The 72,089-nt window shown below is 32.4% G+C and overlaps 4 protein-coding genes across 4 annotated transcripts; 2 read left to right on the forward strand and 2 right to left on the reverse strand.

Annotated features, from left to right (window-relative positions):
- Positions 1-10,256: 10,256 nt before the first annotated feature.
- LOC131644904 (magnesium-chelatase subunit ChlI, chloroplastic) lies at positions 10,257-12,675 on the forward strand. Its single transcript, XM_058915516.1, has 3 exons — positions 10,257-10,468; positions 10,626-10,735; positions 11,445-12,675. Exons 1-3 carry the CDS (start codon positions 10,363-10,365, stop codon positions 12,495-12,497), a joined length of 1,269 nt encoding a protein of 422 aa, XP_058771499.1. The 5' UTR covers positions 10,257-10,362; the 3' UTR covers positions 12,498-12,675.
- LOC131644905 (nudix hydrolase 15, mitochondrial-like) lies at positions 12,540-15,304 on the reverse strand. The gene is made up of 4 exons (XM_058915517.1): positions 14,902-15,304; positions 14,682-14,824; positions 13,072-13,191; positions 12,540-12,950 (listed from the first exon to the last, which is right to left on the reverse strand). The coding sequence occupies exons 1-4, from the start codon at positions 15,149-15,151 to the stop codon at positions 12,708-12,710; spliced, it is 756 nt and encodes a 251-aa protein (XP_058771500.1). The 5' UTR covers positions 15,152-15,304; the 3' UTR covers positions 12,540-12,707.
- A 6,667-nt stretch (positions 15,305-21,971) lies between these two features.
- LOC131595595 (uncharacterized) lies at positions 21,972-25,656 on the reverse strand. Its single transcript, XM_058867987.1, has 4 exons — positions 24,172-25,656; positions 23,030-24,094; positions 22,267-22,962; positions 21,972-22,188 (listed from the first exon to the last, which is right to left on the reverse strand). The coding sequence occupies exons 1-4, from the start codon at positions 25,654-25,656 to the stop codon at positions 21,976-21,978; spliced, it is 3,459 nt and encodes a 1,152-aa protein (XP_058723970.1). The 3' UTR covers positions 21,972-21,975.
- A 28,615-nt stretch (positions 25,657-54,271) lies between these two features.
- Positions 54,272-59,702, forward strand: LOC131644906 (putative pentatricopeptide repeat-containing protein At1g12700, mitochondrial). Its single transcript, XM_058915518.1, has 2 exons — positions 54,272-56,068; positions 56,149-59,702. The coding sequence occupies exon 1, from the start codon at positions 54,419-54,421 to the stop codon at positions 56,054-56,056; it is 1,638 nt and encodes a 545-aa protein (XP_058771501.1). The 5' UTR covers positions 54,272-54,418; the 3' UTR covers positions 56,057-56,068; positions 56,149-59,702.
- Positions 59,703-72,089: the final 12,387 nt, after the last annotated feature.

Genomic DNA, 72,089 nt, shown 5'->3' on the forward strand with positions numbered 1-72,089 from the left:
GTAAAATTAAATAAAAAAAGATATATTTTATAAATGTAAAATTAAAAAGAGTTGTATAAAAAAAATAAAAAATTTGAATAATTAAATGCAACTATAAATTTAATAAGAAGTTAGGAGGAAAACTTATTAAGGATTAGGAGGGAAACTTGTATTTTATTTTAATATATTAAGGATTAAGGATTATTATTTCCAATTTTTTAAATTTCACTTTCATTTAAAGAATTAAACTCAAAAAAATTCCTAGGTCATCTTGTGCAAAATAGTATAATGAAAAATGTATGTGCTTGAAACTTGGATGTTTGAAAATATAAAAAGTTTGGATAAAAATTGTGTTCGAAACAATGTAAAATTGTTTTGGAAGAGGAAAGTAAATGAAAAGCATAATAAATGACTTTAAGTAAATGCTTGATATTAAAGAAATGACGCAGGTTCATACATCTTCTCACAAACTCTTTCTTTCTGTGACTTAGATATTTTAGTTCTATAGAGAATAAATGAGATTTGCGACCCTTGTTACATAAATTAAACTCGACTTATATTCTATCACAATGTTAACCGTCGATGAAGATTATCTCTACAAAAATTAACACGTGTCATCCTACATGGGCTCTAGTCTTCTAATTGCTTCCACACGTTTTTAACGTTTGAATTGCTGCAAATCGCTACCCACGCTGGTAACTGCCTTTAAATCTCATAACTGCCTCTGTCGAGAATCTTTAGTCGAATCTTGCAGTGGTGCCGAAATGTTTCTAGTTCACATATCCTCTTGAAAAAATACACTAGGTTCTTAACATTTGATAGACGCGTCGAACTCGACACGTCTACACCATACCTCCATGTCAAAGTGCTAATTTGTGCAATCCTTTTCGAGATTCTGGACATGTTTTAAAGAGAGAGAGAGAGAGAGAGAGGGAGAGAGAGAGAGAGATGTGAATACAAGACCACACTCACAAAGATGTTTTTGATTCATGGCAAACTCCACAAGCAAACAAGCAATAAGGCACCAGCAGAAGAAAGCAAGGAAAAGCAAGTATTGGCCACTCAAGACCTGCTCTGTATCCAGGTCGACTCAGTATACGCAAAACAAGAAGGATTCAGAAAAACAACAAATAGGTCGACCTACTCACAACCCAGGTCGACCTAAACTGGTGAAATTTACACATCCTACTGTTAGGTCGACCCACACAACAACTAGGTCGACCTAAACTGAAGAAATGTCTCCAAAACGTATCTCAACAAGATTCTGGTCGACCTAAGCCTTCAATAGGTCGACCTAATTGGAAGCAAATTTTTCCAGAATTAACTCAGCTCTGTTAGGTCGACCTAAGCACTACAAGAGGTCGACCTAGTTGATCAAAAGTGCCAAAATTTGCTGATCTGCTATGCTCCAACTGATCAACTCTCATATATATCATCTAAGGTTCATTATTGCAGTTCTGAACACCAACAACTGAAAGATACACAAAGGCTTCTCATCTTCGATCATCGACACAACTCCAACACAACTACACACAATCATTTTTGCGTTGAGGGTTTGCGTTCAAGATCGATAACGTCCATGGAACGAAATTGAAGATTCCTAGTGGGTGAAGATTTGTGGGGTTTTTGGTGAATAAAATCTGAGGGTTTTGTCCTCCAAGATTGGTGAATTTTGGGGGTTTTTATCAAGAGGCTTCATCAAGGATCCAGCTGAGAGTGAAGATTGAAGAACAAGTGTTCAAGCAATTCAAGACACTGCAGAAAGGGATCAAAGTGACGCTCTTGGAAGACCTTGATCTGGCTCAAGATTAAGGGGGAAGAAGATTCAAAGGATCGACAAATTTGGTTTATTGTTTATCGCTTTGTTATCTTCTTTGTATAAACTGCTTTCAACATTAATGGAAGATTTCCCAATTTCAGTTTGGAATTGGGGGCAGACGTAGTCGTAGCGAGGACGATCGACAAACTGCCTAAACAAATATCGTGTTCTTGTCGCTTTTATCTTTTCATTTACGTTCTGTTCATATTTGGTTATAATTGCAAATTGATCAACGATTCGAGTGTTAAAATTGTGAATTAAAAACTTGTATAAACATCACAATTCATTACACATTGAATCACCATCAATTTGATCATTATCACCAAGTGTTTGTGCTTTTGCTTCTTTCATTATTACTGCATTGCAAATCAAAGTTTATCAAATTGAAAGTTAATCGATTTTCTGTAGTGAAACATATTGATTCGATAACATATCATTTCATTGTTAATCTCAATTATTTTGTGGTTTTATCACATATACAACCCTTGCAATATCGGTCCGGAATAGACGCAAGTCGATTCAGAACCGCTTTCGCTTTAGTTCAAAATAATTCCGAAAAACTCTGAGAGATCTATTCACCCCCCTCTAGATCCTTAGGCCAGCGTCTAACAAGAGAGAGATTGATCCTAATCTTATGAATGTGTTCGTGTGACTCCTCTAAATCAATCTCAAATAGGTTCCTAGGTTATCTAAACCTTGAACTCAAAATGTCGAACTCACCCTTTCACTCAAAGTTATCAAAATGTTGAAACTTTAACCTAATCGTCATGTATTTAACTTTTTTACTCTTTTTTTACACTTTGTATGTCGAGAGTTGAGATTCAAATTCTCAGGCTAGCATATACCCCTCCAAAAATGCCATTGTTCAAGGTGATATGTGTTGTAAATTATTAATAATAATTAATAATATAAGTTGTTCTAAAATGACAAGAGAAGTGGATTTGAAAAATGGCAACACTTCATGAAGTGTTGTAGAATGAAACCATGCAACTCTTGAAATGTGTTGTTATAGGCCAATCATTATGACTTTTGGTAAAAGAGATTGTTTCACCAAGGGTCGCTACCTTGTGAAACAATACCAATATGGCCTATAAGTAATTCATTATGAATTCAGAAAATCATATCACAAAAAAATCGAAAATCCTCTAAAATAATTCCAGAGCCCTCTTCGCTACATTCGAGTTTTCGCCGGTCTTGCGCAAACTCGATAAGGCTGAATTATCCTGGGTATTCCTGCGTAGAAACTCCAAGACAAATTGGGAGTGCTTGAAATACTATAAGGAAAGTGTTCCGTACACGATTCTAGCCTCGATTCCATTCGGTTTAAATGATTTTTCTAACAATCTTATAGTATTTGAATAATGGTTATTGAGGCTCCAATTTCAAGCATCAAAGAGAGAAATTTAAGAAGAATTCAAGAAGAGTTGATATTATAAATCCGGATTGCGATGTAAGTACCTATTTATATTAATATATATTTGGATTGTATAATACCCTTTCAAACGTATACGTATGGCAAATGAATATTTAGGATATCGTAAATTGTTTCCATACAATTTTAAAATCATTTTATCTTTAAAATATACATAGTGCATGAGACAATTCTATGTAATACATGGATACAGTATTTATCATATAGATATGCACTTTGTTTTCTTTGTGTTTCTATGTCGGTGCATATGCATGTATTTAAAGAAAATACATTCAGTAGCCACTTTGTTTTCTGTGTTTCTATGTCGGTGCATATGTACGTATTTAAAGAAAATACATTCAGTAGCCACTGAGTTTATCATAAAAGTCATTTCTTTGTGAAATATATTAAATTTATATATATATATATATATATATATATATATATATATATATATATATATATATATATATATATATATATATTAGAGAACAATCATGTAAAAATTATGCATATTCAATTCATTTAAAAAAGTGCAACTACGCATAATGCATAACGTCACGTACCTATTCAAAATAAATATATGTGTTTATTTATTTGAAAAAATTTAATTATTTGTAAGTGGATACACTTAAGTGCCATAACAGAAGTTAATTAATTAATTTACCAGATTATGTAAATTGATTCTTATGAAAATTGTTCTATCGGTACTATATGATATATATAGTTTCTGAACTTTATCAGAGTTTATGATAATGAATTAAAGTTTATAATTTTAAATTATAAAACTGAAGTTTTATTATGTAAATAAAATGTTTGTCTCAATGAGAATTTTCTTCATGGAGGATATGGAATTTGAAATTCCTACATTTGACGAACCTCGTGAGAAAGGTTATCCACAAATTATTGAAACACAAACCGAAAGTTCGTCGATGATGGTTGAAAAACAACTCGAACTTAGGTTAAGAAAGAGAGTTCGAAAGACTCAGGATCTAAGACCGAACATAATTAATTCTCGACTTATTTCTTCAAGTAGAAGGAAATAATGAGAATTTTGTTCTTAAGATTCCAATTATTCTTCAAGTAGGAAGATGATTCTAAGATTCATAATGAAGTAGTAACTTCAATGGAACCCTCCTTTTGGAAGGATGGTATCCAAGATGAAATAAATTCAATAATGTCAAACCATACTTGGAACTTGTCGATCTATTTAAAAGATCAAGATCCATTGGATGCCAATGAATGTTTAGAAGAAAGTATCATAAAGATGGTACACTAAACGCCTACAAGTCTAGATTAATAGCCAAGTGTTTAGACAAAAGGAATGTGTTAATTATTTAAACACATATGCACTAGTAGCAAGGACGACAACAATTAGAGTATTGTTTGCATTAGTTTTGCATGAACTTATAGTTCATCAAAAGGATGTCAAAATGACATTCCTAAAATGGAGATCTCGATGAGGAGATTTACATGGAGAAATCAGAAGCTTATATACTTCCTGTTAATGAACAAATAGTGTACAAGCTTGTTAAATCCTTGTATGGATTAAAACAAACACCGAAACAATGACATTAAAAGTTTGAATTTGTCATTGTAAGATTCTCCGATTAAGGAGGAGACACACAAACTAAAGGGGAGACACACAAGTTAGAGGGAGAATTTTCAATCTTATCAAAACAAGAATTCAAAGAGTTTGTCATCATCAAAAAGGGGAAGATTGTGAAGAATATATCTTATATCTAGTTTTGATGAAGACAAAGATTATCAAATAAGAAAAGGATCAAAAGTGTCATGCACATCAATGATGTAGTTAATCAAGAAGGTAGAACATAGAAGTTCAAGAGAATATTTGAGAGAAGTGAACATAACTAAGGTACTTATTGCAATTCAAACTATTTATTTTAAATTGTTCATAATTTTATCTCTCACTTCATCTAAAAACCTTCTTGCATCATCATGCATGATTATCTAAAAAGCTTCTTCATCTAATTCTTGTGATAAGTGTTTGAACACAAAGTTGTGTAAGAATATTGTGATATTCCTTTGTCTCTATGTTGATTACATGTTGATCATTAGCAACGAGATGAATGAAATATTAGAAACAAAGAGGTTTCTACCTTCCACATTCAAGATGAAAAATCTTGAAATAGTGGACACTCTTTTCGATTAAAGTAAAGCGAAAGAGTGGGGGTTGAGAAAACCACATTCAAGATGAAAGATCTTGGACTAGTTGACACTCTTTTGGAGATCAAAGTAATGCAAAAATAGTGGGGGTTATGAACTTAGTCAAAGACACTTTGAGAAAGTTCTTGATAAGTTCAAACTATCACGTTTTAAGAAAGTGAATATTCAATTTGATCTTAGTGTCAAAATGATGATGGAAGAGATGTGGTTATATTAGAATACGCAAGTGAAATTGGTTTTTTAATGTAATTTGCTAGACCTGACATAGCATTTGCACTTAGTAAATGAGTAGATTTACTAGAAATCCAAATGGTGAGCATTGGAAGGCCATCTCAAGAATTTTCATTATCTTTTAAAAACCAAAATCTTGACCTCCGTTATGGTAGGTTTCCTGCCATAGTAGAAGGATATACCAATATGAGTTGGATATCGAGTATTGGAGATCATAAATTTACAACTAAGTGGATATTTACACTAGTTGCGGGTGAGATTTCTTGGAAGAGCAAGAAACAAACATGTACCACTCTCTTGACTATGAAGCCATAGTGTGTGGATCTTGCTTCCACTACTCAAGAAGTTGAATGGTTGAAGGACCTTCTGTTGGAAGTTCCATTGGCTAAAGACAATGTTTCAAAGGTGTTAACACAATGTGATAATCAAGCCAATTTATCAAGAGAATTCAGATATGTGTAAAATGAAAAGTCTGGGCACTAAGGCCTTAGACATTCTTTCGTGAGAAAATTGATTAAAGATGTAATCATTTCATTCATATATATACTATCGATCTATAATTTTGAATGATTCATTTACTAAACTACTAGCCAGGGATTTAGTAAAGACAACCTCAAGAGGTGTGAGGTTGAAACTCCTTGAATAAGTGTTCCAACAATGATAGCAACCCAATCTGAAGTTAATACATCTTAACCTAAGATTCAATGGGTAACAACAAATCGTTGATTTGGAAGTTGGTGCAACATTTTGTGACAATGTTGACTATTATATAATTGAGGGTTGAGTTTTTTTAGAAACTCTTAATGAAGTTCTATATCGAGGAGGATATGTATCTCAAGAAATAGATACAAATTGAACTTCACCTATATGAATTTCGAGATGGTGCCGTCTTAAAGTGAGAGTTGGAGTTTCTCTCATGAAAAATTCATGAAAACAGGAAAAGCACATGGCCATAAATAGTGCTAGGCGAGATATGTAGGCGAAGAACCTTTAAAGAGTGTGTGTATAGTAACGCCGGTCTGATCACATGGGATAACGGTTCAAAGCATAGCTACCTAACGTTCCGATTAGGCTTTGCGTTGTCTTTACTAAGGTTAAGTTCAAATCAAAATAAACCTAACTATATTAACACTCTTTTGCTTTCTATATATTGGAATTGTACTTGTCATTATTAGAACAAGTGGGAGATTGTTGTAAATTATTAATAATAATTAATAATATAATAGTTATTCTAAAATGACAAGAGAAGTGGATTTGAAAAATGGCAACACTTCATGAAGTGTTGTAGAATGAAACCATGCAACTCTTGAAATGTGTTGTTATAGGCCAATCATTATGACTTTTGGTAAAAGAGATTGTTTCACCAAGGGTCGCTACCTTGTGAAACAATACCAATATGACCTATAAGTAATTCATTATGAATTGAGAAATTCATATCACAAAAAATCGAAAATCCTCTAAAATAATTCCAGAGCCCTCTTCGCTACATTCGAGTTTTCGCCGGTCTTGCGCAAACTCGATAAGGCTGAATTATCTTGGGTATTCCTGCGTAGAAACTCCAAGACAAATTGGGAGTGCTTGAAATACTATAAGGAAAGTGTTTCGTACACGATTCTAGCCTCGATTCCATTCGGTTTAAATGATTTTTCTAACAATATGCCTACGTCATCATCATCATGACCCTTTTCACCAAACTGTCACGTTAGTGAACGTGTATTTACTTAGCCATCATGACTATGATTTCCCGGAACAATTGTGGGTCACCAAATTAAATCATAATAAAGAATGATTTTATTTGATTTTTAATCAAAAAAAATTAAGTTCCATTTGTCCAGATTGTAGAGAGGCACTAAAACCTCTCCTTCCATGATATATACATCCTCACTCTCTCATTTTTTTCACAACTTCTTTTTCTTCAAAACCCTAAAAATTTCTTCCTTCTCAATCTCCGTCTTCAACCTCAAATTTTAATTTTTTCCAAACTTCAAAATAATGGCTTCTTCTTCCACTCCAACGAAACAAGTTTCCATCCCATTTGCTGCTAATGTTACTACACCTACAAAACCAGATGATCGCACCTATGTACTTGAACCACCTTTGGAGAAGGAAAAATCTCTCATTTGGGTTTCCCATGTATTCATCCCTTTCTCAATCTCAGGTAGAACTCATGTGTTATCGGGTCCATTTCCCAAGTCTTTTGAAAAACCTGCTAAACTAAAGGAAAATTTTCTCTTGTTATCGTCGTTGCAAGGCTCGTGCATTTCATAGACAAAGCTTATGAGTTAGGTTTTATGAGTTCGCCCCCAACATGTTTTTCTTTCTTCTCCCACTACTAAACAGGTTGCTTATATCAAATGGTCTGATATAGTAGAGGAAAAGAAAGAGCAAGTCTGGAAAGTCCAGGGTATATACGACTTGATTCAGTTGTCTAGAGTCGGCCCTAAGTACAACCCCAACATGCTCATTTCTACCCTTTTCTTTTGGGAAGGCTCGACTAACACTTTTCATCTCTGTTGCGGGATGATAACTCTAACTCTTTTTGACGTAGTTGCTATCACAGGTCTTCGACCCACTGAGGAGACTTTCGATCCTTCTCTCATAAACAAAAATAAATCATACTTCTCTTTTCCCCGTCCAAGCTATAGTAACTACATTAAGAACCAACATGAAAAACAAATAGAGGAAAAATTTGATTTTGAGCATATCGCTTTCCTGACTCTGGTTATCCTGTTTTGTTTTCTGTGCTTGCTCTTTTAAGGTGGCTAAGAAGTTCATAACCTCTAGAATCAATGAAGCGTGATAAAGTAATTCATCAAATGAAAAAGAAAGCTTGGGCTATCCCGGTGATGAACGGTCCTTCTAATGTTCCAACACCGGCCATCATCCATGTTCTAGTCGGGGTGACGAAGCAACCAACCCGACCTTCTTTATTTGATTTGCTGCAGCCTCAAGGAGGAACCATCCCGATTCTTAAACCCGATGTCAAAATTCTTAGGGATACTCGAGGGGTGTCAAGCACTCCGAGCATCCTACCCTTGGCCTCGGGTATTTCTACTCACATCTTTTTGGCCTAATCAGAATCTCGTACTTTGATGGAGAATCGAGCCTTCATTTAGGAGGATAATTGCTCTTACCTTTCTAATCTAACTGACCAATGGTGGAGCCGGGCTAGGAAGGTTCTCATGACTGATCGACTTCGTAAAAAAAGACATGTACCTGCAGGATTGTGTCCCTGTGGACATTTATTTTGAATAAGTATTTAAATGCCATGTGGACATTTATTTAAATGAATAATAGAAAAATAAAGTTGTCTGTACATGCCACATCACCCAATTTGTTGAACAAATTTACTAAAGGGTTAAAAAAGAAAAATCTTAAAAGTGCACGGATGAAAAATTTGAATTTTTTTATAGGGTTGTTTTTAAATTTGTTCAATATATTAATCCAATATTTAATATTTTGAATTGTATACGTGAGATCTACAAATTAATATTTAATTGTAATAATTTCAATATTTTATTGAAAAAGACATACTTACCATCAAAACACATTAATTTTATTCTAAATTAAAGTATATTGGAATCTCTATGTTTTTTTTTTTTGACAGAAGGAATCTCTATGTTATAATATCAAATACAAACATTATTAAAAGAATTCAAAGCAAGTCTTGTACAATGTTAACATATTTGGTCTCTCCTCTCTCATTACCATCTTCTGTAATCTTAATAATTTCCTTCATGTATATAGAAATATTTTTAAAAAGTAAAAGGAAATTTCTTTATAGACCCCAATTCTTCTTGATCATCCACGGCGAAATTCCCAAATTGTTCCTATATTTCGGAATTGCATATCTGAAATCACCTTTTTATAAAGTAAAAAAAGGTGGTTTCGGATATGTACTTCCGAAAACACTTTTTTTTTTGAAAAAATGTGATTTTAGATATGTACTTCCGAAATAAAGTTAATTTCCAGAAAAAAGGTGAATTCGGAGATGCATCTCCGAATTCACCCCCTTAAAAGAATTTGAATATGTACTTCCGAAAATTTTTCTGATACGGAATTCATAAAACAAACAACAACGTTTCGATTTATTATAAAGCATGGAAATTACAAACATCACATAAAATTAAAGTTACATATTGTTAAACACGGAAATTGATTGAGAATGATGGAGATTGATTGAGAATGATGGAAGTTTTGAAGAGGGTTTGTGATGAAAATGATGAAATAGTGAAGGAGGGAAAATTGTATATGAACAGATTTTTTTCGGAGATGCATCTCCGAAAAAATACCTGATAGTTAAATCCAACGTTAATTTTGAATTTTCAGTGCTTTTGAAGATGCATCTCCGAATTCTGAAAAAATCTGAAAAAAAATATACTTCGGAGATGCATCTCCGAAGCAATGATATTTTTGGCTTTTCAGCAAGGATTCTTCCCATAGGGGGTCTACAAAGAAATTTCCAAATAAAATAAACCATTCAAATGCTCTTTAAGACATAGGAGTATATACTTACAAGTATTCACAAAATATCACTATCTAATTACTAAACACACGCTCACATATTTGTGAACTACACCCCATTTATTATCCATCTTACCAAAAAAGAGAGAGAATCTATCTTCTTATCCTTATAGTTGGAGACCAATAGAAAGCATGCCAGCTGCCATAACAACTGAATAAAACACTAACCTTAATCTTAGCACAAACAAACTGTGTTTCTTCACCTTCACCCATGGCTTCAACTACACTAGGCACTTCTTCAATTGCGTTTCTTCCTTCACGCTACCTTTCTTCCCCTTCTTCCAATCCTTCCATTAACACACTCTCTCTAACCTCAGGTATGTTATCATTTTCTTGTTTTTTTGAGGTTATGCAGTAGTGGTGAGAATGGATTAAGAATGACCCATTTCATATATGTTGTTTCTCTGTCTTAAAGTTGTGATTTTTCTTCTTTTTGTGATGATTTGAATCTAAATTGAATGGTTGGGTTTGTAGGGCAAAGCTGTGGTAGGAAGTTTTGTGGAGGAATTGGAATTAATGGCTTAAAGGGAAAATCTCGGTTTCCTGTTGTCAATGTTGCTACTGAGGTTAACTCTGTAGAACAGGTAGGTACCTAGTCAAGGGATATTCCATTTTAGCAAATTATGGATTGAATTGCATAAGCACTCATAATAAGTGCTTATGCTATAAGCTGTTAGTTAAGTTGTTTATCCAAACAATGTATCTTGCATAAGCACATGTGCAACTGTTTGGGATGTCATGTCCATAAGCTATTTTCAGCTTATATCTATAAGCTCTCTGAAATAGTTATGAAAACAGCTTATAGCTTATACGAAAAAAACTTAACTTAATTTTATCATTAGTTATCAGTGTTGTCGATGGCTGATGGCGGTCCATGGCGGAGAGCCAAAATCCCGCCATACCGGCCGCTTTGCGGCGCCGTTATTGCGGATTATGGCGGAAAAACCTGCAATGGCGGCCCATATTTACCATTGCGGAGAGCCCAAAAACCGCCATGTATCATAGCGGCCATGGCGGGGCAATTTGATAACACTGCTAGTTATAGAAGCTACTTTTATATAAGCACTTATATAATAAATGCTTATGCTATAAGCTGTTAGTTAAGTTGTTTATCCAAACAATGATGTTCAAATACTTGATATTCGGATAAGCTTTTGTTTTTCAAAAGCCTTCTCATTCAACTTATTTAGAAAGACTTTTCTTTTAGTGAAGAATCATAATCTTATTTTATCTGAGTAACACCTTTAAGCTATTCTGATGATTATATGTCAACTATGAACTTTTGATATCCAGGGTCTGAATACTATTGCGAAAGAAAGCCAGAGGCCAGTGTACCCTTTTGCTGCTATAGTTGGACAGGATGAGATGAAGCTTTGCCTTCTGCTTAACGTGATCGATCCTAAGATCGGAGGTGTGATGATAATGGGGGATAGAGGAACCGGGAAATCCACAACGGTTAGGTCATTGGTCGATTTACTTCCCGAAATCAAGGTTGTTTTTGGTGATCCTTATAACTCAGACCCAGAAGATCCAGAAGTGATGGGAATTGAAGTGCGAGACCGAGTAATAAAAGGGGAGCAACTTTCCATTGTGTTGAGCAAAATCAACATGGTTGATTTGCCTTTAGGAGCTACAGAAGATAGGGTTTGCGGTACAATCGATATCGAAAAAGCTCTGACTGAGGGTGTCAAGGCGTTCGAGCCTGGACTACTCGCGAAAGCTAATAGAGGAATCTTATATGTCGATGAAGTTAATCTTTTGGATGATCATTTAGTTGATGTGTTGTTGGATTCTGCTGCATCAGGTTGGAACACAGTGGAGAGAGAAGGTATTTCAATCTCGCATCCGGCTCGGTTTATCCTAATCGGTTCGGGAAATCCCGAAGAAGGAGAGCTCAGGCCACAACTGCTTGATAGGTTCGGTATGCATGCTCAAGTGGGGACTGTTAGAGACGCTGAACTGAGAGTGAAGATTGTAGAAGAGAGAGCTAGGTTCGACAAGAACCCGAAGGACTTTCGAGAGACTTACAAAGCCGAGCAAGAGAAGCTCACGGAACAGATCACCTCAGCAAGGAGAGTACTTTCTTCCGTTCAAATCGATCAAGATCTGAAAGTGAAAATCTCGAGGGTGTGCGCAGAACTGAACGTGGATGGATTGAGAGGAGACATTGTATCAAATAGAGCTGCAAAAGCTTTGGCTGCTTTGAAGGGAAGAGACAAAGTGAGTGTTGAGGATATTGCTACTGTCATCCCTAACTGCTTGAGACACCGTCTTAGAAAGGATCCTTTGGAGTCGATAGACTCGGGCTTACTTGTCACTGAGAAATTTTACGAAATATTCAGCTGAATGCGATAGATAGATAGATAAAACATTCTCTCAGCTCTGGTATTTGTTTAGATTGTAACCTTTCCTATCGCGGAATTTTATTGTCTTTAAACATGAGTAACATTCATAAATTCCTTGCATACAAGATATTCTAAGCCTTTACTAGAAACATAAATGCAGTACAATTTCATCTGGAAAATTTTCTTCAAAGTTAAAGAGACATAAATAAAGTTACAATTGCGAATGATTCCTCTGTAGTATTTTAGTGTCATTTTCGGTAACTCCTCCCCATATTTTAGGTCTTTGCTCTAGAAAATCCGGCGGCCGCCGAAGTAAGAGGGTAGCAGCTCTAATTAAGATGGAAGCAGTTATGGCCCATATCACATACTTTTTATTGTCTACCTCATAATCAAAATAATGTACAAGATACTTCTCTTCCATCCATTCTTTTTCCTCTGCTCTTCTATTATCATTCTGCATTCAAACATAATGTAAGAAATTAAGTTCCTTTGCATTTGATCACTTTCACGTTGAAGGCTAAATAAATTTAACACCAATAAACATTAGAGTGCAAAACTTTAAGTGAGATAAGAACCTTGAGGAACATCTCCAAGGGGACATCGAATATGGCTTCAACTTCAGCTGAATCTAAAACTGGCGAAAATGCATCCTTGTTGGACAGTATTCCAACCACCGGTATTATTGTGATGCCGTACTGCAATTAAAATAACTCTGTAAGGGAACTAACTTGTGAAATGGCTAACATAGACAGTTCATAGTTTTATTTACAAGATCAATGTTTCTGTCCAATTCCATAGGTCAGTGATCATGCACGAGGGAAGTTAGTATGATACCGGTAATACTCAACAATAGCTGAATTGAACACAATCTATCGTGTTCTTCGGTATGTGTACATTATATCTTTACCTAAAACCTTTAGATATTGAAGGCTCTATAGTGTCAAAGTCAATATACTTGAATACTACTATACCTTAACCGCCATTAACAATTACTATCTAAATTTTGATACTACTTGTTGGGAAATATGATAGCAAAAATGGACTAATAAATAAATAAGTGTTGTCTATGGCTAATGGCGGTCCATGGCAGAGTGCCAAAATCCCGCCATACCGACCACTTTGCCATGCTGTTATAGCGGATTATGGTGAAAAAAACATGCAATATCATTTGATATTTACCATTGTGGCGAGGCTAAAAACCACCGCGTATATTGCTATAGTGGCCATGGCGCTGCTATTTTTTCTTCTTTATGTGCTCTGGTTTTCAGGGGAATGAGGCCCTAGTAATCCAGTTTTTAGAGGAATGGGGCCCTAATAATCCAGCTCGTGCCGAGAGGTTATGGCACTGGTCAAATATTGTTTCTACCAAGAATCGAATTCGATATTCCCCGAACCTTCGTCCTTAGCAAGAGCTCGTTTACCACTCGAGCCTGTTATTTGATAACACTAACCAGATCACCTAAAAACCATTCCCATCCATTCACACTTAGATGACCTTGTTATTTTAAGGTCCAACTTCAACCCATTAAAATGCATCAAAAATTTAAAAAATGAGATAAAGGTTTTAAAAAATGGCCGCGGTCGCGTTGCGGCTTTCGCGATTTCGGTCGGTATAGGTGTTGTGTTGCAAATAAAGGTCATCGCAGTGTGAATTTCTCTCGGCATTGCACAAAAGAGAATTCCGATAAAAAGACTAGGATTCCTATAAAAGTAGTGTGATTTCATTCTTACAATAAAACAAAATTTTAAGTTCAAAATTTCAAAATTTTGATTCATTTAAAAGTCATTTGATTTGTACTTTTCAAATAATTTTTTGTCAATAAAAGTGTGTAAACGACTTTAACGGTGCTTCGCTTGTGAAACGGTGTTTTGTCGCGGTTGTAACGGTGTTTTGTCTGTGATTTTTTTCTCAGGCTTAAAACGGGGAATAACAGTATCGGAAGGCTCCGATACCGTTTTGTCGCGGCCGTATTCGCGGTCACAGACCGTTTTTTAAAACCTCAGGTCGTCTTAAGTTTTCGAAGATCCCGTCTATCTTAACCACGATTAAAGAGTGGGAAATCAAATAAAGACCCTATTTTGTCCTAGTTTAACTGCGACAAATAGTTTATGATGCCTTTTTAATAGGAGCTTAAATGATCTGCCCTCAAAGACGGCATGCTGCTAGATGATAAAAAGTGAGTACCTTAGTATGAAAGGGTTCAAGAAGAGTAACAACAGTAACAAGAGAAGGGTCTAATCCAATCTCCTCTTTAGCTTCTCTCAAGGCAGTTTGAACATCATCAGCATCACATTCATCTCTCTTCCCACCTGGCAAAGCAACCTCACCTGCAACCAAACCAAACCAAATCATTAGAGAGTTACCACAACGAGGGTAAATATGGAAATGGATTCACCAAACTAACCAGCGTGTGTTGAGAGAGAAGAAGCACGCTGCGTCAGAATAACTCGCAAATTCCCATCTTGTCCTTCAAACAAACAAATCAGAACCGCTGCTCTTTTATTGGGTTTGGAATTTGAAATCTCTTGGAGTGAATTGGTGGACATGGAATTGGAATTTGAATTGGATGATGATTGGATTTGGAGATGATGAAGCAGAGTTTGTAACCTTTGTTGTGAACCTCGTACCTCGTTGTTTGTCGTGTTTGAAGCCATTAAGGAAACGAAAAAAGATCTTCAAACAGACATAGCAAAGAGGTGGAACATGGAAGTTGGAAAAACAGAGGTGACAAGGCTCGTGTGTTTGTGAGATTACTAGACTACATTAAACTATTGTTATTGTCATTTGTCAATTTCTCTTGTAAGGTTAGTTTAGTTAGGTTGGTATCTTCCTTTCCATTATATATGGTCAAAAATTGTACATAAGTCACCTAACTATATTATCATTTTGTAATTCTATTTCATATGAATTAATTCATTTTGATTCTCTTTCCTTTTCGATTCTTCACCACCTTTCGATCTGGATAGAGTAATATAATATCAGAGTCTATTGATCGAATCACTTTTACTATTTATTTCACACATTAAATTTAATAATGTTGAGTTTGAGAGGGTTTATTGGTAAAATCAAATCTAACGTATTGAAAATTTGGACGGATCTTAGTTTATATATGCACTAAGTTCAATAGTGATAAACTATAAAGGGGTATATATTGAGAAAAAAATTCAAATTCTACGTTGGTTAGAGATACAACATAGAAAAAAAGTTTATGAAGAGTAGCACATCGTAACTTATAAGTTGATTTTATAGGGATAAGTTAGATCAAACTCAACTTTTAATGTGTATCAATATAATAAACATATTTTTCTTGTAAAGAAGATGTGTTCATGCGTTTTAGTTTGGTTTTGATGAACACAAAAGTCTATCATAGAAGAAAGATCAAATATCAAATTTGTGTAAAGTTTTGGATTTCAATGAAATTGAATCATAGACCAAAGTACAATGTCCAATTTAGTTGTTATAAGATTTATGTGCTCCAGAATTAGTCATAAACTTTTAAGCATGCATAAGTTTCATAATTGCATTTTAACTTAGAAGTTTTCAAGTTTTTATTAGGGTAAATCGATTTACATTGGTTCTGTTTGAACAAAATTTTGGTTTTCAAAAGAGAGTAATCCATTAATATGTCAAGTAAATCAATTTACCATTTCAATTTCCAACTATGTAAATCGATTAACCAAGCTATGCCAATCAATTAACCTAGTGTTTTTTTCACATTTTTGTGAATGTTTAGGAATGGCCAATCGATTAACATCATTAGGTAAATCGATTTAACTCTGTAGCTTTTGAAAACATATGAAATAATGTGATGCCTTTTCATACCATTCTTTCATGAATCATTTTCCTAATGCATTGCAAATTATTTATGATTATTTTCAAGCATTACAAGTCTTCTCAAAAAGGTGTCTTGTGATGTATAAATAGTAGAATAATTTGATAGAAGTTTTTCACCTTTTTAATGAACAATTTTCATCTGTTTCACGTGTCACTAAAATATTAACAGATAAACTTTTTCCTGAATAATTTCCAATCATATGTGAAAAAGTTTAGTGAAAACACTTGAGCACTTAAATGTTTATATCATCTTGATTTGTTCATCCAATTTTCAACTATGTAAATCGATTAACCAAGCTATGCCAATCGATTAACCTAGTGTTTTTTTCATATTTTTTTGAACGTTGAGGAATGGCTAATCGATTAACATCATTAGGTAAATCGATTTAACTCTGTAGCTTTTGAAAACATATGAAATAACGTGATGCCTTTTCATAACATTCTTTCATGAATCATTTTCCTAATGCATTGCAAATTATTTCTGATTATTTTCAAGCAATGCAAGTCTTCTCAAAAAGGTGTCTTGTGATGTATAAATAGTAGAATAATTTGATAGAAGTTTTTCACCTTTTTTATGAACAATTTTCATCTGTTTCACGTGTCACTAAAATATTAACAGAGAAACTTTTTCCTGAATAATTTCCAATCATATGTGAAAAAGTTTAGTGAAAACACTTGAGCACTTAAATGTTTATATCATCTTGATTTGTTCATTTAAGGAGGATATTGAATTTTCAATATATCAAAAATGCAACAAAATCCTCAAGTATTATCAAGTATGTTATAAAATTCATTTGTACTTATTTTTATCAATTTGTTGTCATATTCACCAAGTGTTTGTGGTGATTTTTTATCTGTAAGAAAGTTGTTGTACTTATTACAGGTGATTGAAAATAGGAAGGGTTGTCTTTCTATTTCCCTCAGTAATGGCAGCTATCGTAACCTCTGTTACCCCTCATTTAAGAAGCGTAACGCTTGTAACGGCCCCAGTGTGCCAGAAATCTGTAACCGTCATAGCCGACTAGGATTCCAGGCTACCAAGGTGGATGATGGAGAACCCCTCCGAGTTGAGGGTCTCGCCGAGTTGAGTTGAATATCCGACTAGGGAAGATGAATTCGGCCTAATCGATAGTATATTGCCAAACCAACCTCCCTGCCATAGCTACTTATATGCATATCGACCTACCATGTCAGCTTAAGTATTTTTGGTATGTACATAAGCCCCCCGATCTCGAGACCCATAGGGGTGAAGTGTTCGGTCCAGAAGAGATCTTTAGAATTCTTGAGTTAACTTGGGTGATCGGCCTTTCATAATCCAATGGTCACCATGATCTTAGTGTGTGCTGGTGGATTTTCAAGAGCCATCAAGTCACGTCTTTTCACTTTTCCACGCAATGATGACTTTTACGGGGAACACACCCCCTCCTCCATAACTCCACTTTATAGTATTGCCTAGGGCTTTTAACACTCAAATGTTATTCCCTCTCTCTTGCTCTTCCATTTCCATCGCCCCAAGTAGTTTTTTCTGAAGATTTTTTAAGGAGGTCTTCATCTTCTTTCAACCACATACTTCTTCCAGGTAACATTTTTGTATCCCTCTCTGCATTTATCATTTTATAATAATGCTCATAATTAGGGAGTGTGATGAGTCGAAGAATGTATTTGTTCCCCGCAATGCTGAAGAGAGAAGAGCTCTCTAGAAGCAATGCATGGAACCATGCAAAAGGGACTTAGGGTGAAATGAGTTTGCACAGATCATCCAAGAGGTTTACAAAGACCGCTATGAATCTTTTAGTGATTCTGACTCACAATTTGAATCATCAGGTTCCGTTGAAGTCTTAATGGAAATGGATAGATCCTTTGTAGATTCAAAGGTTTTGAGCTACAAGAACAACGCGGTCAACTATAGTGATATAGGAAAACTCCGCACTAGTATAAGTTTTTCCTCGACTGGCAATGAAGAAGAAGTAATACTAGAAACCTGTGAGGAAGGTGAGACGGTTTGCCTCTTGCGGCCACAAGATGTTAATGACGAGTTATTTTACTTCTATATTGGATTCCTCGATGATTCAAGATACAAATCTCTTTTTCTGACTTCGAAGGCGCCCTCCCGACCATCCTGCACATAGCCTCAGTCCAACTACGTCCAAATGGTTGGGGTTTATCAAAGCCTTCGAAGCTATTTGCGAAGTCCTAATTATTGACCCAACCTAGGTCTTTTCTTCTCTTTCGTCAACCTAGTTTTTGACATGTGAAATTCTTGGAGTAGTTTAGCTTCAAGTGAAATTTATGCTTCATGATAAAGCATATGATTGTCGGTGATGACAATGTGAAATTCTTGAAGTGGTTTATCTTCAAGTGAAATATATTCTTCATGAGAGAGTATGATAGTTTTAAGAACTATGATTGTCGGTGAAGACAATGATATTTGATGTATTATTTTCAATCAAGATGAAGATTGTTGAGATTGGTTAAATATATACATGTTGATACTCTTTATGGTGGAATATGATTGTCGGTGAAGACAATGAAAGTTAATGTATTATTTTCAATCAAGGTGGAGAGTGTTGGGGTTTGGTTGAAAATATACATATTGAAAAAGTCTCACATCGCTTAGTTTTGTGAAGGAATGAGTTCAAGACTATATATAAGATTCAAATTTTTCTTTACAAGATGCATCCGTCAAAAGCACTTTAAGCTTGTATTTGACTTTCTTTGTTCTCTTATGCTCTTCTATTAGAGTGTTGTGAGATATAGTTAAGTATTTGTTTTGGAGGATGTGGGTGTACCAAGGGTTTGGGTTAGTTGAAAATATATTATGTGTTGTAACAATTTACATATATATTGTTATTCTTTAGTTGTCAATTGAAAATGATCGTGATTTTTTCTCCTATTTTAAAATTTTCACGCTATAGATGTTTTTTTTCTAAGGTTGCAAATTACATCACTTCTTATCCTCCTAAAAGAAACAATAAACTCTGTGACAAGTATATATATTTCGTCCAAAGTTTTTAATTAACTCATCTATAATTTATAAATAAATAAAAAACAAAAACAAATTATATATTAACAATCATAACAGAGTTTTCCCCAAAACTCTTAAGTGACTCTACTCGTTTGGCCTAACTTTTTATCTACTTATTTTTTCCTTATAAGGAGATGGAGGGCCAAACACATTTTTTATAAAGCTCTTATGAAAAAAAGTAGCTTTTTTTTAAAGGCAAAAAATTGAATAAAATGAGCTTGTAAAAAAGTAGTTGAAACTAACTTTTTTGGAGCTTAAAACACGTGGTTGCGGTTCAAATCCCGATGAAAACATTTTCTTTTAAAAAAAATGGCACTTATGCGTATGTTTTTCAATTTTTTTCTATGGTTCATAACATCTAGAGTTATGTTTTATTTATTTATTTTATTTTGTTTACATCATTTTTGTAGATATTAGTATTGTCTAACTTTTATTTGTTTTGTATATTATATCTCATTTTATTGTATAAAAATTTTCAATAATAATATTATTAATTTTTTATACTATACACTAAATTATATAGGTTAATACAACTATTATTCAATACGTATTATATATATATATATATATATATATATATATATATATATATATATATATATATATATATATATATATATATATATATATATATATATATATATATATATATATATATATATATATATATAAAATTTTAAAGCTTAAAAAATAATCATAACCAAGCAACTTTAATTTTATTTTAAAAGCTCTTATTTTTAACTTTAACTTTAAAGTAATTTTTAAGACATAAAAAAGTTGGAACTTGGAAGGCTATATTGGCACTACTACTGCCTAATTAACTGTATAATTGGATATCTCACATGTTGAGCATTAGCTTTCAAGGACACAAGGACCCGTTATGAGAACCTATATAATAATATTGTTTCAACATCGAAAATTCCGGCTTTTAAATAGCTCTAGTGTTCACCACTTATTTGAATTAATCACAGAAAATACATGAGTTGCAAATTGCAATTTGATAGCTTACTCTATTTGCTATCTTCACCTAATAGGTTGACTAAATTATCAAAGCATCAAGAGCCTCCCATTTTGGATTATAATTAATACTATGGCCGTTGTAACATAAATGAAATTTGTATTAGCTATGCTTGTAGCTTCCACCAGCTACTATTCTCTAATTAACAAATATGAAATTTGTTTAATATATGACTCGGAGCTTATACTTAGAGATGAAAATAGATGGGGGAGTATGATTTATGACACTTGTTAATTTATTTTGTAAAAAGATTAATGAAATTATTTCTATTTATCCTACATATAATTGATTAGATTTAGGTGAGATCATTGTTATTGTGGTCTAATTCCATTTCTTTTATAAATTAATTTATGGGTTAAATAAGTTTTTGGTCCCTATAAAATTACCAAATTTCGTTTTAAGTCCCTCTAAAATTTTCCTTCAAATTTCAGTCCCTACAAAATATTCCGTCTAAAGAAATGGTCCCTGACGTTAAAAGCCACTAACGGCTGCTGATGTGTCAAGACAGGTGGAATTTTTTTAAACCATTTTTTAATTGTTTTAATCCAGCGTGTTATTAAAGGGACAACACAGTGTCATTCCTTTGCAAATCCTTTGCCCTAATTCCTCTTCTTCATCTTCTGCCTCCATTGTTCCTCTTCTTCTTTTGCCCTACTTCCTATATCAGTGTCACTTTGTGCTTCTTCTTCGTTCATTCCTTCAAGTTATTCTTCGTCCATCGTGACCTATGTCGTCTGTTTCAGTGAAATCGCGATTTGGTGGTAGGTTTTGTGGGTGTCAAGCTCGGATGGTGATGTATCAATGTAACAATGGAGCAAATAAGGGGAGGTTGTTTTGGAGATGTCCTTACTGGAAGAATGCTGATACTTGTAATCTATTCATATGGGCTGAAGATGTTGGTGAAAAATCTGGAAATGAAGATCTTACCATTAGGAATTCAGAGTTTGATGTCATGGAATCTGTGGGATATATGAAGTCATTGTATGAGGATGCAAGGAAGAAGAACAAGAACTTAAAGGCCAAGTTGAAAATATTGGAATATCATGGAAAAATAAAGATGTTGGTTCTTGTTGTGTCCTGTATGATTAATTTGTATTTTGTGTTCAAGTGTAATTACTGAGTTGTTTAGGCTTGTGAAATAATGTAGTCTGGTTATGTTTGGTTATGTTTGGATTTTATGTTTGGAAAAATATTGTAGTTTGGTTATGTTCATTGTTTGATGTATTTGTTTGATGTTCTTGTTTGATGTTCTGGTTTAATGAAATACAATGTAGTTCTTGTTTCAATTTTGTTTGTTATGATACACATAAATGAAAAACCAAAGCAACTGATAAAATGGTTCATAATACCAAAGCAACTGATACAAAACCAAAGCAACTGATAAAAACCAAAGCAACTGATAAAAACCAAAGCAACTGATAAAACCAAAGCTCTTAGATTCAGTACAAAACAAAAGAGATACATCCAAAAGTGGTTCATAATACATCTTCATAATACAGCTTAGATTCAGTTCAACACAAAAGAGATACTTCCAAAAGTGGTTCATCATACATCACACAAATGTTTCAAAGTGAATAACAAAACAGTAGGACAATTATGGATCACTGAGTCATGCTCTTTTGGATGTCAGCCCATGGCTTGCTCCCACTAGCACTGCTCACAGTAGTGTCTTCATCAGGAATTTCAAGTGGATCATTTTGATCCCTTCCAGGCCCCGGTATATTTTTTGCCTTCAAAGTCCTTAGCCTATCACTCTTTCTAATTGGAGATGCAGCAAGATTGGACTTTTTCCTTGGTGATATCATTACCTTTACCTGTTAAGACAAAAAACAGTTAACAATGGTTTATAAACACAGCATGCCAAGGTACATCAATGTTTGTTACAAACTTACAGGGTCACTCATAGTTGACATAGTTGGCTTGTTGGCAGCTTTGGACACCTTTGGAGCAATGGATGGTTTGACAGTTTTTGGAACCTTGGGGCATTTCCCAATAAAGGTCTTGGGACCAGGTCTTTTACTCTTGACAGGACTAGTATCAATTCTCAATGGTGCAATGTCAAGTATTTCCTCATCATCTAACAAGGCCTCCAATTCATCAGGATCAATTCCACAATACCTTTTCATTGCCTCAGCTGAACTGACAGTGTTTTGTGAATGAGGCACATCTTCATTGGTATGATGCACATCATTAGCAGGCACATCTTCATTGGTATGAGGCACACCATTAGCTTGATTCTCACTTACAGCTTCATTGGTATGAGGCACATCATTAGCAGGCACATCATTAGCAGGCACATCATTAGATTGCACATCATTAATTTGCACACCTTCAGCTTGATTCTCATTGCTATGAGGCACATCTTCAGCTTGATTCTCATTGCTATGAGGCACATCTCCAGCTTGCACATCTTCAGCCTGATTCTCACTTACAGCTTCATGTTGTGGCACATCATTAGTTTGCACAGAAGCCTTTGACTTCTTTGATTTCCCTCCTACATTTGCAGTAGACTTTGACTTCTTTGATTTCCCTCCTACATTTGCAGTAGACTTTGACTTCTTTGATTTCCCTCCTATTTGCACAGAAGCCTGCAACCAATGTAATTGTAAGAAAATCAACCAAAATAACTGTAACCAATTTAGTATGATTACTTACCCTTTTTTTGACTCCAGAAGTTCCCACATTAGGTGTTTGGCTTCCTTGGGTGGGTGCAACACCTGTTGGTACATCTGTTGGTACATCTCTTGATACATCTCTTGGTACATCTCTTGGTACTTCACCAACAATAATTGCTAGCTGTTTGTTTTTCTTACAAGTCCTTTTGTTATGTCCATATTCAAAGCAAATCTTGCACCTATGACTTGTGTTAGTCCTTTGCCACCTTGTTTGACTTTCTTCATCAGCCTCTCTTCTTCTCAATTTCTTTGGTCTGCCAGGGCCTCTCTTATAACTAGGTGGCAAGATTTCAGGGTCAGTGGTCTTTGGCCATTTGTTTTGGCCATTAATAGGACTGATAACTTCATTGTAACATGTTACATAGGTAGACTTATGATAACACTTGTGTACATAGTTAATGGGGTTATCTACCTTCCTATGAATGGCTGCAACAGCATGTCTACATGGGATCCCTACCAAGTCCCAAAAATTACAAGAACATGTATGTTTTGCCAAGTCCACAACAAAACTATCTGTGAACATTACATGAGTAACCTGAAATGTTAATCTACCTGCATAAGTGGGCAGCCAACTAGCACTTTTTTCTATCTCCCTATCTAACCTTCTAAGTGGCTTAGACATAATCACTCCTTTGTAATTCTCTACCTTCTCCCTAAGAGTGGCAAACCTACCCATTAGATAGTTCCTAATCCATTCAAACATGGTTAGTATAGGTTTATCCCTTTGCATCAAAATAGTAGCATTAAAAGATTCACTTAGGTTGTTCATAAGAACATCACACTTAGAGTAGAAGGGAAAGGCATGCTTACACCACTTATTCTTGGGAATAGCATTCATCCATTCATAGGCATCTGGATTTGCCTCTTTAATTTGATTCATCTTAGCCTCATGGTCTTCAAAATAGGTTGCCTTTGCTGCAGCCATTATTAGATCTCTATAGAGTGTACCACCCCCAAACTTCTTCTTGAAGTTAGCATACAAATGTCTTAAGCAAAACCTGTGCTCAAATTCAGGATAGTCTTCCTCAAATACATTCACCAATCCCTGCATATAAAGACCTAAGTTAATACTTAAAATCACATATAATCACATATAAGGAAATAAAGATTAACAAATAACACCTTTTGCTGATCAGAAATGAAGCAACACCTATTATCAGAACCTATGTCTTCAAGAAGCAACCTCATAAACCAGCTCCAAGAGTCTCTACACTCAGTCTCCACAACACCAAAGGCAAGTGGAAGATACTGATCATTAGCATCCCTACTGACAGCTATCAACAATATTCCACCATATTTGTTCTTTAAGTGACAACCATCCAATCCTATGAAAGGTCTACAACCATTCTTGAATGCTCTCTTTGTACCATCAAAGCACATGTAACACCTTTCAAACTTAGGTGGCAAACCAGAAATGTTCAACTTAAATGTATTACCTATACATGCCCTTCTCAATTCAGCTCCATATGACCATAACATAGTGTACTGCTTGGCTGAGTCACCTTCAACAACCCTTCTAGCTATTTGCCTTGCTTTGAAAGCCCTACATCCAGTAATTTCTGTGGCAAACCTCAATCTAACATCAGAAACAATCTCATTCAATTTCATACCTGAATTGTTCTTCAACTTGTCCACAATTATTCTAGACACCCAATCAGCATTAGCATTCTTGTTGAAGAACTTCCTTCCACATTTGTGCTTCTGAATTAAAGTCTTAATCCTGAATGATTCAGTTCTCAACACTCTACTGCATAAAACAGTGTAACCACATTGTTGCTTATCCTTACAAATAACCCTGCACCTTTCCCCATCATTCTTGGCAAACTTAACTTCCCTCCCATTCAACACATTGTGTTCCAGTACAGCCTTTTTAAATTGCTTCAGAGATGAAAATTCCATTCCAACCTTGAACTTAAATTCCTTTCTAAGTTTTTCATCATCCCTAAACTTTACCATTGAAGGCCTACCACCATCACTATCATCATCTGCCCCACTATCAAGCTCATCTGTTAAGTAGTCATCATCAATTATGTGTTCCCTTTCCATCTCTGCTGTCATCATTCCTGTATGTATACCACCTGCACCACTTTCTGCTCCACCTGCACCATTTTCTATTCCACCTGCACCATCTTCTACTCCACCTGCACCATCTTCCACTCCACCTGCACCAGAATTGTTGATCTCTTCACCTACATCTTCATCATTATCATTCATCCTCTCCTCTTCACTATCTTCAAAATGTATGCCATCCAAAGAGTCTTCACTTGATTCACTATCTTCTGAATTAACATTGTCTTTTGGCTCAGTATATATCTCAATATCAGACTTTGTTTCCTCAGCACACATAGCTAACAATGTTGCATCCTCATCATTAACAAGTGGTTTTAGATCATTTTCAAGTGAGCCATGTTCGGACTTCCACCACATTTTCACATCTTCCTTTATAAATGAAGCATCCAAAGACTTAAGTAAATCACATGCTTCAAAATATGACCAGAAATCTGGGTCCTGACCAGCTATAGCAAAAACATCGCCCCCTTCATATGATACCCCTTCATCTCTTACAAATTTGCCATTGGTAAAAAAGACAACCTTAAATAACCCCATTCCCTACACATTTCAATGGTATATCAGACAAAAATAGAACCCTAAATACTGCATGCAAGGAACGCACAACCCTAAACAAGTTTCAAGACAGAAATGTCGCAATTATTAAACAATAGAATCAGAAAGTGGGACTTACCTTGTCGTTTTTTGGGACCGGAGCAGGAGCAGGAGTTGTCGTTGTTGGGACCACTTGAATGAAAGGGACAAGAATGGATGAGAGAAGAGGGACCACGATGAAGATTAGAGAAAGAGGAGGGACCAGAAGAAGAAGATCATCTTAAAGATAAGGTTGGATTAAAACAATTAAAAAATGGTTTAAAAAAATTCCACCTGTCTTGACACATCAGCAGCCGTTAGTGGCTTTTAACGTCAGGGACCATTTCTTTAGACGGAATATTTTGTAGGGACTGAAATTTGAAGGAAAATTTTAGAGGGACTTAAAACGAAATTTGGTAATTTTATAGGGACCAAAAACTTATTTAACCCTTAATTTATTAATGAATGACCTTAGAGTTGAAAATTCATACTATTCTTAAAACATATAGGAAAGGATGTCATGTTCACCATACAATAATATTATGAAGTTTGTTAAGATTTGTTGAATTAAGATGGACACATTAAGAATATTATTCAAGTTTGTGTTTTTACATGCCACGATGAAAGTAAAGAATCATTAAACTAAGATAATATTTGTTAATTGATTAAACTATTAGCATGTTACAACGATGGAGTTGTAAAAGTTGTGTTGAAAAATGTTTCATCTAATAGCAAGTATACTTCATATAAAATTCAAAAAGAAATCTTGCATATTCTTTCAAGTAGGGTGAAAAGCATATGCGTGAAGAAATTAGTGATTTTAAATTTTGTATAAATGTAGATGAAGCTCGTGGTGAATCTAAAAATAAGGAAATTTATTATTTGATTGATAAACTAATTTTCCTTGTCATGACTCTCTTGTATCTACAATCACTACTAAAAGATCTTTTTCGGCAATGAAAATTATCAAGACAAGATTGAGAAGTAAAATGGAAGCTGAATTTCTAGGAGATAGCATCATAGTTAATATTGAAAAAGATATTGTTGTAAATATTGATTCCAAGACTATTATTAATGATTTAAAACTACTCAAATACCGTAAAACAATATTTTAAGGTAATATTCTTTAATCATTTCATGTTCAACTTTTTATTTATTACAACTTAGATATTTTATATACATTATTATGGTATGAATATTTGATCTATAAATTATATTTTTATTTGGTGTGTTGGGCGAGAATATGGATAAAAGGTATGGAAGTGGGTTGAATAGATTGATCCCCTTTAAAAACAATTTCAATTTTTTTTGAATTAAAATCAAATATTTACGGGCAGAACTGAAGACAAAATAAGATGGAAGCTTAGAAACCCATCAATAGGATTTATAACCAAATATTACAATGATATCACTAGAGGAATGATTCTTTCAAAGGCATAACCAAACATGATAAACAAAGTTCCTTGACCCAAGCAAGTTAAAACTTTAACATAGAAATATTTTGATCAAAATTGAAGTAAAGGTAATTCAATAAGTTTGATGCAACACAGACTTATGTTTAAATAATAAATCTTGTTTCGTTTGGGAACTAGAAATGGATGCAATTGTCCCTAAGGTTTTTCCAGGCCTTGAAGGAGTCGAGGGAATTCTTAAGCGATGTTGGTCGGCCTTCAAGATATGGTCCGGTGTGAAATGGAACCGAAACGCCTGGAATAAGTTGAAAAGGTAGTGGGAAATAAGTGTATTAAATGCATTCCGATCGTTGAAATGCTTCATAGCCTTCTTGTGACAAGTGTAGTGACACGACTAGCTAGTGCATGACACAGTTTATAATGCACTCGAGTGCACTCGAGTTGGCGTGTATCCACTAGGAGAAATCTAGTCATTAATCTTGTGACTTATTACTCTAATTGGTCTGGATCCTTCAGTTGTCTCTGCTTATAAATAAGGTGAATTGAGTATTTTGAAATTTTTGTAACCCTTAATAGTCATATTTACAATTACTTTCTCAAAAAAAAATCTTCGTTTCTTCTTCTCTAAGAATAATATTAGAGACTATCTTTAGTGTTTTGCTCAAATCCTTTGCCTTTCTTCATATTCTCCTCTTTCATCATTATCACAAAACTAAGTACCATACTAACTTAAGTTTTTATCTTCAGCATTTTCTATTTTTATAATCAGGATGAGTGATAGTACAGTTGACCTAGTGAGCAATTATGAAGTTGAAACTTTGTTTGTCTCTATAATGAGGGTATCCCCTGATTCTCATCTCCCTTCTCTTGGTAGAAATCATCTAGAGCTAGAAATTATATCTTTTTCCGATGATTCTGATTTAGAAAGGGTATATGGTGATTCCCTAGAAGAGTAAACTTCTTCAAAATGGTTCACTAGGGTATCTTATGCCTTGGGGATAAAGTTCTAAGAGAAGTCGTCAGGGAGAAAACTACGGTTTCTATGTGGGTAAAACTTGAATCACTGTATATGGCAAAGTCTTTGACTCATAGGTTGTGTCAGAAACAACAACTATATTCATTCTGAATGGTGGAAAACAAATCTATAGTGGAGCAGTAGACAGAATTTCACAAGATTATTGATGATCTTGAGAAAATTGAAGTGAAGACTGATGATGAGGACAAGGATTTACTCTTGTTTAGTTCATTACCTAGACCCTTTGAGAACTTTAATGATGCCCTTCTTTATGGTAAGGAAGGTACTATCACTTTGGATGAAGTTCAGACGGCGGTAAAATCCAAAGAATTTTCAAAGTCAAAATGTTTGAAGATTGAAGATAGTGGTGAAGGCTTAAGTGTTTCAAGAGGAGGAATTGAGCGTCACTACTAGAAAATTCTCTTTTAGTGACCGAATTAGCCCACCAAAATTTGATATTCATGAGACAATTTTACGAGGTCATTAAATTGGTCACTAAAATAAATCAGCCTTCGATTTAGAGACCAAAATTTTGTGACAGTCTATTCGGTCACGAAAATATTTTTATATACAATTTAATTTATATAAAAAAATTAGAGACCGAAATTTCGATCACTAATATTTTTTTAATTTTCTATTTTTAATCCTTTTTATTATGTTACTATTCCCCTTACATTTTTTTAAATATTTTAATTCTCTTTTAATTTTTAATTTTTAGTAAAAGTTACACTTTTTTTTATTGTCTTAACAAATAAAATATATATTTATATAAAAGAAGAAAACTTAGATACACCTTTTTAGGTGTGGTTTATACTATTTTACAATGAGAATGTGGCGAGTGTATAATTTTTTTATACACATATGCAATTTTCTCCTATTTTCACCATGTAAAGAATAGTTAAGTACACTTGTCATATTTTCATTGGAAAAATAGTATAAACCACACCTAAGGAATTGTATCTAAGTTTTCTTTTATATAAAAAATAATGTCATTTTATATTTATATTTGCAAAAAAGTGAATTTTATTTTTATTATACAATTTTTCTAAATTTTATTTAATAATTTTAAGAAATTTTTAGTTTTTTTTGTTATATGTATATATGTTTAAATATAAAATATAACAATATATGTTAAGTGGTGTAGTGGTAAGGTGTTATTAAAATACGCGGAGGTCACTTGGTTGGTAGAGAAGGGATGATGTCAAAGCAACTTACTTGGTTAGTAGAGAATTTTTTTCCAGAGGAAGAATAGTATAAACCAAGGGATAAACCTGTTAGAAACTATAATGTATAAAACTCAGTTTGAGGTGGAGTTTCCTACTATGGATACTAGTAGTAGTGAGGGAACGGTTACAGAGATCTTTGATTATCATTTGACTTATAAGGTAAGAAGGGGGATTGTAGTATCTCAAAGGAATGATTATTCTAGTCTTGGGTGTTATGCTTTGAATGTGGCTAAGAATCAATGACCTTTAGATAGGCATTTGAAAGCAAGTGGAGTCAATTATGGTTGAAAAATAATACTTGTGAGTTTGTTAAATTACTATGGCGGAAAATGGTAATTGGAAACAAGTGGATGCAAGTGGCAAAATCAAAATTCAAGGGTGACTTTAATTTGATCAAGAGTATTGATTAGAATTTCATCATGGTAGAGAGCAACAAGGTTGTTGATGGTTAAATTGACATCAATACGGTTTCAAATCAAGATGGAGATTGTTGAAGTATGCCTTAAAACATTTTTTGATGAAGAGAAAGAAAATATATTTCAGGATTGCCGAAAATCAGGAAGTCGAAAAGCAACAAGAATGTCCAATTTGGATGGTTCGCGAATTTTGAGTTTGACCGGTTCAATTTGAGGATCCGTTATTTAATGTTAGAATATTGGATATATATTAATTTAGAAATATTCTAAATTAATATATAATATATTATAATATTTTAATCTAATAATTATGAGTTGTGTTTTTTGGGATTGGGTTTTAGCTATTATATATATATATATATATATATATATATATATATATATATATATATATATATATATATATATATATATATATATATATATATATATATATATTCGGAGTGTATCTAGTGAGAATTGATATCTTTTATAGAAATGAGAACTATCAATATCATCCATCAGATTTAGTTAACGCTTAAGATTTAATAATTCCATATAAAGAGCATTTCATTAAATCTTTTTTATTATGTTTAATATTTAAGATTTTCATAATTTTTTTTTGACAATATCTTGTACAATTTTTTTAAAACTCTCTAAATCATACTTTTTTATTGTTATGAAACTTTGTTACTATTTATTTTACTAAAATATGCATGTCTAAAATATACAATTTTTTGCTATTATTATTTAGGGTTAAATAAGTATTTAGTCCCTATAAATATGACAACTTTCAATTTTAATCCCTGCAAAAAATTTCTTCAAACAATGGTCCTCGCAATATTTTTCGTCCCTCCAGTTAAATTTCACTAACAGAGGCTTACGTGGCACGCCACGTCAATTAAAGTCAATACTAATTTAAAATAGATAGATTGCGGGGGTTTTAAACCCCCTTTAAATAACTTAAAAAACCAGAAATTTACAGGAGCAATTAATCAAACTGTTGGTAGAGAAATTTTTGTTACTCTCATTCTTCACATTATCAAACCTACAAACCTTGATTACACTCTCTCAATCCTCATAATCAAACTGTCTTTTAATATGTGCTCAGTTACTGAATATTCCAAAACCAGATAATTCATTGAGCGCGGGAGTTATTGAACAGATTTGTGTTTGATATTCACATAATTCCTAGTATGTTCTTTTTCTTTATGTTCACAGACTTATTTTTGGTACTGGTTAGAATACAGTAAATATGTCAGTCCATATTTCATCTTACTTCAGTATCATAAATGCAATTATACGTGGGTGGGTGATGACATACTCAATTTCTTAATTGTCCCTTCATTTTTCTAACATCCCTAATGCATTCTAGTTATATTTTGATTTAGGAGTACACTTAGCCATTGATTTCTAGTTTGATGCACAAGTTTCATTTCTAGTTATCTTTTTATATGTTGTACCATTTACCATTGTTCCATTACTAGCCAAAACAAGAGACAAGTCTCATTCATATCCTAATATTTTGGGTATATTTTAAAGTTTAAGATGAAGATACAATGAATTATAGAACAAACACTTTTGTTATCTAGTCCTCCATTTTTGTGGAAAGCAATGACAACATAGCAAATGTGACGTAATAATCAGTGAATAACTGCGAAAAACAATACTTAAAAATATTAGATGATATATATATATATATATATATATATATATATATATATATATATATATATATATATATATATATATATATATATATATATATATATATATATATATTGAATTTTCTTGGATACGCTGCTCCACATATATATATATATATATATATATATATATATATATATATATATATATATATATATATATATATATATAATTTCAAATGATCTTTTTACATCTATCCTTATACTATAAAATTGTAAAAAAACAGAAGATTTTAAATCTTTGAAAATTTTAAAATAGTTTCAAATACACATATCTCACAATTATCACAATTATGCTCGTCACTAACTATCTCACTTGAGTGTTTGTAAATACTTTCCTAATTGTCTAATAGAGTAAATAACTATTTCAATATTTCATCACCAAATTCTCATTCACTAACACATAAATTAGAAAGGTCCATTTTCAATCTTTATCTAAAGACACAAATATCAAAATATTATTATTATTATTATTATTATTATTATTATTATTATTATTATTATTATTATTATTATTATTATTATTAATAATAATAATAATGTTACCACTTTTGGGAGTGTAACTGTGTATGTTTACATTGTCGATAAAATTATAATCGTTGCGAACTACTTTACTTTGACAAAACCTATACTTTACATGCTTAGATAAATAGATTTGGCTAAATCATGGACCTTTTGTGACTTTAAAATAAGAGTATTTAAAATTTTCAATTCAGTTTAGAAAATAAAGCCATTAAAATCTTTTAAGATCATAAGAGTATTTTTTTCAGTTATTTAGAGGGGGTTTAAAATCCCCGCAATCTTCATCTTTTTCTTTAATTCTGTTTTGCCTGACGTGGCGAGACATGTGGCATGCCACATAAGCCTCCATTAGAGCAATCTAACGGGAGGGACCAAAATTCGTGACGGAAAATTTTGTGAGAACCAAAATTCGTGACGGAAAATTTTGTGAGGACCAAAATTCGACGGAATTTTTTGTAAGGACTAAAAGTGAAAAGTGCAATATTTATAAGGACTAAAAACTTATTTAACCCTATTATTTATTGTATTGTTAGGGAGTTCCAAAAATTATTATTTAGTAAATTTTAATATTCTAAATTTTTGTATTGTTAGAGATTTTTTTAATATTTTAATTTGGTTCATTTATTTATTTCCAAATTTACTATTTTTCTTTTTTTACAAATTTTACTACAGTGAAGTTTTACTATTTTTATAATATTTTAATAATTGTGGCCTCTTTTGAATATTAACAAACTAGAAATTTTAATCTAATTATTCATTTAATTTTTTATGATATGAAGTTATCATTCTTCGAGTAGCATATAGAAAAATATTTTCTTAAAAGAATGATAATTTTATATTGAAAAAAATATATATAATAAAATTAAAAATTATAATTTATCAAAAGGGACACAATTATTAAAATAGTTACAATGGTAAAATTTATAAAAATAAAAAATTTCCAAACACGCAAATAAATAAATCAACAAAATTAAAATATTGATATTAATTTCACATTTCTTTAATATTTTTAATAAAACATAAGTGATAAATTAAATAAAAATATTTTTTTTTATAGAAGAAATAGTTTCAATCATAAAAATCAAATAAAAATATAGAAGATAAATTAGTAATGTACTTTTATTTAGTAGAACTTGTTAAAATAATAATTTCTTAACTTTTAAATAAATAAATCAGACAAAGTAAAATATACATAATAATCTCAAATTCTTTAATATTTTTTGATAAATGAATATATATATATATATATATATATATATATATATATATATATATATATATATATATATATATATATATATATATATATATATATATATATATATATATATATATATATATATATATATATATGTAAAATAAATATATAGAGTCCTCAGTAAAAAAAATAATAAAGTTCTATACTTAGACATGTCTATTTTAATAAAGTAAATAATATCAAAACTTTCCAATAGTAAAAAAATATTGAATATGATTTTTTTTATAATAAATTAAAGAAACAAAAGAGTTTGAAAAAATAGGAGATAACATAAATATTTAAAACTGATATGTTTGATATAAAATTAAATGGCATATAAAATAATATTTTTGGTAAGATTCTATTTTTATGAAAATTTTAAATATTAAGAATAATAGAAAAGATTCTATAAAGTGCTATTTATATGGAATTATTAAATCTTAAGCATTAATTAAATCAGATGGTTGATATCGATAGTTCTCGTTTCTCACAATAGATATCAGTTCTCACTCGATTAGCTGCTCCATATATATATATATATATATATATATATATATATATATATATATATATATATATATATATATATATATATATATATATATATATATATATATATATATATATATATATATATATATATATATATATATATATATATATATATATATAGGAGGGATCAAATTACACCAATATATTACACGAGTAGTTACACTCATTTATAACCCTTGATATGATTTAAATCTAATGGTTAGAAATACCCACTTAGTGACTCATGATTGTTTCTTAAAATAGTTTGCTCCTATTTTTGGTAATAAATAATTTTTTATTTTATCAAATCATAATTTATTTTTCACATAAAATTAAAAAGATCTCTCCTACTTTTTCTAACAATTAAATTACTCTTCATTTTAAAAAAGAAAACGTGTTTGTTAAAAAATATTGAAATTTGTTTAAAATTAAGAATACATATTTTTTAATTAAAAAATTATATTTTTATTAAGAAATATTAGAAATCACCTATTTCAAAAGAATATTAATAAAAATCACAAAATGTTTATTATTATTTCTTAAAACTACGTAACTTTATGTATTTCTTATTAACAAATGCTATTTTTCTTTAAATATTGTTTACTCTCAATTTTAAACAAATTAAATTTATTAATGAAATAAAATTACATTCAATTCACTTAATGTTATTAATATTTTAAAAAAATAATGTGATTTTTAATATTTATTAATAAAAGAATTATTTTTAAATTAAAAACAAGTATTTTTTCTAAACATTAAACAAAATTGATATTACTATTTTATTTAAATAATTATATTGTATTTACTTATTTTACACTGCAAAATTGATATATTTTTAAAAATCATTCAAAGTTGTATAATATAAAAATAAATATTAAGTAATGAGTAATGATTAACCCGATAAAATATATATATGAAGTGAATAATAAAACAGATAAATTTTATATTATTTTTAAACAATGTTATTTTATTTTATTTTTTAATTCTCAACAAAAAGTTTATGTTTTTATTATTTAATTTTTTATACACAATTTGAACATTATTTTATATTCTATTTAAAATTGGTACAATTTCAGTATTTACTTTAAATAATAGAATATGATTTTATATAAAGAAAATAAAAAAGTAAATTTGTTGTGAAATAAAAAGAAGTTTTTTTTTCTAAGAATCTTGATTGGTTTTATAAAAATTATTTAGAATCACGTTTTCTTTAAAAAAAAATTTAAATTAAGTTTTCTTTTTTAAAATGAAGAGTAATTTAATTGTTAGAAAGAGTAGGAGAGATATTTTTAATTTTATGTGAAAAATAAATTATGATTTAATAAAACAAAAAATTAATTATTACCAAAAATAGGAGGAACTATTTTAAGAAACAATCATGAGTCACTAAGTGGGCATTTTTAACCATTGGATTAAAATCATATCAAGGGTTATAAATGAGTGTAACTATTAGTGTAATATATTGGTGTAATTTGATCCCTCCTCATATATATATATATATATATATATATATATATATATATATATATATATATATATATATATATATATATATATATATATATATATATATATATATATATATATATATATATATATATATATTTCTTTGTTGTTAGAAAGTGTGACAATCTCAGGGTTTATAAGGTTTATGGTATTCTCAAGGGAAAACTTAGAAAGATAAAGGTTTTGGGAAAATTTTGGAGTTATCTAAAGGGATTGTCAATTACCTTGGGTTTGAGTGATTCATATATTGAGAGTTTGAGAGGTTAGGAAACACTTGGGTAGTAAATAGGAGCCTTCGGGGTTGTTCTTGGGAACTTTGAAGGCGAAGACTATTTTCTTGTAACTCATTTGTAATCTCTTATAACAACTTTCTGGATATAATTAATTGGAGAGCTACTCTTTCCCTCCCCAGAGTAGATCGTTTGATCGAACTGGGTAAACAAACCTCTCCATCTTTTCTCGCTTTATTTCGTTATAATTTATGCTTATTGGTTATTATTGTTGAAGACGGTATATTTTGGTTGTTAATGTTCTTTGTCTCACATAATAAACTATTGATTGAATTGAACCTTGTCATTACTCACAACAATTATGTTCCTAAATTAAAGATAACGCGAAGTTCACGAATAAGTTTAGTTAACATGCGATTAGATTAAGGAACATGTATCGATCAAATGTAATCAATTTTATTCTATGAACCTCGAACTAAGAAAACAAGATACACAAAACAGGATTGAAAATGAGTTGATTAAAATTGGATAATATAATAACCTCTAAGTCTTGATGGAATTCTGAAATAGTAGAATAACCTTGTAGTTTAGTCGGCCATGTAGTCCTAGTGTTCTTCTCTATTTCGTAAAAGCTGTATATTTTCCCCTAACATTGCATTTAGCTTAAACAATAAAGAAAAATGGGCTCTAAGAGCATTGGCCCGAAAAACATAAGTTTGACCAAAAACTAATTAATTTGTTTTTATTAATTCTGGAACGAAAAAATGATTATTTAATTCCTCTTCACTCCGAATTGACTTCTGACATTAACATGAAACTAGTAGCTTTTTTCTTAGCTTTCCAATACATATTTACATGCCAGAATAAGATACTTGTAGCGCAAGTTATGATATGCATTGTGAGAAGGTATCAAAATACAAATTACTCAGAAAATAAGCAACAGAAATAAAATAAAAGCAAATTTACACTTAAATTTAAAAACATACTAAAAATAATGAAATTAACGCAAGAAGTTCTAAAATTATCGTAACACAAAGTAGAATAGTGTGTATTAAAATTCACTGATCAAAATTTTTCCACACTTGAACTTTTGCACTTCGAATATAACTCTAACTATTAAAACATACTAAAAATAAAGAAAACGATTATGATTAACGGATTAATCGACTGGTTCGGTAATTTAAGACTTATCTTTGGTTATTATATCGCCCATTATCTAAGCACACATTCAATTGCTATTTGATTATAATATCGATTAAACAAGCGTTATCAATAATATATGGGTTATGTTCCTGATTGTCGCATTAAGCATGTCGATTAAAGATAAGGCGAAATTAACTAATAAGTTAAGTTATCACGCTATTAGATTAAGGAACATGTATCGATCAAATTTCAAACAATATACACAAAACATGATTGAAAAGAAATTGAATAAATATTGGATAATATAACGACCTCAAAGTCTTGATGAAATTCTAAAATAGTAGATTAACTTTGCACTTTAGTCGCCCATGTAATCATAGTGTTCTTCTCTATTTCGTAAAAATTGTGTCTCTTTCCCTAAGGTTGCATTTTGCTTAAACAATAAAAAAAAATTAAGCTTTAAGAGCACCGGTTTGAAAAACATAAGTTTATCCCAAAACTAACTAATTTTTTATTAAGTCTAGAACAAACACTGATTATTTTACTCCTATGCACTCTGAATTTGCTTCTAACATCATATAGAAACTTGTAGATTTTTCTCTTAGCTTTCCAACTCATATTTACATGCCTTGATTGGATACTCATAGCTCAAGTTATGATTTGCATGGTGAGAATGTATCAAGATACAGATTATTCAGAAAATAACCAACAAAACTAAAATAAAAGCAAATTTAAACTTAACTTTAAAAACATATTAAAAGAAATGAAATTAATGCAAGAAGTTATAGAATAATCGTAACACAAAATAAAAGAGTGTGTATTAAAATACACTGATCAATGATTGATTGAGAAATCAATGAACATTGTCAATTTTCACAAACTCTCTTCATCTTCTTTCACAATGACCTTGGAAGATTAGGTCAATAAAGATATGCCTCTTTTTCCTTTCTCCAATATACCATAAATTCAAATATGTTACCACATAATAATACATTGTTAGATTTATGAATGATCATAAAAAAAACTTTAAGACATAATGCTAAGGTTTCGGTTACACCTGCATATAACTGAAAAACTATGTTAGTTTAATCCTGGATGGAGAAAACTTAGAGAGTTTCTCAATTACAATGAAAGATCAATTATTACTCTAGTAGAGTATTAATTTGTATTACTCTATGTTAACCAGACACTGATAAATTAACCAATTAGAAATCAATGAAACATATTTGGAATCCGCTTATATGAAAAAGCTTCCATGGAAAACAAAACTTTTATGATAGAAAAGAACCAATATCCTCAAAATTAAGAGTCGTAAGACTTGATCAAAAAAACTAGCTCTGAGGCCAATTGTTAGGAAATAATATGGATAAGAAAAGGTCTAGAGGGAGTGAATAGATCGATCCCCTTTAAAAACAATTTCAAAACTTTTTGAAACAAAATCAGAGATTTACGAACGAAAGGGAGTACAAAATAAGATGGAACCTTATAAATACGTCAATAGGATTTCTAATCGAAATATTAAAATGATATCACTAGATGAATCACTCTTTCAAAGGCATAGCCAAACAAGATAAAAAAAACTTGCTTGACCTAAACAATTTAAAACTTTAACATAAAAATACTTTGATCATAATTGAATTAAAGATAATGAAATAAACTAGATGCAACACAGACCTATGCTTACATAATAAATCACTATAAGCAAGATTTAATCTAGATGACGCATAAACAATGCAAGAATGTAATATCTACATAATAAATGTCAAAAATTAGAAAGAGATAGGGAGAAAGAAAATAGTACACAGAGATATATAGTGGGTCGATAATTTATCATTGCCATGCCTAATCAACTCTTCAATGGTTTTAAAACCATCAGGAAAATAATCACGTCACCCACTATTTCGATAGTTAATATACAAGTATTTGGGTACAATGAACTATCATCAATTTAAACACTAATAACCACACTGCATTATCCAATACAGGTCTCTAATGATAATTTATCTACTGATGCAGATACTCAACTACTAACACTCAATATCCTCATTGATCTTGATCCAATAATTTTTCTATCTAAAATTACCTGCTCCAAGCTTCAATTCTGCATCACCTTTTACTCGGATCTAACGATGACTTGTCTGATCAATTGCCATTAGCTAAGAAATTTTGGACAACTCCTAACTTTTTTCTGCAACAACCTTTACTTGGTTTCACTTAAGTCTTCAATGGATTATAGATAACATCTTCTCTTATTTGATAACACCCAACCAATATCAATGGCCAAGAAACGTTTCTTCCTCCTGATACATGCAACAAAAACTTCAAAGAAAAACATTAGATTCTCTAATGTACCTTTCATCTACCTCTCACACTCAATCTTTAGAGTTGGAGATCCTTAAAAATGTTTTCTTGATAAAGGTTAAAGAAGATGAATATCATATGAGGAATCTCACACACAGAGCTAATTCTCACATGGTCTATATTATAGAAGGTTAATCACAATGTATCAATAAGGAGAAAAATGTCGGTGAATGAAGAACACATTCAGGTTCTCTCAAGGTTCTTGAAAAAACGGGTTTTTGGTTCTTTGTGAGTATCCTGAGATCGGTCAATTCAATTCATGATTATCAATTCTCCTTACTTGATTTTCTTCTACAACAAACAAACACAAACTATGTGACAAGAAGTTATATGATATGGTCACACTTTCTCTCTCTCTCTCTCTCTCTCTCTCTCTCTATATATATATATATATATATATATATATATATATATATATATATATATATATATATATATATATATATATATATATATATTTTATAGACAAAAAATGAAGATTAAATATTAAGGGGCTAGAGGGTAGGCATACAAAAGAAAAACAAGAGACAACAAGATTTTTAGTCAAATCACGAGGTTATGTTTGAATCAAAGAAACAATTAATTGAAATAAAGGTTGGAAATTAGGAAATTTTATGCCATGGTTTGAGTCACAATTCAACACCGTGATTCGAATCACCCACTTCTTATAACTCAAGTAAAAGAGTTTTGTAATTCAAATTGCACACTCTCATGATTCGAGTCAAATGAGGCAGTGAAAAATTCTAACTTTTAAGAAAAGATATTATTCGAATCATAACATGTATGATTCTATTCAAGATTTACAAGAACCTTGATTTAAGTATTTTAACCTATGATTCAAGTTATACTCAATACATTGACTTGAATCAAATTGCTAGGCTAAAAAAGATCATTTTTATGGATTCAACTGTTAGAACAAGATTTGGTTATGCATTCAATCTTTCAGTTTTGATGATAACAGTATATATATTTGTTATGCAAAATTTTTGTACCCCAATAGTTTCTTAAGTGTGCAGATTCACTATTTTGGTTGATTTGGGTTGTTGTCCAGAAAATCATCAGAATCAATGTCATCACACATTAGAAGAACTATTCATCTCAATTCTGAAGTGACATCAGCAGTTCTGAAAAATGTTGAATGACTCATCAGAAAAAGATTTACAAATGTTCTGAAGCTAATCTACTCTTCAAAATCATAATTCAGCTCAGATGCGCTTTTTGATTTCACCCTAGAAATCAGAATGCGTCGTTCAGATAGGCTGTTGCTTTCAACTCTGAAGAACATTTTCTCTTGGAACATCTATGTTACATGATCTCTTCACTGCTCTCTACTTCAGTTAATAAGTACATCTAAAAAAGAAGAATGATTAGAAACTTGCAATAGAAGACATATGGTACAACTGTACATCATCTTTTCCATTATTGCAAGATGTATTGTATGATTCTGTCTAAGGTGTGCTCTTTGTTCCCCGCAAATGCTTGGAGCCGTTACATCAAGGAAAGCCACGTTTTGTCCTCTCTCAATGATCATCTTTTCATGGGACTATATATATGAGACACTACCCTTTGAAGAAGCTGCTAACTCAAAAAGAACAACAATTCAAGCTATATTTTCATACTCAGCAAATAAATTTCAAAGAGAAAAAGAGAAAGAAAGTTCTTAGAGAAACTGTACTAAACACTCCATTGTGAGAAATCTAGTTTTCTGAGAATCTCTAAACACAAGAGTTGTTTCTCATTAGATTGTGTTAACATTAGAGCTTAAGAGTTTATGTTTCAATCTGCTTTTTAGAAGCAATATCTTGTAAACATTATCATTTGAAAATCTGTTAAGCTTTGTATTCCTCAAGTGGCTAGGTTGTTAGTCTGTATACTTGCAAGTTAAGAGGGTTAAGGTGTCTTTCTAGACTTTTAGAGTTTGTCTGTAATCTTTCAATATTATTGGATTAAGTCTTTTTCTAAGGCGAAATCACCTTGGCGGGTGAACAAGATTAACCTTTTATAGCGTGAGCTTGTATAATCGAACGTGTTATTTTTATTCTCCCTTTTAACTATCTTATTGACTATTGTGAATAGTTTGTCTAAGAAGAAAAGTTGTTAAAAAATCCAATTCAAACACCCATTTCTTGTTTTTTTACTACCTTCATCAACTACTAATTTATTGAATAAGGAGGATCTAAAAAATATAAAACTAAACATAGCAGATGTGAACGAATAAAAATCAATTAAAACAAATTACAAATAATAGATAAATCAAATAATACATAGATACACAAATCGACAAATTATCGAAACAAAAATGATACTGATGACTTCAATTTCATAGTGGCCACCCCAAATTTTGCAATATGGTTCCCTAACTTATTCTTAGTAGAGCAATTAGCCATGCAATCAAATAACTGGTCAAGCAAAGAAAAATAAAGGATATGCAAGGAAAATATGGAAGGCAACTTACCAGGCAAACAAACAAATTCAAGGAGTTCTTGAAGTTTTTGCAAGAGTAAACAAAGTCAATGACCACTACGCCAAATTTGACTTTTAGCAGCACATCTACGAAAGCGCTTTTAGGAAAAAGCGCTGCTATAGGTTTCGCTAAAAACAAAACTAAAAAACAAGGGAAAAAAGCGCTGCTATAGGGTATCCTATGAAAGCGCTTTTTAAAAGCGCTGCTATAGGGGATCCTACGAAAGCGCTTTTTAAAAGCGCTGCTATAGGGGATCATATGAAAGCGCTGCTATAGGGGTAGGCTACGAAAGCGCTTTTTGCCTAAAAAGCGCTGGTATAACCAACATTAGAAAGCACTTTCTGAAAACGCTCTTAAAGGTCAAAATGAAAAAAAATAAAAATAAAAACATAATATCAGACTAAAACCTTCCTCCTTGTTTGTTTCGTCGTCTCTTATACGAACAAATCTCTTCCAAATCCCTAAACTTTCAGTTCTTCTTCTCAAACTCTCAAACCCAAAAATCGTTCATTCATCTTCTCAAACTCTCGTTCTTTTCAACCGTCTCCCTCGCTCGCGATTTCTACATCTCTTCTCTGATTCGCCTTTTCCTTCAGTCGCAATTCACCTTCGTCTTGCTCTCATCTCCATTTTTTCTTTGGATTCATTCATTCATTTGTTCATTTGTTGCAGATTATTGAAGTTATTGTTGTTTATTTCGGTTGTGGACATATGGTGTTGAGAAAATCTGAAGGTTTGATGAAGCTTCAGAGAGAAAGATTTATCGATTTCTTCTGGTGAGATCCTTCCGATTTTCTGGCTTTTTCTGTGTTAATGGCTTTGTGTGGCTTGCGAAATATTTTCTTCTTCTTCTTATCTTTGATTCTGAAGGGTTTTCAAATGAGGAAAATGATGAATTAGATTTAGGGTTTTTGCTTCTGGCTGCGTGAATAATGTCTGATCCCTTAAAATCTGTGCATTTGATGCTTATATATTGTGATAAGCTTAGGTTTTCTGTGTTGGGTTGTATCCTCTTGTTAACAAGCCTGATTGAATCCACTTTGGGCTTTAACAATTGATATTATGATATGTTTGTTTTGTGATGAGCTCAATGTTTAGCTGTGACTTTTGTGAATTATTATTCCTTGTGGTAACTATTGTTTGTACCTTGACTGAAATCTGATTTGTTTGTATTGTGCCTGCTTATTACTACCTACTATGTTTGAATGTTGTTGAAGTTCACATGGTGGAGAATAAAGACGAAGTCGTTGCAGATTGAAACCGAAGGTTGGAGGTAATTGGAGATTGATGGAGAATCTGATGCAAGAAATATTTCAGATAGGTAGAAAGATTTTTTTGGTGAGTTTTTTTCTTGAAGCTTTTTTCTGAGTTTTTCTATGTACCGTGTGTATGAATCTGTTTGAATTTTCTCTGTATTCTTTCTTCTGTGATTTTTGGTTTAGTGTTCTCGCGTTTAGGCCCTAGTTCCTTCACGGTTTTGGCCAATTCGCGTCTCGAGTCGAAAAAAATCAGTTTTTTGGAAAAATTATGTAGGATTGTAAATATTTTTTGCCTACTAGGAGCAGAAAAATCGTGCGGTCATTAGTCCCGTACTCTTGGAAAGAGTTATGGGATTCCAGCTTCAAATCGCCAAAAAACTCTTTTTCCTATTTTTAATGAATTATTTAATGTTTTCATAGAGTCGAAAAAATTGAAAGAATTCTCAAACTTCTATTTTTACGTCATTAGATTAATTTCGATGTTATTTTATTTTTCTGATTTTATTTTAATCGATTTCCTTCATTGTGTTTGTTTTTGCCTTTTAGGGACATTATTGGCATTTTAAATATTGTTGTTGCATTGCTGCATTAGTGTTGCTGCATTGCTGCATTAGTCCTGGCTACTAGGTCTTGTTGTTCTGAACTTGAATGTTGATCGAATAGAATGCCCGACTTCCAATTATATGCATTTATGTGTAGCTGTTCGAAATGGTAAATTGAGCTTGGGTTTTGTATGGATGATATGTTGTAGTATCTTAGTTTCTTCTTTGAATTTGGTTTTCTGGTTTTATGCAGGGGAAGTTCATGATTGGTGTAGCAGGGCATTGGTTGAATTGAGATATGGCTAAGCTTGAAGTGAGGATATAAGATGGAATCAAAAGGTTTTATTGAACATGACTTGGAATGATGAGAATGATGTTCATACTTTGCAGGACCAGGACTGATTTAGTTGATTTAGTTGTTTATGGATGATTTTCTTATTGTTATAATGTAATGTGAATTGGTTTAGTTGTTTTGGTCATGTTAGAAATATGTGAATCAGTGTATATATATTTCGGATTAATTACAATGGTATATAATGTAATGGTATAATTTATAATGCCTTCTACTATCTATCCATTATTAATCAATTGACCACTTTTCCTATTTTACCCTTTTTCCAAAAAAAATTTACATTGCAAGTTGGATATAATGGTAACTAACAAATTAACCATTCACTCCCAATTAACATTTAACACTTGGCAGCCCCAATTATACTTCAATTCAAAAATATATTTCCCTCCTTACCCAAAAGTATTTTCACTCTCATACTCTTTTTCCATGTCAGTTCCACTCATTTCTTTTTGTCTTTCTCTCTCACCAACACACTATTACAACCGAGGACAACAACAAACCCTACTGTGTTCTCTCTCTTTCCCCTCAAACCCTACATCTGTCGCCGCCCCTTCTCCTCCCTATCTGCCACTACTTTCACCTCTAATGGAAAAACCAAAACCATTTTTGTATTCATCATCCGACAACCTTTCTAATGAACATATTATATTTTTGTTTTGAGCAATACTGGCTTTGGGGGTGTTTTTGTTATGATCAAATGCGTCCACATTCATCAACAAGTAAGTTGTTACTGTGATTCAATTTGGGGTTTTGATTGATTTCCTTTTCTATAAGTTGATTGAGTTTTTGTGTTTTGATTTTGATTAGGAATCCACCAAAGATCCCACATGTGCACATTCTTGCGAAACCTGTTTTATGATTTTGCCAAAATAACTTTTGTTAGGTAACCAACTATATTTTTAGATCTGAGCAGCTTTATTAGAAGTCTCTTTCTCATCTTCATCTCTGGTCAGCAATGCTCCTAACGGTAAAATGTTTCTTTGTTGGATCTCTACAACTTTGTGTTTCACTTTTGTTGTTTTTTTTATGTATTTTATAATCTGATCTATAATATTTGATGTTGTTTTCTTCTTCCCTTTATCTTTGTCTATTGTCAATCAATTTCAGTTTCTTTGAGATATGATTTAGATTGCATGGAAATGGACTATTTTGATCACTTGATGAGGTAGGTGTTTCCTTAGTTATCGATTCAGTTATGCTAAATCATTCAAATAAAAATTATTTACAACTAATTATTTAAGTTATTTATCTCAAATAAATGTAGGAATTAGAGTTGCTTGGAATGTTCATGTTATTTATAAACAATGAAGGTGAATTGATAGTATAGAAGTGACAAAAATATCTTCATTCATTTTGTTCGTGTCCAATATCGATATGATATTGTTGGCATCGAGTATCAATAGTACATTGTGTTGGTGTTCGATACCGACAAGATACTTAGACATATAACTATTCGATCATTTTATGATTTTAAATTATTTTTTGTGTCAACATGTTTGTTGTGTAATATTTGGTGTCTGCGTCGGGCCTTCATAGCTTGCGATTGCCTTTGTTTTCGTTAAAACTGATAAAGTAGTTTCTTTTCTGACTCAATACATAGAAAATTTACTAATAAATCAAATAATAAATATAAATGTTACTCTTCTTTATTAGTATAATCATTGAAACATTGTGTGATCATACATTTTAATAATTTCAATTGGTTATACACAACAGGCTCATATACACAACAAGCTCATATGCAACAGAATAGGGTGCATGGTGTGTTAATGGACCCTTTGCAATGTGGAGTCCACAACAATTAGGAAACACATGTGACTATATGGACTCATTATATTATTTAGTGTTGAAGATTATATTACTTAGTGTTGAAGTTGCGGAGTCTGGTTTTCAGTTTTTAGATTGTATGCCATATAAATATGTTTTGGCAATTTTATTTTTGAATTAGTTTTTGAGACGACATCCAAAACTCATGCTTAATCTTGATTAAAGGTACATTTTCTAAAACATACATTGAATTTGACAAGCAGATACTTGCACTAAATCTTTACAACAACCTCTGTTCAATTTTATTGTCATTGGTGACTTTAAGCTGAGAATAATTTGCAACGCTTATGCTTTCATAATGATCCAGGTTCTAATGACCACATGATAGCTCAGATTAAAGATGTTGTCTGTGATGGTTCGAGGGCAGTGAAGAATACCATTGAAGATGAATGTGTTGTCTTGGTAAGATTTTATTAGATTAACCAATCAGTATTTGATATCTGCAGTATACAATATTTTTTTCTGAATTGAATTGCTTGTATCATATTGGTTGGAGTTACTTTGAAAATACTAATGTATGCTAGAAGGAATTTAATTTTAGACACAATTTATGCTCATTTTGGAGCTTGGGTTAATGTTGTTGGCTTTTGGTAAATGATCCAACGCTCTTATCCTCTCTCCCTTACTCTGCAACTCAATAATTCAGGTTTATATATCTCTTCCTTTAATGACTCAGCTCATTAATGTTACTTATGCTTTCGTTTTTGGGGCTCCATTCTATGTTATATTGCTAAAGGTCATGGAGGTAGTGATGGATTACATTGTTATATTTCTTCCCTTCATCATGTGATTGCAGGCAACACTCATTATTATGTAGATTTTAACGGGTCATTGAAATGTGGATTCTGTCTAGAGTGAGCTAAGAATGCTTATATAAAAGTCTTGCAACTCTGTTACTAAGCAATATGATGCTCTGAAATACATGCTAAAATGGATTACAAGCATCAATTCATGTAGTTTCTTTGTCGTAGCCATGAAAGTAGTTCAAATCTGAATCTTTATATGATTCTTACATATACCAAGTATGAATATGATTCTATACTTTTAAATGCTTGATAGTGAAGAATTGCAAGTTTATGGCTGCCTCTAAATGTTGTATATATGAGCATTTAGTTGTGATTGTTTCTAAATTGACATTATGTTCTAAATCTATATATGAGCAATTATGGTTTGGTTATTTACTTACTGTAGTATCTATTTATCTATATTAAATTCAGATGTTCATGCAACTTTATTTGAAATTTTTGTTGCTACATATTTTTTTTAGTATTAAATAACAGAATAAAAATGAAGTTTTTTGTGGCTTGTGTAGATTATTTGAATTCAATTCAACTTTTGCATGGCAGGAACTGGTGGAAGACTATAGGAGTGTACTTAAATAAATGAGAAAACAAATTTTTGAAATTGACAAAAATTTCTAAGTTTCATGTTGTTGCTCTAAGTGAAGATTTGTTGAAAAACTCTTCTTCTTTATCCTCATCTTCAAATTTTTTTGTTCCTTCTGAAAAACCAGTGAAATTTATGGTTAGAACTATTATAACAGTGAGGAACAAATCAATGTCAATGAAGATTTCAAAGAAACTATTGTGAAATACTTGATGCTCTAATTGATAGAATTGGAAGAAATGTTCTTGAACTTTTAATCACTGATTTTGATTTTTATTATGGATTAAATTTAAATATATCATTATTAGTTAAATTGAATTAATTGTTTCTTTAACTATGGGGATGCATAAACAAATGCTGCAATGAAAATCAATGAAGCAATTGCATATTTGTTTGAGCAAAACAGACAAATAATAAGAAATGAATGAGTTAATTAGATCGCTTAATTCATATTGAATCAAATTTTTAAGTATTTAGAGCAGTTCATTTTCCTTGCAATTATGTGGTTTTGACAAATTTATGTGCTAATTTATCTATTTTTTATTTTGTAAATGGCATTGTAGCGATTGAGAAAAATAGCAGTTTGTCATTCAAGATAAGTCAGCATAAACCATAATAGCATACAGCCAAATGGATTTTTAACCATAATAGCATACAGCCAAATGGATTTTTAACTGAGACAAAGTAATAAACAAATCTAGCACATAAATAGAAAATTATCTCTTAACATGTGACAATAATAGAAAATATGCATTCTTTCTAAGCAAATTATCTCTTAACATGTGACAATAATAGAAAATATTTTGCCATATAACTAACAGAAAGTACATATATGAGTTTCCTGATTTTGTTAAAACAATTTAAATTTTATTGTTAATAAAAATCCAATGTATTGTTTTTTATTTGTCTATTTTTCTCTTTTGGTTAAAATTTATTTTCTGTTTTCTATCATTCTCAATTTTATTCTCATGATTTTTAGTCAATCTTAATTTTTCTATCGATTTCATTTGTTTAAATAGTAAAAGAAAAAAAGAGTTACTGTGCATTTTGTATTCATGAAGTTGATTTTGATTTTTAATGTACCTATTTTTGTTTTGAAATAATTGATTTTTATGCAATATGAATTTATTTTCCTCTTAAGTTTCTGAATGTGAATTATATATGTTTTTTCACTAGCTATCTTATATATATGTTTGCATTATCTTTGTTTATGTCAAGGTACTTAGTATAGTAAAAAGTACATAAATTTTGTTTTTATTTTTAATATATAGTTTATTTAATTCCTACTAGCTATTTTAATTCTTCACAAATATTTGTTGCATTATTTATGGCCAAAAACTTTTTACTATCTCAAATTATAAGTTAATTTGTAAAAAAGATTTAATTAAAATTATAAATTATTTTTAGAATTTCAATGAAATATTAGTATTTATTATTAATTATATCATTCATTATTAATTATTATTATTTTTTCACGGGTCATTATCAACACATTATCCTTTTTATATGTATTTTTAAATACTATTTTTTTCTTCTCACAAATATTTTTTTCTTTTTCTTTTTGTATGATTATTTAATATAATTAAATCTATATAATTATTGTTCATTTTACAAATAAAATCATTTCAAATTTTATATTTATATCTAAAATTTTACATTTGTATTTGTTAAAGTTTCATTTTTTTCTCCAACTTGAATTTTTTTTATATAATTATTTAATATAGTTGAATTTTTATGATCATTATTCATTTATAATTAAATCATTAATTTCACATTTATATATTTCTAAATATATTTTGTACAATATCAAATAAATTTACCCGTGCGGAAGCACGGGTTTCTTACTAGTTTTTGTATATAATCGAAATCGCTTCTTCGTTGAAATAATGTTGCCAAAAATGCAGGTTTAGAAATTTTAAAAATAATAGGTTTATTAAAAATGCAGGTTTAGAAATTATAAAAATAATAGGTTTATTAAATAATAGGCTATCTATGAAAGCGCTTTTTAAGAAAAAGCATTGTCTTAGGCCTATATATGAAAGCGTTTTTCAAGAAAAAGCGCTGCCTTAGGCCTACCTACGACAGCGCTTTTGCCTAAACAAAAAGCGCTGCTAAAACCTATAGCAGCGCCACCTTTCCCAGCGCTTTTAAACGCTTTTAAAGCCCAAAAAAAGTGTTGTCGTAGGTCTTTTATGGCATAGTGGATTTTATTCAAATATGTAGTTTTAAAATTAACTCATCTAGATTCAACTGAGTTTTGTTAACTCATCTGGATTCACGAGTACATGTAAATGTATCTATGAGATACCATTTGTAGAGTATTCATTTTAATGTCCATCTTTTAAATATTTCTCTTGCTGTTGTTTTATATAATTGAAGTTAGAGAATCGACTATACTATTTATTATACGTATGTATCGATGCTTAAAAGTTGGTATATGTTATTAGCATATATTTGTAACTATGTCAATGTTAACAAATTGAATAATAAATTCAAACTTTACAAATGATGGTTTGATAGACGTGTGATGTGAATCCAGACAGGACCTATGTGACAACACGAGTTTCTTACTAGTTGATACATTATAAAGACAGTCACATAAAGTATAATATCACCTTAAAATTCATGTTTAGTTTCACTATAAGATGCAAAAGTATGGGTTTTGAAGTATCTACAACACAAGATGGGTTAATAAACATAACAATGATACTGTAATAACAATGAAACAATAACACATTCTGAAAAGCAAATCTGAAGAAAAAAAATGATATTGTAATAACAATGATATTGTAATAATAATGATGATGTATTAAAAATGAAACAATAACACATTCTAAAAAACAAATCTGGAAAAACAATGATACAGTAATAGAGTTCAAAAATTTTAAAACAAACTTAATACATATCAGATTAAGATCTTAAGCTAACATTCTAAAAAATTTTAAGTTTTAACAGAAGCTAACATTCAGACATTAAAACATTGAACTAACCCTAATCAACAATTTCAATAACTAACCCTAATACAAAATTAACACATATTAGAATAAAGAATGAAAGATCATAGAACGAAGATGAATGGAAATGAAGCAAGTGAGTATTTAACATGCTAGATGCCTTGAGGTTGGAGCCCACCTCAAGAGACTGAAGCAGAAGTTAAAGGGTGATTGGATCACTTTGGGAGATGGTAATAATGCATACTTCTTTGCCAATCTCAAAGAAAAAAAACAAAAAAAGTCCAAATCAAGGAGCTAGAGGATGCACAGGGAAACAAACTCACTGAGTAAAAAGACCTAGAGCAGGAGGTTCTCTCTTTCTACACAAAGTTGATTGGTCAAAATTCTGAAAAGAGGCACCATGTGGACATTTATATTTTGAGAAATGAAGCTCAGCTAAACAGGGAGCATCAAGAGAGCCTTATTGAACCAGTGACTAAAGAGAAAATTTGGCAGGCCATTTAAAGTATGGGAGATAATAAAGCTCCCGGTGTGGATGGATATAATGCTAAGTTTTTCAAATCAAACTGGAAAGTAATAAAAAATGATGTGGTGAATACTGTGCAGAATTTCTTTATGAATAATAGATTGTATAAGGTAGTGAATTATGCTCTAGTGACACTTATTCCAAAAACCAAATGAGCAAAGACTATGAAGGAGATGCGACCTATAGCATGCTGCACCACTCTCTACAAAATTATATCAAAGGTCCTCACAAAAAGGCTAAACAAAGTAATCAACCATGTTGTAGATGATAGTCAGACAACCTTCCTACCAAGAAAAACAATCCATGACAGCATCATCCTAGATTTTGAATTACTGAGAGGCTATAACAGGAAGAATATATCTCCAAGATGCACTTTACAGATTAATCTCCAAAAAGCATATGATACTGTGGAATGGGATGCCTTGGAGCAAATCATGTATGAAATGAGTTTCCCTGCTCAATTTATCAGATGGATTATGACCATGATGAGAGGTGTTTCCTATAGATATTTGATTAATGGGCAGATGAGTAAGATCCTGCAAGCAAAAAGAGGGCTGAGACAAGGAGACCCCATCTCCCTTCTTTTGTTTATCCTAATTATGGAATATCTTCATATGACACTTGGTACCCTAAAAGAGGCCCCTGAATTCAAGTTCCATCCTATATGTGCTAAATTAGGAATCACAAATATTTGTTTTGCAGATGACCTACTACTATTTTCTAGAGGTGATGAGGCTTCTATTAGGATGATGATGCAGAAGTTCAGACAATTCTCTAATGCTACTGGGCTGAAGGCAAATCCAGCAAAGTGCAAAATTTATTTTGGTGGAACTAATGTGCATATTCAGCAAGTTATATCTACTGAGATCAGATATGGTATTGGTAATCTCCCATTCAAATACCTGGGGGTCCCCTTATCCACCAGAAAACTTACTATCAACCAATGTCAACCAATCATTGATAGAATGTTAGACAAGATTCAACACTGGACTGCTAATTTCCTGAGCTATGCAGGAAGACAGCAACTTGTTAAAAGCACTTTCATGACTATTGCAGGATATTGGATGCATGCTTTCCCTTTACCAAAAGGAATTATTCAAAGGATTGACTTAATCTGTAAAAACTTTATATGGCCGGGTAAAGTAGTTGGAAGGAAAGCTCTTGTAGCTTGGGAAAGAGTTTGTCAACCAAAAAATGTTAGGGGCTTAAACATAACTTTTCTCATAGATTGGAACAAAGCCACTATCCTAAAGATGTTGTGGAATCTTCATATGAAAGTAGACAAACTCTGGATTCGATGGATTGAAGCTTATTACCTAAAAGGAGTCAGCATTATGCAATGGGAACCAAAAGCATCAAGTTCATGGATGATTAAAAGCATAATCAAGACTAGGGAACTCATTCATAATAGTGAATATTGGGAGAGTAGTATCCAACAGCAACAATATAACACCAGTGCCATGTACCAAGAGCTGCGAGGCAGCAATACCAATCTGACATGGAGAAAAATGTTCTTCCAGAACTATGCAAGGCCAAGGGCTTGTTTTACTCTCTGGCTTGCCATCCTGGGCCGTCTACCCACTAAAGATAGACTGAGTAAGATAAACATCCATACTGATGGACTGTGTAGCTTCTGTGACCAAACTGAAACCATTTGTCATCTTTTCTTTAATTGCAGGTACACCAGCCATATTTGGATCAAACTTCTTAATTGGATTGGTTATAATAGAATAAGCAGAGGTTGGGAAGAAGAGAAAGAGTGGCTCACCATGGAAACCTCAAAAAAAGGTTGGAGAAGAAATCTTCTCAAGATGACTGCTGCAGAAGTTGTGTATCAGGTGTGGAAAACGAGAAACGAGAAAATCTTTAGGCAAGTCCAACCATCTTGTGATCTCATAAGGAGGATCCAATATACTATTAGTGTGAGAGCTAGGTCCAGGAAATCTTTGAGAAACCATGTGAATATGGACACCATGGAGATTAGTTTTATGGGTTTCTTTGCTAGTTTGTTTGTATCTTGGCAGCCTGGATCATATTGTGATCGGCATGTGTTAAACTGTTTTTGGCAATAAAATTATAATTTTAATCCAAAAAAAATCCCATAAATTCTATGTTAAATGATAATTTGACATTATTATACTTATCATTTAATTGCCTTTAATATTTAAGAAAATCAAAATTTTAAATTGAAAGCTAAAAAAATTGGGTTCCCTTATCTGCATTAAAAAAATTTTCATCTCCCCGTGTGACCTTTCAGATTAATTGCATTATCAAATAATTATAAGTAGATAAATAAATAAAAATTATAATTTAACATTTATTAGTGTAGATATCAAGTAAATAAAAAATCAGATATGAGACTATCGAAAAATCAATTACAATATTAAATAATAATTTGACATTTATTTTATATATCCAACTTAATACATATTTATTAATTTCTTATAATAATGTACAACCTTCCTCTTCAAATGCTCTTGAACTTTGGAGCTTTGGTCTAGAGAATCTGCACATTGAGACACGATAGAATCGAGTAGCTTAGTTTCAACCACAACATCACGTATTGCGAATATGCCGATTACACCTTTCTCTTCTCACTGCCAAAGTTCTTTTTTCGCCAACTTTGTACTGCATTCAAACATGAAAAAAGTAGTAGAAAACTTATAACAGATCCACATGAAATTCAAAACATATGATTTACCTAAAATTTAGAAGTTATTTTCAATTTGGGTGGGCTCTTAACAAAAGATTACCTTCACAGACTAGACGTTATTGTTTCACTAGTATTCCAACACACAAACTCAGAACAATCAGATGAAACCTTTACAACACAAACATAAAACCTTGATTAGGTTCAGGTAATATAGATATCATGCCACTGAGTTTCAGTTTCATGGAGAGCAATCAAATGAAGCATACTATTTTTTTTTTGTATCAAGTACTTTCTCCAATTCATGCAAAGAGGTAAACATAATTCAGTAATATTCTAAAACCAATTGGAAAGAAATTTTTGATCAAAGAAATATAAGAAAAAGCCATAAGAATTGTATCCCATATAACCTTCAAAAAACCAAAAACAGATATTAGTAATTGAAACTCGTTTTCATTTGGAAGAAACTATGTACATCTTTAACCGTGAAGCCCATAGATTTGACCTGCATCAAAACCCATAAATCTCATCATCTAAAAATCAAATTTTTACAATTCAAAACAACTAACAAACACATTTGCATACCATTGTTAGGGTCAAAGGTGGTTCCATGTCAAAGGTGTACACAAACAGATGCTTCTTGTTGAATCTTTGAGGTGGGAGAAGCCATTGAAGAGAAGAGGAAGAAGGTGACCGGTATTAGGGTGAGTTAAGAGCAAAAATCGAATCGAAAGCAAAAATGGATATTACGAAGCTACTAAGATCGTGAATGAGTTCTTGAGGTGAAAGAATGGTTTTGTACGAAGATCTTGGAGAACAATGATGCATAACCATGGTACTCTGAAGGCGAGATGTTGAGGAACAGGGGAATTCTGAAGGCGACGACTTCAAAGCTAAAGGTACGAATCAAAAGATAGAGAGAGATCGTGATTTTGAGAAAGAGTAACGATATGGGTGGAGAGTGTTCATGGAAGGAATATTGATGTTGTTGTCATATGAAAGGATTTATCAATTCTCAAAACTGAGTAAAACTCATTTCAATCTCTAATGTGAGACTTTCCATTGTCCAAGTTATTAGATTGTGATTTTAAATTTGGTTTCTACGCTGAATGAAGTTTAATAGCCCGTTTAACATTTAATTATAGATTAAAATAAAAAATAATAAGAAAAAGTGTAGAAATGACCCATAAGTAATATTAAATGTCAAATGAATATGGTTATAACAAAACTATAAATAATTTTTTTAACCCTGAAATTAGAGAAGTTTTAATGTGAACTCAAAAGGGTACAATTGGTTTTTCCCAAGTAAATGAGCAGCCCATTCTCCTTTTCCAAACCCACGCTCAAAAGAATGGGTACAACAAAACAACAATTTCCCACAACCTTTTGAAACCGTAATCTTCTTGATGCACTTGTGGACGACGTCCTAGGATACCACTGCAAATCTCCGAACTCAGAATCCTTCTCTTCGTTAACCTATCAATGTCGTTCACTAGGTCAAGGTTAATTTCTTACTCCAATTCTCTTTTTTCATTTCACTTTCTCTCTAAACCTTTTTCTCACTCTCTGCATCAATTCACACCCAATCATATCATTCATGATGCCATTTCCTCATTCCATCAATTGCTCCACATGCATCCTACCCCATCCATCATCCAATTCAACAAAATTTTAGGGTTTCTTGCTAAGACTAAGAACCATTGCACCACTGTTATTTCCCTTTCTCACCAATTAGAATTCAATGAAATTACTCCCGATATTGCTACTTTGAGCATCTTGATCAATTGTTACTCCCATCTAGGTCAATTGAATTTTGCATTTTCTACATTGGGAAAGATTCTTAAATTAGGTTATGAACCTAATACTGTAACCTTGAATACTCTTGTCAATGGTCTGTGCCTTAACGGTAAGGTGAGTGAAGCTTTGCACTTTCATGATTACGTGGTTGCGCGTGGGCTTCACTTCGATAAATTTGGTTATGCGTCCTTGATTAATGGGTTGTGTAAAATGGGGGAAACAAGGGTTGCCGTGCAAATGTTGAGGAAGATTGAAGTGAAATTGGTCAGACTTGATGAGGTAATGTATAGCACAATTATTGATAGTTTGTGTAAAGACAAATGTGTTAACGACGCCTATGAGTTATATTTTGAAATGATTGCAAAGAGAATTTCTCCTAATGTTGTCACTTTCAGTTCTCTAATCTATGGATTTTGTATAGTTGGTCAATTGAAAAATGCGTTTAGTTTTTTAAATGAGATGGTGTTGAAAAACATCTACCCGGATGTTTGTACTTTTGCTATATTGGTCGATGCTCTTTGTAAGGAGGGAAATGTGAAAGAAGCTAAGAATCTATTAGTTGTGATGATGAAAGAAGGGGTAATACCGGATGTTGTTGTTTACAATTCACTAATGGATGGGTATTGTCTAGTTAATGAAGTGAATAAGGCCGAACATATGTTGAGAACTATTTCTCGAATGGGAGTGGCACCTAATGTTCGGAGCTATAGTATCTTGATTAATGGATTCTGTAAGATGAAAATGGTCAATGAAGCCTTGAGTCTCTTTAATGAAATGTGTTGCAAAGGAATTGCTCCTGACACGGTGACTTACAATTCTCTCATTGACGGTTTATGCAAATCAGGGAGAATCTCGCATGCTTGGAAGCTTGTTGATGAGATGCATGATAAAGGTCAACCAGCTGATATATTCACTTACAATTCTTTGATAAACGCTTTATGCAAAAGCCATCTTGTTGACATGGCTATTGCATTAGTAAAAAGAATCAAAGACCATGGCATTTTACCAAATATGTGCACGTACAACATACTTATCGGCGGACTATGCAAAGGGGGACAACTTAAAAACGCACATAATATTTTTAAGGATCTTTTGACGAAGGGTTATCGTTTAAATATTCAAACATATAATATTATGATCAATGGATTTTGTAAAGAGGGCTTGTTTCATGAATCAGAGGGCTTGTTGTCAAAAATGGAGGACAATGGTATCATTCCTGATGCGGTAACGTATGAAACTATTATCCGAGCTCTCTTTCATAAAGATGAGAATGAAAAGGCGGAGAAACTTCTTCGTGAAATGATTGCTAGAGGTCTACTATAAGATTAATTCTAGGTAAGATAATTTCTCATTATATAATTGGTTATTTTCATGACAGCTATGTAATCATTATGATTTCTTTATTTTGTTGATAGTTACATACTCAAAAGAAGGTGGACTACTCAAAGGTAGAAGGTGTACTCAGAAGGTAGAAGGTAAGAGCTTTGAAAGCCAGAAAAATGGGTTTATTAACAAATTGGCATATGAATATGTATTTGATGATAATCATCCCTCCTTATTATAGGATGAAAAGACAAAGACATGATGAATATATCTCATGTGCTGATGACCGTGTTAATATCTAAAGTGTCTTTGAGTTAAATGTTTTTCAACACCTTATGGCTCATGTTCTCCTATTAAAATTAGAATTAAATTAACTTATATATCAATAATAGTAACAAATTTGAATCTGTCTTTTGCATTAAACCAGAAAACACTTAATCTATCTTGTACCTTTATGATAGAATCACTAAATAAAATCTCTTAGCAACTTGGGATATTATGCTAATTCTAGTTATAGGCTGATGCAGTATATGATATCAATTAGGTAAGTGCTCTCTCCTTAGAACCTTATAACCTCATGCTGATTCCCTTTCAATGAATTACTCATGCATTTGTCGTTATTATTTTTGCGTTGGTTTATTGATTATGCAGTTTTTTTCGTATTAAAATTTGTAGCGAAGACTTTGCTACTTGTGAATTAGCAACCCTTCTATGTTGGTTAGAGATAAAATGGTTCCTTGTCGAACAGTACAGTTAAAACGTTTTAAATTTAAGGGGTAATTTCGAGTTTCAGAAGGGAAAGGGATAGCGGGACATAAACCGCTCACCACCTGCTACCCGCGATTTACCCTATAGCAGCCGATATAGTGTTTTGCACCGCTAAGGCTCTTACTATAGCGGCCAGCCCTAGCTCCGCTATAGCGGGACATCGCCTCTATTGGACGCTATTGTAATATAGTTAGGATTTTACTTATATATGTATTGACAGTGAAATGTGTATTGCAATGTCAATTAATCATAACTGTCTAATCACTGAAATATATTTGACTTTGATCTTATCTATTTTAAAAGTCATACAAAAACTGAGCTGTATTTGGTTGAAATTTTTAATCTATTTTAAAGTCATACGAAAAATGAGATGTGATTGGTCGAAATTGTAAAATGTCTTACGCTGATAGTGCATGAAAGTTTTTTTTTGTATGACCCTCAGTTTCTTAGAGGAAGGAGATTATGATAATTTAGAGTTTGGCCGAAAGATTAGTAAGGTCTGACCTGTTCTAGTCAGGGTTCAAAATTAATTTAATACTCAATTTCCCATGGGGACGGTGATAGTAGCAGCATTGTAAGTCTCCTAGTAACATCACATGATCCCAGGATTGTGTGTTGCAAGATATTACATTCCGTGCTACAATCCTCGAGTTACAATTTTTCAACCCCCTCGTGATCTTGTGTTCACTCTAGATTTGTATTACAAGAATGTATTTAAGCTCATTCCTTTTCTTTTTAAATTCTGTAATATGGTATGAAATCATGTTCTGGAAAATATTATGCATGAATCAAACATTGTCATCGTTGTATTTGTATTTGTAATGCTTTGTTATATCAGCCTGCTCTGTCATATTCGTAATGCTTTGTTCTGTTCCTTTTCTCAGCGCTATCATTGAACAAATATGTATCGGATTTTCCCCTAACTGACCTACTAATGCAATGTAAACATTTTAATTGATGGAAATTTTAGTATTTTTTAGTGCAGATTTGTTAAATTTTGGTTCCAGTTATAGCTCACTGATGTTGTTTAACCAATGCATCAAACTTTGTCTAGTTTTTTTTTTTTTTTTACAAGGTGTCCATTTTGGTGTAAGCAAGTGATGGAAATATCTATTTAATAATAAACTTCATATTAACTAACCTATTGCTCTTTCTGCAATTGTTTCATGCAATGAGTAGTTATTTCACACACCTTACACATAACTTGGAAGTTCTGTTTCTAGAAACCTGTTTCAAAGTATGTGATAAGGAATGTATAAACAAGGAGCAGAAGAACAAAGATGGGCTTTCCAAGGAGAATTAACAAGTCTGGTAGATATATGTATGGAGTATTTTCTCTTTCATTTATGATTAGTTTGTTGACTGTTTTTTTAGATGACTTGTTGATAATCATTAAAAATTCAAATACATATATGTGAAGTTTCATATTTGTATTTGGGTCGTTCAATCTAATAATATTGACTTTTATATATTGAATTAAATTTTGGGGACAGTTTGTTGAGATATTTATACTAAATAAAAATTGTTTTATTACATAAATACACAGTTAAACTTTAATTTATTAGGCATGGTATGCAGATAGCAGATTAATATATAAAATATATATACTCGTGTCCGTGTTTTATATTTTTTATATTAGCGTGGTCCTCGTGTCCGTGTCGTGTCCCGTGTCCGTGTCCGAGTCCGGGCTTTCCAGGTTTCTATTAATGTTGTTATCTTTTCATCCTTAGTAATTGTAATTTATAGATGTTAACCCGTCTTCAATTTTTTTGTTTAATGGTAATGAACTCATATTTTATCACTTATGCATTGATGTATGAATATTTAAACAAAATGCACACAAAAGTTAGAACACAGTAGTATGAACTCATTTTATGTCTTTCATGTTTAAAATTTATGAAATCTAGTGCAAATTTCTGTGTTACAATGGTATGGTTATGGTATGGTTGGTTTAATATATGATGATGACATGTATTTCAATGTTGTTAACTGAGTTGTTCATCCTTTAATAAAGCTACTTCAATGGTGCTTTTCAATGCAATCCAAATCTTTGATCTCAACCAATTTAACTCTCCAACTACATTGTCCTTTTTGGACAACTTTTATGAATGGACACAACAAGGCTACAAGCAAATTGTCAGTGCCTTTGACACAAGAAGCAACTGAGTTGCACCATCAAATTAGGCAAAACCAATAGAGTATGCACCACCACTCTTCAACTTAGGAAATTCTAAAGAAGAAATTCTAAAGAAGAGCTAAAATCTATTTTGAGCCAACCATAATTGCGTGTATCTCTTGTATATATCTTTTGTAGTAGTATTTGTGTACATCTTTTGTAGTTGGTGTCTGTGTACACTTTATGCCATTTTAGAACATGTTTAATGCAATTTTGGTTTAATATTTCAGTCAAAGAATGTAACAATATTTTGACTTTTGACAACACAACTTGACATTTTTCACAAAATTTAACCGAAAGGACGAACTTGACTAACGAAATGACTTTTAAGGGACTAAAATGTAACCTTTATTAGATAAAGGATGAGAGTGAAACTTTAAATTAAGTTAAATGACCTCATGACTAATTAAGCCAAGTTTTAATTATGATGTTAATATGTGGTGGACTCGTCCGCTTTTTTGTATTCATTTTTCACCTTGATCCGTTAGTGTTTTGAGCTGCCCACAAGGCTTAGGACGAAAGGCCCAAGGTGACGCAGTCAGAAGCCCTAAGGAATAACAAACGTTAAACTTAGAATAAAACACAGAGTTGCAAGTGCAAAACTTGTCAGATTAGTTCTGAAATCCACCAGAAAGAAAAGAGAACTTTGATTTATTTTATAATGAAAATATAATCCATCCTTATGGCCATGCCAAGATCTTTAAATACATAAAACAAAGAAAATGGGCTTAAAGAAACTTTAATGGACTTTTAATCCAAAACATAAATAAAACTAAAAATTGCTTAAATATTAAACTAAAATTGCTTTGCGACACGCAATTTCTTTTTTGATATGTGCAACTAGAATTCCTACACCAGTCTCTTCCCTCTCTGAAGACCTCGACCGTGAGTTCTCTTCTTGATAAAGAGTCTCATCTGCTTGATACTCATGAATGTCAGCAAAATTAAAGGTATTGGATATATTCATGGAATTCGGGAATGCTACCACATAAGCATTATCATTGATCTTTCGGGTCACATTGAACGAGCCATATTTGCGTGGCTGCAATTTGTTGTAAGTACCAACCGGGAAGCTCTTTTTGCGCAGAAACACCATCACATCGTCTCCTACATTGAAAACTTTGACTCCCATGTGTTTGTCAGCAACTACTTTATTCTTCTGCCCTATAGCCTCTAACTTAGCCGTGACATCTTCTTTAACGGTCACCGTTTCCTCGGCCATATTCTCAACATCCACACTAAGTCCAGACACCTTAGGAAACTTAACCAAATCAACCACATGCTTAGAAACCAAAGTATAGACCAGGGACAATGGTGACTTCCCTGTAGCTGAATGCACAACACTGTTGTAAGAAAATTCGACTTGAGGCAAAACTAAATTCCATTGTTTCGGTTTGTCACCCCAAACACTTCGAATCATATTTCCCAAAGTTATGTTGGTCACCTCAATTTGTCCATCTGTTTGAGGATGAATTGTAGAACTCTGGTTCAATGCGGTTCTAAAAAATCTCTAAAGAGTAATCCAAAAATGATTGAGAAATTTGGTGTCACTGTCTGAAGTAATTGACTTAGGAACCCCGTGAAGACGCACAAACTCCTTGAAAAAGGTTTTGGCTATGTTGGACACATCAACAGTCTTCTTACAAGCAATGAAGTGGGTCCTCTTAGAGAATTTGTCTACTACAACAAATACAGAATCTACACCTCGTTGTATACGAGGAAAGCCCAACACAAAATCCATGGCGAAAGCTTGCCAAATATCATCAGGAATAGGTAAAGGCATATAAAAACCAGTATTTTGAGACTGGCCTTTTAAAAACCGACAAGTATAACACCTTCTGACTATAACGCCATCGTCCCTCCTCAAGTGTGGTCAGTAATATCTCTCCCTGAGGCTAGCAATGCACAGTTGATCCCCTTTAAAAATATATCTGTCTCGATTATGAAAATATGCACAAAGATGTTTTCCTCTACACTTGGCCCATAACTCCTTGAACTCAACATAACTTTCATACAACTCTTCCAGGAACTCAAAAAATATTATCTCATGCGCTAATGTAATTAGCAAGGAAACCCTCCTACTCAATGCATCTGCTACCTTGTTAAGATCCCCCGACTTATGTTGAATAATAAACGAATTTTTTTTGTAGAAAACTCACCCATCGAGCATGCATCTTGTTTATCACCTTCTAGCTATGAAGAAACTTCAAATCTTGATGGTCAATGAATATAATGAACTGTGAGAGCAAGGTGTAGTTTTCATGATGTCAAATCATTGTGAATCAACTACAACTTAAGTGGAAACTTAGAAACCGAGCAAATGCAACCAAGACAAGTATTTTTGGCTACAAGACACTAATAGGTCGACTCATAGATACAACAGGTCGACCTACTGCAAGCTGCTTCTGAAAAATTCTATGTAAGGGCTGAATGCGTCGACGCATCACATGAATAGGTCGACGCATGGAACTTTGTGTTATCTCGGGTATGCGCACGCTGACTCTTCAGGTCGACGCATCCACTCTTTGAAATTCAAATGAAAAAGCAAAATGTGTCGACGCATTGAGTGACTAGGTCGACACATATCATTTTGGGGAACCCACGGGAATGCGCACGCCGACCCTTCAGGTCGACGCAAGTGTTACACATGGCTCATTTTCAGGTGCAATACATTCAATAGGTCGACCTATGCAGAGAGCAGGTCGACCTGTCGCTAATAAATTTGGTTTTCTGCTGTTTTCATTTTGGCCTATGCATTGTATGTGGTATAAATACTCAAGTGATCATTCTCAAGCATTTTAACAAGAAATGTGAAAGATTGACTCGGCTTCTTCTCATCTTCAACCTTTCGCTTATTAATCGAGAATCACACATAATCATCTTTCTCGATCGAAGTAAGGAACGTGTGTTGATAAGGTTCGACGGTAGATATTTGTCTTGTTCGAGATTCGACGTTAGACATTCATCTTGTTCGAGTGAATATTGTTGAGGGTGTTTCTTGTATAAAACCTTAGGGTTTTTCCTTCTTCATCAAAGATTTTGTTCGAAGGTTTTTGACAATCGATTCACTTTGGTAATCAATTCAGCCGTGCATAAGGGATTGAGGGATTGAAGATCCGCTCAACAAACTTGCTACAACCGGAGGATTGAGAAAGGAATGATCGGGGTCTTGATCGGTGAAGATCATAGACATTAACTTGATTCAACTTGAATCAAGGGGAGGATCGAATTGTATTCAATTTTACTGCATGTGTGTAGTTGGTGATTGGTACTTTCTATCCTTGTTAAACATTTTGCAATCTAATAAAACTTTCCTAATTTCATTTGAAATTAGGGGCAGACGTACTCCTGTGAGGACGATAGAGGAACTGCCTAAACAAATATCGTGTTCCTTATCGTTTTTACTTTATCTTGTTTCCCTTTGTTTTCGTTTATTTCCATTGTTGAACAAAAACTAAGGTTAGGTAAAATATCGATCACCAAGTGTTCGATAAAATTACTCAATCAAATTTTTGTTCAAATTTTAGTGAAAACATTCATTGTGAGTAATATACCATATAGTGTGCAATTGATACAATTGATATATTCGTTAAAACGTAATTCATCATTTGAGATTTTCATCCGTTCGATTTAGTGCACATATCCGGTCCCCGATAACATAATCGCTCTTAGACGATTAAGTGATTCAGGGAAGTCACGTTTCAAAAGCTAAAATTTTCTTAAGTCGAAAAAAGGTGGTCTATTCACCCCCCTCTAGACCATTCCTATCGTCTAACAAGTGGTATCACGAGCTCCGGTTCATTCTAGTGCTTGATATAACTTTTTAGAAAATGGAGAGCGGTAAAAAAGGGGCGTATAATAAAGCGCCTGTTTTCACCGGAGAAAACTATAGTTATTGGAATGACTGTATGTGCATTCATATCAACTCCGTTGATAGAAAAATATGGGATGTCATCGTCAATGGTCCTATGGCTATCACCATAACCAACGATGCAGGCATCACAAGACCTAAACCTCAAGCACAATAGGATGAAAAAGATGGAAAGAATTACGGGTATGATTGGAAAGCTAGAAACATGATTATAGCTTCCTTAGGGGTCGATGAGTACTTTCGTGTGTCACATTGCCAAACGGCTAAGGCAATGTGGGATGCTTTACAAGTCGCCCATGAAGGAACTAATGATGTTAAACTAGCTAGAATCAATACCTTAACGCAAGAGTTTGATCTCTTTCATATGAAGCAAGGTGAAACCATTGCGGATATGCAAAAGAGATTTTCTCACATTATCAATTGATTACACACTTTGTGACATATTACTCCCAATGTCGTAGCTACTAACAAAGTTTTGAGATGTCTTAGTAGGGAATGGCAACCTAAGGTCACGGCAATCAAAGAAGCCAATGATCTCTCTACATTGGATCTCACAGCTCTATTCGAAAAGCTTGAAGAACATGAGCAAGATCTCATGAACCTAAACAAGCACGAGAAGAAGGAAAAGAAAGAAAAGTCAAAGGACACCGAAAAGAAGTCTATTGCTCTAAAGGCTTCAAGTTCTAAGTCATCCACCAAAGATACATGTGATAGTGAGTCTAGTGACAAAGATGATAGTCCGGATGAAGATATGGGATTATTCGTAAGAAGATACAATAAATATCTTCGAAAGAATGAAATTAAGCATTCGGAAAACAATCTAGTTGACTACAGACGTCAATCAGAGAGTAACAAGCAAGATGAGTATAAGAAGACTAAACCTAGAGGGTCTTGTTACAATTGCGGTAAACCGGGTCACTACAAACCGGATTGCCCCTCGCTTAAGAAAGATAAGACAAAGAGGAAACCTCAAAAGAAGCAGACAAAAGGAAGAAGAGCCTATATCGCTTGGGAAAGTGATAGTAACTCTTCTAGCAAAGAAAGCTCAAGCGATGAAGAGGAAACTGTCAACCTATGTCTCATGGCACATCAAAAGAAGAAAAAGATTGTAAGTCATGATAAATATAATAATGTTAATGCTATGTCTTATTTTGAATTAAAGCATGCCTTTGATACCTTGCATCATGAAGCTAAGGAAGCATTTCAACGCTTAGCTTTAAATAAAAGAATTTTCAAATACCTTGAGAAGAAAGTTTCCGATTCCGAAAAGGAATTAGAAACTCTCAAGGAATCTATGATAAAAAGTATCAAAGACACAAGCGTTGTTGACAAGAGTCCTTGGTTTAAATGGGGAGGATGTGAAACTTGTCACATTTGGCAAAAAGAAGTTAAAACTATCAAAGCCAAATTAGACAAGGCTTCACAACCAAAAATCACATATGCTATTTGTTATACCCCAAAATTTGCCCGCATCTTTTTTCAAGAAAACTCCAATTTAAAAATTAGGAGTTTCATATAATCATGGATTTTTATTTCATAAATATCCTGACATATGAAATACTTAGTTTTTAGAATTTTTCTTATACAGTATTTTGGCTCGCTGTTGAATTTATTCTTACGCAAACGCCAGTTACTGTTTATTACTTCACACACGCTATTTATTTGATATTTATTTACAGATAAGTAGTACTGACGCAATTGGTACAGAGATAAATCTTTTGCAGGCGCAGAGTCCGGGATTCAGACTGTACTGGTAACAAGTAAATTATTACTAATTTTTTTGTTTCTCACTAACTTTTGTACTATATTCCATTATTTTCAAAATCTCTTTTCAAATCTCTTTTTCAAAAATCAAATCCTAACTTTATTTTATACATCTCTCTTTTTCCCAACACTATCATACACTTTCTTTCAAATCTTACTTCCACTCAAATTTTTCTTTTGTACGGAATCACTTCATTCCCCAACGTCTCTATCCTTCTTTTCATTCTATAAATACCTCTCATTTTTTCCATAAAATCTCACATCAAATTCTAACTCATCTCTCAAATTTCTACTTCATATTCAGTCTCTCTTCTTCCCCGGCAAAATGGCGAAGCGGATGGAAACGTGTTTTCTTATGGTCATCACCATTGCTACGGTGATCATGTCCTTCTTCTGTCTGCATAGTCCGAAAAAATGTGGACCTGCGATGGTTACACTCCCGATCATCTATTTTCTGTTGGTCATAGCATGGATTATTAATCGTCATATGTAAAGTTTGTCGTATCTTCTGTTTTTAGAATGTACCGTTCTTTATATTTACCGTGTTGTTTACTACGTTTTGTTTAGGTAGTATTTGTACTGTCAGTATTAAGTATTACATTATATCGTCATTTAACTAGTAAGATAATGTTATATGTGCATTAAATGATTTTCAGGGTCATTATCGGTAATTTTGTTCGCATACAGTACATATTATTTATTACGTCTGTGTTTTACTAACCACTCATGTAAATAAATTTTCACCATTAACACAAAAACAAAAAAACAAAACAAAAACCAAAACAAAAACAAAAAAATAATATTAACTTTGTCTGTTGAATTTTCACTCTAAACAGTCAGTTGACAGTCAAACCACTGACAGTGCAATTCTCCGTGTTTTGTGCCATCAATCAAATCAAAATTTTGCATTTCAAAATTCCAAGATTTTTGTTCTAGAAGTCTTCTGAATATCACATGATTAGCAGAGACTCAACACTGCACAAAAATCAGGTACGCTTAACTGTCTCCTACACAAACATTCCCTAACTAGGGTTTCTTGTTTTTTCAGGAGAAACAAGTTTTTGAGATCTCAAATGGATTTCATGGATCTCCATATATCTCAAAGTACCATCATACAAATTTTCAAACTTCAATTCACTCAGACGCACCGTCAGCAGCTCAAACAGTCAACAGACGACCCGGTTGACCAAAAAGTCAACAGACAGTCAAAAATGAAATTTTTTGTCAACATCCATATTTTGTCAAAGGATTCATCATTTGATCATTGGATGATCATAATTCATCAAGGAAAGATCAAAAATCAACAAAACCCTAAGATTCAAAATTAGGGTTTTCTCCTAAAAAGTCAACTGAACTTTGACTGGTCATAACTCTCTCATCCTTCATCCAAAAAATTAAAACCAAAGCTCATTTTGAAGGAAATTCAATTATCTTTCAAATTCAATTGGTCCCATGGTCATTAGGTTCACCATTTGAAAAATATGAACCAAGACATTACAGGTCATTTTCAAAGTCAACAAAAAGTCACTTTTTTCAAAAGGACACACAAGGAGCATCAAAAATCATTTTGACATGAGACCAAAGAAATTGGTTAGAGGACTCTTTGAGGTTTCCAAAAGGTGCAAGATCTCCTTCATATGACAAAAATTAAGGGATTTACACCTTGTTGAAGTTGGCTAAATTTTGGGAAAATGCATAAAACCAACATTGATCAAAAATGTATTTTTTCCAAATGGGGCCAAGTTTTCATAGTTCAAACATATTTCCCATGATATAATGGGCCTCCCACGACCAAGACAAAGCCCACATCATTTTTATTCCATTTTTGGTTTAATTTTATCCCATTTAAGATTAAATTGAAAAAGGAAAATGGAAGGATAATGCATGGCTTAAATCTTAAGCATGACTCATCAAAGAATCTTTAATTTTCTGCAGAAAATTGAAGTACAAGGCAAGAGAAGTGAAGAAGAGCAAGACTTGGTCAAATATTCAAAGATTTTTAATATTTAAAAATCAAAGTTTCAACAAAGCAATGAATGCTTCTTGGCTTAGTTTCTAAGCACCTCTTGGCTTATAAATGAAGCTGCATACTCCATCAAATAAGAGAAAAAAAGACACACGAAAATAACAAGGGAGATAGCAAAGAAACTTCACAAAATTCTCAAAAATTCCATAACTTTGTAAATTTTCGTTTTCCATATTCCAATCATTATCAATACAAATAAACACTTCCAATCATCTCCTAAAGTAATATAGAGTAAGAATAAGCTTTTTGTTTGGTCCCATGAGAGTCATAATATGCGTATGATGTTTTACATGAACATACACACATAGCTTTCGTTTTCGTATGCATGCTTAACTAAAATGAAATCTAACCATTTGCATGGACTCATGGCATGATATAGAGTAGGTTTGAGTGATCACATGCAAGCTTTAACGTGGTTTTGAAGCTCCACCATTTTTGAGCTTCAAACATGTGAAGCTTTCGTTCTCCATCATACAGGCTCCAAATGAAAAAACTAACGACGCTATCATGTTCAGAAGGGTCCATTTAGGTGATCTGGGTGGCCCTTGTTCTTTTCCATTTTCATTTTGTAGGTCATTCAAAAGGTTAAAGAATTGAAAGCAAAATCCGCAGGAAAATCCGCAGGTAAGTCTGCAAGAAATTCCGTAGGTAAAAGGAAGAAGAGGATGAATAGTGAGGTTGACCATTTGACCGCTCGCGTGGCATATTCTCCTCTTTCTATTCGCCAGTCAGCTTTAGTGGGCCCCATGTTGGACTCTTAAATTCAGCATGATCACATGTTGCACCTCTAACCACGTGTACCATGTATCCACGCATCTGGGCCATAGATCTCCACAAATTCTCCATCCAACGCACTAAAACCCACTCCCCATATCATAGACTCTCAGATCAATCACACATGATCATGCCTTATTTTATTTTCTATTTCTATTTTAAGTTCTTTGCAAAATTAATTAAAAATAGTTTTAAAAATCCAAAAAATACATAAAAAATATTTTTAAGTTGCTAAAATAATATTTTATTTCCTGAAATAAAAATATTTTATTTTTCTTCATAATTTAAATATTTTGTATAATTAATTAGATAATATGCATATATTTATCTTTTAATTATTTTAACCAATCAAAAAAACATAAAAAAAATTTGTTCTTTATATTAAATATAGTTTATATATTATAGGCTAATTTTGTATATATTTAGGATAATTTTCTCTTTAAGTTTCAATTATTTGTGTAATTATTTGTATAATTATGTATTAATTAACTTAATAAATTTCAAATCAATTTCAAAAATTCCAAAAAATTAGTTTTGTTTTAAAATTAATTGAAAAGCATTTTGAACATATTTTGAACTTAATTTTTAGGTTTAAATTTATTTTCATCTTTTTTCCTCATTTTAATTTAATTAATCATGCATTAATTATAATTAAAATCAATCATAAAAAATCCAAAAACATTTCTTTATTTTCTTGCAATTTAAATTCCTAGATAAATGTATAGGTTGTCAAATCCATGTAAATAGCGTAGTTTACATTTTCTGCACAATCGATGTAATAGCGTAGATTTACTTTCCGCATTTTACATTTCCGCATTTTAAATTCCAGCACATATAAAACTGCGTGTATGTCAAAGATAAAAATTGAATCGTTAGACCACTAACTACAAAGATAAAATATCTGAATCTAAACACAATCACACTTGCACCTCTTAAGGTAATCCCTTTTCTCATTCTTTTCAAAATCAAAAAAATCAAATTCTACTGTTTTGAGTACAAAATCGAACTTTTGTTTATATCCGGTGAAAGGATAGATTTTTAAAGGAAATAGGATAAAGACCTTATAACTCAGGGTAGACCTCCTAATTTGCTTGCTCAAATCAAAACAAACAAATATTTCATATATCATTGTTTTTCAAAATAAAACTTTCAAAAAGACAATACTGAAGGATAGAAAAACACTTAGAAAGGGGGGGTTTGAATAAGTGTAGCTTTAAAAACTTGACAGATAAAAATAAATTGCACAGTTATTTTTATCCTGGTTCGTTGTTAACTAAACTACTCCAGTCCACCCCCGCAGAGATGATTTACCTCAACTGAGGATTTAATCCACTAATCGCACGGATTACAATGGTTCTCCACTTAGTCAGCAACTAAGTCTTCCAGAGTCTTCTGATCACACACTGATCACTCCAGGAACAACTGCTTAGATACCCTCTAAGACTTTCTAGAGTATACTGATCCACACGATCACTCTAGTTACAACCTGCTTAGATAACCTCTAAGACTTCCTAGAGTATTCTGATCCACACGATCACTCTAGTTCCTTACAACTTAATGTAATCAATTCTAAGAGTATTACAATTGCTTCTTAAAAGCGATAATCACAAACTGTGATATTTCTCTTAACGTTTAAGCTTAATCTCACTAATATATTACAACAGCAATGTAGTGAGCTTTGATGAAGATGAAGATTCTGAGCTTTGAATAGAACAGAGTTTCAGCAAGTTAATATGAGTTGTTTTGTAAATCGTTAACCTTGCTTCTCATCAGAACTTCATATTTATAGGCGTTGGAGAAGATGACCGTTGAGTGCATTTAATGCTTTGCGTGTTCCGTACAGCATCGCATTTAATGTTATACGCTTTTGTCAACTACCTCGAGCCTTGTTCACGCTGTGTCTACTGACGTTGCCTATAATAGCTTTTAACGTTCCTTTTGTCAGTCAGCGTAGCTTGCCACTTGTACTTCCTTCTGATCTGATGTTTGTGAATACAACGTTTGAATATCATCAGAGTCAAACAGCTTGGTGCAAAGCATCTTCTGATCTTCTGACCTTGAAGTGCTTCTGAGCGTGATACCATCAGAACTTCAGTGCTTCTGATCTCATGTTCTTCTGATGCTTCCATAGACCCATGTTCTGATTCTGCTTCGACCATCTTCTGATGTCTTGCCAGACCATGTTCTGATGTTGCATGCTGAACCCTTTGAGACAAAGCTTCTGAGCGCTGAATTATGCATACTCTTTATATATTTCCTGAAAAGGAAATTGCATTGGATTAGAGTACCATATTATCTTAAGCAAAATTCATATTATTGTTATCATCAAAACTAAGATAATTGATCAGAACAAATCTTGTTCTAACAATCTCCCCCTTTTTGATGATGACAAAAACATATATAAATGATATGAATTTGCGATCAGAAAGAGCAGACGGCAAAAGACAAATTACACAGCTATAGCATAAGCATATGAATATGTCTCCCCTTGAGATTAACAATCTCCCCCTGAGATAAATAATCTCCCCCTGAAATAAATACTCGAAGAACTTTAATAAAAGACTTCCCTGATTATTTTGGTAGAGACGATCACATAAGCTTCTGTCTTCAGAGAATTCATAGCTTCTGACTTCTGCTTCCATTGGACAGCTTCAGAACTAGAATTTCTTTAGATCCCTAGAACACTCACAGCTTCTGATTCCTGCTTCCATCTAGGGCAGCTTCAGAACTTGAATTTCTTTGATCTTCAGAACATTCACAGCTTCTGATTTCTGCTTCCATTTAGGACAGCTTCAGAACTTGAGTTTTCTGGATCTTTAGAACATTCACAGCTTCTGATTTCTGCTTCCCTCGGATAGCTTCAGAGCTTTGAATTTCTACCAACATCACTTCATGCTAGATTTGTATCAGAACATTGTTGAATGTACCAGAGCATCATCAGAGCATCTCTACATCCTGAAATGTTACAGAACAAAAACTAAACGACAAAAGTCAGCATGAACGAGTCAGAACATAAAATGTATATTAGAACACATGATATGTATCAGAGCCATATAGGCTAAAATAATGTATCAGAGCGAATAGAATTTTGTCAAAGCAAATAGACAAATATGGATCAAATTCTATTATCAGTGCTTCTGATTCATTCTTCTTTCTTGCTTCTGATCTCTGAAGCTTGACAGCACTCAGCTTGCTTCAGTTTCCATGAGTTTATTCTTTTTTACAGAATAACACTTTCTTATGGTTTTGCTTCTGGTGTTTGCTTTGAAGATTCTCTTCACTTCTTTATACCTGCAAAACACTTAAACCATATAGAACTTGCAGTTCTTGTTAGTAAATGTGTGGGAGCTTTACCCAGCAACTGATAGATTAATCAAATCATTTATCATTTATCTTCTCCCCCTTTTTGTCATAACATCAAAAAGAATATTTCAAAAGATTCAGATGAATAAAACGACAAATAAAATCACTGGAATGTAAAAACGAAGAAACTTTTCATTGATAATCAAAAGATATTACAAAAGGTTCTTATGTTTAACAAGATGAGAAACATTCCTAGCAAATACATAAAAAGTCATCCCAAGAGGAAATGACTACAAAAATTAAAAACAAAACCCTAGCAAGACACCTTCTGTGTCAACCCATCAAGAATCCCTGTGGACTCTTGTCTTCCAGACTAGAACCTCCACTGTAGGAGAGATCCAAGAGACCAAAGAGGAAGAGAGGGACAGTTCACAGACAGAGAGCTATTGTTGCAAACGGGGCTTTCCCTTAACATAGAAGTTAAGAATATCATTCTTAACCTCTTCCCATAACTCAAGAAAGTCTTCTGTCTTTGGGTGAAAGTTGATAACAACATCAAAGAAGAGGTCTGACTTGAGAGGTATTAGGAGAGCCATCCCGAGATATGCAGAGATCTGTCGCCTTTGAGTCATAGATCTTCAACAGGCTTAGAGCATGATTAAGAGATCCAGACAAAGGATTCAAGATGAACGCTAGGTTTGAACTAGGATTTTTTTTTTAAAATAAAGAAAAACTTTGTTTGAGCAAGAGAAGAAAACGGAAGAGAGAGAGAAAAACTTGATGAGGAATGCAAAGAGATAGAGAAGGAAAACAAAGACAAAGTGTAATAGAGAAAATATAAGAGGGAAGGAGAAGCGTTTGAAGAGTATTTAAAAGAAAATAAAGTCAAACAAATGATGGATAGCATTTAATGTTACGTGACATGAGGAGAGATAATAAAGACAAATGAGGTGACTAGCACAGTTACCTATGGTCGGCGTCCCTTCAACTGCACGCGCGCTTATTCATGAATAGTAACGACAGGTTTACCATCCCGAGATAAAACGTTACAGCTGTTTTGCTTTAAAAGAGGTTCTGAATCAACTTAGACAATGAAACGTTAGTAATAACCGAATCATAATTTCTAAAAGATTTCAATCAGAACTTCTGATTTAAAAAAAACATCCACATTCATTTCAGAAGACACTCATACGTAAGAACTTCTCATCTTCTCATTCTGGGCATAAAACCATACTGATGTTCTTCAGAATGAACTTAAACCTATCTTCATCCAGGGGTTTTGTAAAGGTATCAGCCCATTGATGGTCTGTATCCACAAAGTTTAAAGATAAAACACCCTTCTGAACATAGT

Source organism: Vicia villosa, linkage group LG1 (genome assembly GCF_029867415.1).
Source record: "Vicia villosa cultivar HV-30 ecotype Madison, WI linkage group LG1, Vvil1.0, whole genome shotgun sequence".
Classification (NCBI taxonomy): domain Eukaryota; kingdom Viridiplantae; phylum Streptophyta; class Magnoliopsida; order Fabales; family Fabaceae; genus Vicia; species Vicia villosa.

Bases quoted from the DNA above. Each gene is read 5' to 3' on its own strand.
- LOC131644904 (XM_058915516.1), top strand. From the start codon at position 10,363: ATGGCTTCAACTACACTAGGCACTTCTTCAATTGCGTTTCTTCCTTCA. The intron at 10,469-10,625 runs GTATGTTATCAT...TTGGGTTTGTAG, and splicing joins CACACTCTCTCTAACCTCAG to GGCAAAGCTGTGGTAGGAAG. The intron at 10,736-11,444 runs GTAGGTACCTAG...TTTGATATCCAG, and splicing joins AGGTTAACTCTGTAGAACAG to GGTCTGAATACTATTGCGAA.
- LOC131644905 (XM_058915517.1), bottom strand. From the start codon at position 15,151: ATGGCTTCAAACACGACAAACAACGAGGTACGAGGTTCACAACAAAGG. The intron at 14,825-14,901 runs GTTAGTTTGGTG...GTTTGGTTGCAG, and splicing joins TTCTCTCTCAACACACGCTG to GTGAGGTTGCTTTGCCAGGT. The intron at 13,192-14,681 runs GTACTCACTTTT...TTTTAATTGCAG, and splicing joins TTGAACCCTTTCATACTAAG to TACGGCATCACAATAATACC.
- LOC131595595 (XM_058867987.1), bottom strand. From the start codon at position 25,656: ATGGGGTTATTTAAGGTTGTCTTTTTTACCAATGGCAAATTTGTAAGA. The intron at 24,095-24,171 runs GTGTTATTTGTT...CTTTATATGCAG, and splicing joins TCATTTCTGATCAGCAAAAG to GGATTGGTGAATGTATTTGA. The intron at 22,963-23,029 runs GTAAGTAATCAT...CATTGGTTGCAG, and splicing joins CTTCTGGAGTCAAAAAAAGG to GCTTCTGTGCAAATAGGAGG.
- LOC131644906 (XM_058915518.1), top strand. From the start codon at position 54,419: ATGTCGTTCACTAGGTCAAGGTTAATTTCTTACTCCAATTCTCTTTTT.